Here is a 72,089-nt window from a genome sequence, read left to right as displayed (position 1 = left end):
CGCGATCCTGGGTTTTGTCATCTTCATCGGGAGACACTTTTCCGGAAACCGTATCGTATCCTTCCCCACCTATGCCGCCTCATTCACAAAATTTCCTAACCCTCCCCAATTTCTTTTGTTTTCCGCCACGCAACTCGCGCGCTCAGTTTCGGCGTCTATCCATTTCAAAACCTTCGTCATTTTACTTGCATGAGGGTGCATTACGTTCCCCACTTCATTCCGGAAAGTGCACGCACTCTCGTGTCTGTGTCCGCGAGGGCGGATACAGAAGAATCGCGAGAGGAAACAAAAACAACACAATTTAAGACCGAACACCGCAGTGTTTTCAATTTGCCGGCGATGGGTGCGTGTGTGCCTCTATGTCTGTATTCCGGGACTCGTCTCGCTCAAAGGAATCGGTATTTCTCGAGTGCTTCTTCTGGTGCTTTTGCTTCGCTCGTCTCGTACACGGAACCAGCACTAAAACGAAAGAAGCTCTCGCCCGGTTTACTTGTTCTTTATTCGTTATTTCCTCGCTGGCATCATTTGCATTCCTAAACGCTGGGTAAACGCGTCGGTAGGCACTGCGCACGCGCACGGGTGAGCGCCGAGTGGCCGAGGCGGCGGGAAGGGAGGATACTTTTTGCTCCCCGTCATCATCGCTGTCATCGTCGCCCCTTTTCCATTCCCATTTTCGCGTTTCTCTTCGTTCCTTTCTTTCTTCCTCATTTTCTTCGAAGATGCGTGTCTGTTTTTTCGAGATTTCGCGATCCTCGGGGAGCGCGGGCACCCGCTCTCGCCGTATACGGGTTCGGTTAGCGCCTTCCCTTCGGCGTGGGGATATTCCGCGCTTCATTACATTTTGTTTTGCATAGTTTAAACTGCCATTAAGATAATGCTTCCTTTTCGAGCGCGTTCGTTTTGTTTCTTTGGTGGCGGTGCGCTTCGGTCTCGGTCTCTGTCGCATACTCGGGAACGACCGCGGAGTTTCTCCGCAAAAAAAGGAAGAAAGTCTGTATATTTGAGCAGGGGATTTTGTACAGATCCCGCAGCGTCTCTGCGTTTCTGTGTGTGTGTGTTTTACGTTTCGGTGTTTTGTTGTTAAATGGATTGGTTCAATGATTACCTTCGTTGTTGTTCCGCAAGAATGGAGGGCGTTGATGCGCCTATGCTCTTTTATCTATGCCTTTCACCTTCACGCTCTACCACTGCTTGAGGACGAAGGTGCAGACTGCTTTTTTATAGCCTACCTGTTTAAAGTCAAATCGGTCCCCCCCCCCCCCCCCCCCCCCCTTTCTCAGTTTGGCTTTGCTTCAAAACGTCTACTTGCGCGTTCCTTGTATGTCTAGTAGACTTTACTCCTTGTTTCATCCCTCTTTTTTATATCGCTCAGTACCCACGACACGCCTTCGATTGACGTATAATCATTTCGAACATAATTGTCGGAATGTTAGCCTAGATATTTTTGATGAAGAGCGTACATTTAGAAAGTGTGCAGCGACCATTGTTTTATCCTAACTTTCCTTTTCCTTTTCTTGGCCGTGTCCGAACAATTTTACCATGCTTGCTTCACATACACTTCCAACATGTCTCCAGACAATTCTTTTGCGTGGCCAATGTTCATTCGGGGAAGAAAGATGCCTCACACAATGTCCGCACGCCGTCTTTTGTTTGATGTATTAGAAATGTGACGGCGGCTTGAAAGTTCAAAGTTTCAAAGAAGGCTATGGGCGTCAGCCCTAAGACGTTGCATAACCTTCAGTTTATGGCAGTCAGCGAAACACTCGATGTCGTGTAACTTGTCCCCGGAAATGCTAAACGATGGACGCGCCCTCCCAGTCATCCCTAACTCGGGAGTTAGCCTGGCCATCCGAACGTGACAGAGGCGAGGGGCAACGGAGGTGTTTACGCGAGTTATGAAAATGAATATCTTGATTTTTAAAAGCCACGGAGCGGAACAAAAGAACTCATTTTTTTAACTCACTAGCTCTTTTGTTAAAACTGCATGATGCACCGACCCGCCGACGAGAACCATGCGGCAAGCAGCACCAAAACCGACAATCCCTGCCGACGTCTCCGCCGCCGTCCCCTATATTCTGGTTCTTCGTTCGTCCGCGAGAGGGCAAGCGACGGGCTGGAGTTTCGAATACCCGGGCGTGCTCGTCGCCACAAATAGCAGACACGTGAAATCGACTGTCCTAATAATGGCTTTTGTCATTATTGGGACCCATTTTCGCCCACTTCCTTTCTCCCTAAACCATACGTAGTTGATTCGCAGATCCCGGCCGTTTCCGAAGGTAGGCGCAGCGTGGAAAATCCTGCGGTGAGGTGGCTTCTCTTCCACGGGCGAGGAACGCAGGCTTCGCGCGAACCTCTAAGCACCGTAATCCTCTCGAGAATCAGAGCAAGGCGGCGTTCGTTGTTCGCGCGACCGAGACCATACACTTGGTTTCGCTCGGTTGTGCCGAAGCTCCGAGGCTCTCTCGATCTCGCTTCTTCTTCGTGATTTAGCCTTCCTTCTAACACTTCTTTTGTCTGGCACATCGCAGCATTGTGAACTGGGTTCATGCTCGTGAGCGTGCCTAATTCTGATTGGTCTATTTTTCGGTTGAAACGACGGTAATAATTACGTCGCGAGCGGAAAGGGTAGGCAAATGTCCGGCACACCGTGCCACATGGGGCTTATATCAATTTATGTGCTAGTTATAATTAACGACGTATGATTAATTATAAAATAGCCGATAAATTAATATATCAGCAGCACTGCACACCACTGCGGTCAGGAATGCCGACAGCATCGCGCCCCAGTGCTGTGACGTCAGATATTTAAGCTGTTGTAGACTTGAGCTTTTTTGTCGCTTCTCAGAACTTTGATCACATACGCGACCCGCTCCCCTTAGGTAATATTTGTAGTACGTTGTATTTATGCATTGTTATCAGGAATAGTAGTAGAAAATGTCGCAAAAAAATTGTTACGCAGTTATTTAAAAAAAAAAAAAGAAGAGATCACATAATGTATAAGAATCATGGTGTAATACGCCAAAACAACACGGACGAAAATGAAGGGAGAACTGGACAGGACGCGGCGTCCTGTCCAGTTCTCCCTTCGTTTTCGTCCGTGTTTTGTGGCGTATTACACCATCATGCAAAACCAACTATACTTCGTTTCAGCTTCCGTCCGAGCGCACCCAAAGCTACGTGTGGCCGGAGCCAATCATACGCCAGCAAAAGGTCACGCGATCTCGCCTGCACTTTTGCATCACTCCGCTGTTCCGCTGGTCGTCCGCGCCGCTCGCGCTCGCCGAGTATTTCGTCTGCTAGGGGTGTATCAACGGTATCGTCTGCTACAAGTTTAAAAAGTGCCCATTCACGTTCTGAACAAGGAACGTCAGTGCGTAGGCTGGCCGCTTGCATCTGCGTCCGAGCTATTCGGCATTTTGACATAGTTTCCAGATGTAAGTACACATTGAAAGGTGCCCGATGACCCTGCCGTTGATGTTTCCTTGTATTGTCTGGATATTCCAGGGCTCGAGGCGCAGCACTTTCCATCAGCTTCTCGGTGTTCAATGTGATCGGCAGGTAAAAAGGTGCCTTGATTTCGCCGCGTATCAGTGAGCCCGGACGCTTTTCTTGTTTACAACGCATTCGCTGTACGATGCGGCCGGAGTCTCCAGCCGAAATGGAAAATAGACATTCATCCCGACCTCTCGCGCCTGACGCCGAAACGAGCCTTTGCGAAATGACGTTTTGAAGCGACACGGTGGGGAAAGCGGCGAAGCACATGATTGGGCAAATGATTGGGCCATTACGGGAACGAAATCACACAGAAAAACCGAGCTCTGCAGCCGTGTTGCCAGCGGATGTACGTGTTTTCACTAAACCACATGCATTTTCATATATTAATAAAAACAAACTACAGATATTTAATTCCTTTAGTTGCAAATCATTGTCAGCAGCACACATCTGGAATATTGTGCAATGTTTGCGCACAAAACAGTTATTAAAAAAATACTTTGCGGACTACTTCGTGGTGCGTAAGAACGCTCTTCTCCGAGTTGCAAGCAGTCCCTGAGCCTTTGGCTGCGCTCGGACGGAAGCTGAAACGAAGTATAGAGCCCAACTAGCCATCCTTATGGAATGTCTAAGAGCCAGCCTGAAACCCGGTGTTTGTGGAATACAATTGCTTCGAAGCGAAAGGGGTGGATGTCGTTTATGTGTGGAAGGTACCGCTGTATTAAGCGCCTGATTGAAAGCTGAAGCCGATTTGCAAATCCAAAGTTTTTCCCAGAAAGAAAAACAAACAAACAAAAAAGTCATAGGTATCCAGGGATTGTACAGGGTGATCGCGAGCTTCTACTTACGCTGGATGATTGAATAGGAAAGCGTCTAAACAATGAATGCATTTTTCCGTGGAAATCTGAAAATTTGGACGGGCCATAAATACAAAAGAAAAAAAAAAGATTCCGAGAAACATGTTGTTAGTGTGTCGAGAAGTTTGAAAAGTTGAAAGGCCAGGTGCTGGGCGTTGGCTTTGGAAAACAATGTAAGGTCTCTTTCGCGTTATTTTCTTTCGCAAAAATAAGAATATGCATTTAGAGTCGGAAAAAAAAAAAGTCTTTGTCCTGGAGTGATTTGTCATTATGTTTTTTTGAAAATGGAGTATGAATTCTTTATTTTTATTGTTATACACTCTAAAAAAAGTCTGTGCGTCTACTTTCACGCACAACACTCGGAGAACATCTGTTTAGAGCAAAAAACGCCGGCTAAGTTGTGACATTAAGCAATGCAAGCATGACGTTTTGCATTGCTTAATGTCACAACTCAGAGTGCGTTTTTCGGTCTAAAAATATGTTTCGGCATCGTCAGTCGCTGAGCTGCCTCCGTAAGTTGCGCTGATTGGCTCTCCGAGTGTTGTGCGTGAAACTAGACGCACAGACGTTTTTAGACTGTACTATATCGCTTTACTTTTGTGTCTAACAAACGACGTGCCGTTTTTTTTTAAATTATATTTTCATAACGGGATTTTGAGTTTAATCTTTGCACCTGCCCGTGTAATAATCCTCGTCTTGTTATCACTATTGCATGATGCACGCAGAGGAGCCAGGCTCTCGGTCGTACTGCCATAGCGAAATTTCGCGTCTACAGTGTGAGCCAATACAAGGGCATACTAAACTCACGGCGTCAACACGAGTAACTTCTCATAGACTCTTGCTTTATGGTTAAACAAGATTTTAACCCCCTGAATTGATGTTAGCGTTGACAGCCACCAAAGTGCCAGCGCCCTGCTATCAAGAATCAACTGAAAAATTATTGACAGCATACCACCCTTGCCACACAGAAGTATTTAATGTAAATTCCATATGATGATAGTAAGGGATCGGCGAATCAGCTCACGATGCTGACTACGAGAGTTGTGCGCTGCGCGAGGGGTGGCGCGCCATGATGGCCGAGCAGATGATGTAATTCGATAAATATGACGTTAAATTTCGCCGGGTGGCGCAGGGGTATAAGGACGACAGATTATGAGTAGCTATAACAATGTGCGTAGGTTCATAATTGTAGGGAAAGCATTTCTGGCAGTCCTGTAAGCTTTTGTTTTAATGAAAGGAACCATAACGCAAAACCAGTGCGGTTTAGACTTTGTAACTGATACAGTCCTGCGCAAAAACGCACTGGAAGACGCTTTATACTCAGGGACTACTTTTCTGTGTATTCTTAAGGAATATAGGAAAGCGCGCGCGCAGCTTTACTCAGCACTCGAAATGGCAGAAGGCACCCGGGCCCATCCATACCTTTGACTGCATTGCCACGAAAAGTTGTTCTCGAGTATATAGTTAACAAGTGGTTCGGATATATACATAAAGTTACGATTTTTTAAAGCGCCCCAGAACGCTATAGAGTCAGATTTTATAATATGCAAGAAGTGCTCGGACGGAGCCGTCCTCCGTTACGTTACGTTACAGCGTTACGAGAATTCTGTTAGCAGCTCGGAGAGCTCCACAACCCGAAAGCGTTCGAACCGTTGACGAAGGACACGGCGCACTGTGAAAGTACGCAGATACTTTCAAGAAAAACCTGCCCCAGAGGCAGGTTTTTCTTGGAAAGGTTGTAGTATAGGCAAAAACCTCGATTTCCGTGGCCAGTCTCTCTTCACATCCGCGAAAAAGAGTCACACAAGGAAGCAGGGTTTTCTGAACGTCTGAAGCCTCTACGTGCAAAAACCCTGATTTCCGTGGCCAGTCTCTTTTCATAACCGCCAGAAAGAGTCGCACAAGAACCTTAACGTCCAACCCCCTTCCCCCACCTCCCCCCCTCCCCCCCCCCCCCCCCCCCCCCACAAAAAAACATAATAATAATAAAAAAAGTTGTGGGCTATCACGCTTCTTCTTTTCGGTGGCGTTTCCGGAAACAATAAATGCAGCCGTCACGTTAAACGGACCTGACATCCCCGCGTCGCATGTTTTCCGAATTGAGGCTGATGCGCGTACACGCGTCTGACGCCCCGAGATCGGCCGGATGGTCCTCGGAGGAGCGGAATTCTTTGTTTGCAACGTTCCACACATCAAGCTCCGACGTGATAGGCTACAACAGCGATCTTCATTCCTCCATTTTCGTGTGTTTATATATTGTCAGTAATTTTCGTCAGAGACTCGTTTCGTCGTAAAACGGGAGTACAAGAGACTGTTTTCGGACCGAATGTCTGAAGCGTCTACGCAGCTGCATGCGTCTAGAATAGAGATGAAGCTGAACGCGAGCAAAGAAGCGCAAAAGAACGGCTGTCCATTGTTTTAGGAGGCAAGACGGAGCGGACTACGGGACTCGGCGGAAATAAGACCCGTGTCACGACAGTTCGGGAACGACTTGTTGCTCGGAACAATGACGGTACATGGCAGTGGCCCTGAACAACGGAACGACAGCAACGACGTCCTGCAGGACAGAAGGAAACGCTTGTATGCGCAGCGATATGAGAAAAACAACAACCAAACTAAATTCCAAACGAATAATAATAATAGAAAAATATATGTATACACGAAGTTCTCAGAGTTTCACAGAATCCTGTATATTCAGTTCTGCTAGCTTAACTATTCTGTATGTTAGGTTTTCTTCCTTCAATGCCCAAGCGAAGATCAGAAAAAAAAAAAAAAAAAAAAAGGCAAGTTGCCGCTTGAGTTTGGTGAAGCGATGACCGGTATGTTCCTCCACTTCTGAATTACGCCAACCCTTCAAAAAGAGACGTGTATACAGAAAACATAACACAGATCGAAACAAAACAACGAAGTAATCTTTCGTATTTCTGTTTTTTTTTTTCTGAACCGAGTGAAAAAACAAAACAAAAGACAACGGTCGAAAACGCAGGATGCGAACAAATGCTTGGTCTCTCACCGAAACAGCCGGTGTTTTCTTCGAGCATTTATGTGTATTTTTTAACGCGCGCAATTTCAAGAGTTTGGCGCGTTCTCAGACAATTCTCTACGCCGCATTGCGCGGGATAAGAACGATCTTCAACGAAAAAGTGGTAGTTTTTTTTCTTCTTATCTTCTATGTTTTCGAGCTTTTTGTCTTTTTTTTTTTTTCTGGCTGACCAAGTCGGCGTAGGAGCGAGACACACCTCACGATGCCGTCTAAGGCGTAAATAGTACGTCGTTTGCAGCACTGCACTGTACGCGCCACGAAACGCTGCTCCCAAGAAGGCCCGAAAAACAAGAACAGACAAATACTACGAAATTGGCAGTTCCATTGATGCGAGCACTTGTCTTCGGCTTCAATGGGAGCTGATCCGAGACAAGAAGGCCGTTTTTTTTTTGGGATGGGACGTTGACACTGCCTCTACGCCCTATTTTAGCCTTATTTTCGGGAGAAACGACACCACACATAAGCTAAGCTCTAGTCTGTGCCTCCCCTCCCCCCCCTCCTCCCTTTCCGTTCTTCCCTTGTTTTTCCCTCCTCCGTAGCTTCCCTTATGTCGATGGTTAATTTTTTAGTTATGTTAAACTCGTTTTAAATGTGCGTCTGATGTTCGACCGCGTCTTCTGTGGTGTGTTCCTATCATAATTCGATCTACTCCGTGCCATGCCGCAAAGGCGAAGCGCATCCAGGAATCACGGCTCGATGCTCCACCTCGGAGCTTGCGAACTTCCGGCGTGTTACGGATGATTTCTAAGTTCGGCTGGAAAGAGGGCCAGATATGGGACGTCCTATGAACATGCCCAGTCCCCGCGGAATGTTGCACGCTGCACATGCGTCCACAGACCATTGAATCGGCATTTTGTTAAGCTGTTTATTGTACGGAACTCGCGAATTCCTGAAATTTCTCCGTCCGTCCGTTGATTTCGGAGCTGAATTCAACGGCGGAAATGATAGTATCAGGCGAGACCACGACGTGACACAAGGTGTCGCCCCAGCGTCACGTGGTACCCTGAAGTCACGTGACGTCAGGTTACGTGACGTCGATTTCCCCGCTACTTTTAACGGGGCAATAATGCGCAATGTTTTTCGCTTCCTGACACGACTATTTAATGTCTTCTGAACAAAAGTTTAACACTCGCTTTATATATAAAGCAAACACAAATACCCCATTTCATGCATTGCAAAACTGAATATATATGAAGATGTAAGGAGCGCGTTTGCGCTGAGTGGATAGATATGTACTCGTCTGTGTTCTTGTCCTCTTTGTGTTTATTCTTTCTGAGTTTTTTTATGAATATCTATGCTGCTGGTAATTTTTTTCCCCAGAGATACGAGCTAAAACAATACGTACCACATAGTAGAAGACGGAAAATGCGACTTTTTCCATCCAGACACTGCCGCCTGGGTTACGTCAACATGGCCGCCAGCGCGGCTTTTAGCGTCTCACAGCGAGTCTGCCGGTTTGCGGCGACACTCTTCGAGTTTCAGAGCGTTTAGCGCTAGGGGCGGGGGATCCACGAACGATGACGTCACGCGCAGGCCTTGTGTTTCTGGTGGTATTGTCGATAAGCTCTTCCAGGATGGGAACGTCAGGGCCGCTATCGATGAGCCTCCAGCACGCGCGCGTGGCCTTCCGTCGTGCTTCGGCCGCGCGTGCATGCTCGAGGCTCACCAGGCGCCGCGCGTGAAGCTTGCCATATAGGGAGTATTCACTGGCGGCCATAGCCGTGTGCGCGACTGCTGAGTGCGTGCTCATGGCGAGCTTCCACAGTTTTTTTGCAACGTGCATTCCACATTATCATGATTGCCGATCTTAGCAACCTAGAAATGTGAGTTCGTTCTGAGCATGCGCTCTAAACAGCACCCACAAATATGGCGTCCAGTGAATACTCCTTATGGGTGGGAACACCGAACTAAGATTGGAACGGCAGTGACTTCCCTGCCGTTCTAATCCTGTCTATGACTAGAGACCACGGTGTAACAGGTATGTAGGCGAGGACACGTAGCACGGCAAACGCTGCGACGCGATCGACCAGATAAAGTCCTCTTTGCTCGTGCCCGTGTTGCCGGGGCCAACACTCTCTAGAATAATGGAGGCCTCCGAACGCTCCACTCTTCCCAGATAGAACGTCACCGGAGTCGGATCTCAGCAATTGGACCCGAGTCCGGTGCCGAGTCTCCTTCGAAGCGTTGATTGGCCGCGAGGCGCGGCCCAGCACTGACGCAGCAATCGTGTGCAATCTGTGTTCCCGTTCGATTTAACGGTGCTGGCGTTGAAAATCTAGTGCGTAGGCTTTTGATTATTTTAGGTGGTGTTGTTTCAGCCGACAGTGTCTGCGCAATTTAAACAACATAACTGAAAAAAAAAAAAAGTGCCTCGCACCTATGTTTCCGTTTTTGACACTCGAAGCATCTGCTCTTACCTTGGGTGACACTGGCTTGACCATTGCGCCAGAGATCTCTCCGCTTCATCGCATTCATAAAGTCGTTATTGCCTCCGTAGAGACACAACATTTGGGTCAATGACGAAACAGTGTACAAGCAACACGTGTAGCGCGAGCGCCAAGTTCTACATGACGTGGCGCACCTAGAGAACGACTTTAGAAACTAGCGTGTCTCCCATTGAGAAGCATGAGAAACCTGGCCCGCGACAGGCTGCTTTTAGCCGCATATCAAGGAGCCCTCTGGTGGCGCCGCTTGCAACTAAGGTGAGGGGAAGACTCTATCCGGCAGCTCCGACGCACGTGGTGTCCACACCCGTGAATGTCTTACACCTTGCTATAGATGCTCTACACAGGTAGCCTTGGTTGCCTCTCACCGCGCTGTGTAGAACCACCGTATAAGCTACGCTTTATAGTAACAAGACTTCAACCATCTTGGCGCCTATTATCACTGACCAGTCATCGGAAGCTTTATCTAAAATCTCTAGAAACGCTTTTCCGTCCAGCAGAAATGTTGAAATGGATCACGATTTAACGAAACAGTATTGCCCGAGCTTCCTGACACTGTGTCTGAAGCTCAGCTAGTTCCATTTTCAGATAATGACGATCGCCAGTGGCGTCCACTCTGATCTGAGCATGAAAATAGCGGCGCCTACAAGAAAACCGAGCAATGGAGTGCATCTACTCCAAGCCTAGCTTCCTTACTGGCTCTGATGGTTCGCAGGTAGCTTAATAAACGGACATTTCATGAGCTCAGTGGAAACCTATAATGCGGTATCCGGTGACCACGTATAGTGCCGTTATCGAGCAAAGATATCAGCCGTTTAGAAACAGTAATCGAAGGTTGCAAGACGAAAAGAAGGCGCTCGTCTCTCGGCCACGCGTAACTCTTCCTGCAACTCGGAGAAGAAGTGGGCGGCTCCTGCCTGTTCCTGTCCCCAGTGCGGGCTCGAGCGCTTCCTGCGTGTCGGCGGCGAAGTGTGGCATATTAATTAGACGGCGGATCGAGGTCTTGGCAAAGTAAGCATACATCATTCACGGAAGCTCGACGCGGCGAAAAGGACGTGGGCGCCTGCCGACGACGCCGTGATATATCTTGGGACGCGCATTAGGAAAATATTTAGAAAAGACCGCGTCGCTTTAGATCATAAGTTTTCCACCGAGCGGGCGAAGCCGCCCGTTGAGAGATGGACTTCCTCTGCTTCGCTTTGATGGCGTCGGTGGCCGTGGTTTTTGGCTCCCACTTTTTCTTTTTCAAAGATGCTAACGCGTAGAAAACGAAAAAAGAATATGCAGAATACCAAACCGTTACTCATATCCTGCGTGCCCGTATGTGTGAAATCATTTATAATAAAAAAAAACAGAAGTGTATGCCCGAGGGTTAGACAAATGGTAAAGGAAAAGGAGGAGAGAAAGAAGGGGAAAAAATGAATGAGAGGGAATGTGCGTTAGGGAATTCGCGGGCGTTTGACGCGAACCGCTGAATTAAGATGGATGCTGTTTATTATTTGTCTTCCGGAAGGACGAGTGTTTGTTAAAAGAGACGAAGCAACTGCAAATGAGGCGCGAAAAAAAACAAAAAAACTTTCGGTTTGCCTTTTACATGCAAGAAAATGATAATTGTGATCATAAAGCTATTTGCGCTTTGGTATTGTTTGGTAGTCCGTACTAGTCGCGATGTGACTTAAAAAAATAATAATGACATGAAATGGCGTGTGCCTGTAAATTTCGTATTTTGTCATTGGTCTAGGCTAGGGGATGATGCTACGCTACCGAATATAGTAAATTCCAGCACTTATGGACATCCATTTCACACATAACTATAATATACGACGGTCGTCGTCCGGTTAAAATATGACACACTAATATTTAGTTACTCTCTCCGTGCCCGCTGGGTTGCCCGAACCACAAGAGATGTGGAACCAGCAAAAAATGTAGACGCTTAAATAGGATTGCAGGGCTCCTTTAAAGGGGGGGGGGGGGGGGGGGGGGGGTCGTCGTACGGCATAAAAAAGGCAGTCTGCAAACACGAGTCAGCGGAATATACGTGGCTCAAATGCCGCGCGCCATGTTTCCCCCTCGAACCCATTGGCAAGCGGCATTCGAAGCACGGATCTCGCGGTGACTCGCGTTTGAATCTGTGTGCAGACTGTCGCCTGTGTGATGTATAAGCAGTGTGACTCCGGCTTAACGATAACCAGACCAACAACTGCAACCTCGATGACTCTAAGAACAACAGCACACACACCTAAAGAACATAAATTATCTCAAGGATAACAAGAACAACAAAAGCAACCCAAACGGTACTAAAAAAAAGAAACAAAGAAGCCCAACGCAAGCTTTAAAAAAAAAACTACAAAAAATACATCAACCTCAACTATAGCCTGAAAGACTACAGCAACCTCGATGACTGCAAGAACAACACCCTAAGCTAAATGACGACAGTAACCTCAGCGATAGGCAGAACGACTAGGGGAACCTGCATGGCCTAAAAAACACCAAAAAAAGATTCAAGGACAAGAAAGTGGACGATACGTGGCACTTTTCTAGGTGATTATGAAGCAACTGGTCCAAATTGCAGCTTTAAAGCGACCTGAATAACTTGAAGAGCAACAGCACGCATAGGCATCAGTAACCTCAGCGATCACCAGAACGACTAAATCAACCTGGATGACTTCCAAAAGAAGAACAACGCGCAAACCTAAAAGACGTTAATAACTTTAAGCATAACCGGAACAACCAAAGCAACACCTCAATGACTCTCAAGTACAACAGCAAAAGCTAGGCGGCAGCGAGGCAAAAGACACGGCAGCCACGAGGCAAACGGCGCGAACCCGACCGTGATGGGAAGGGAGAGTTGAACCTCCTAACAAATGGAGCGGTCTCGGCGTGGGCGTCGAGGCTCCAATTAGGGATGAAGCGGTCAGGCCAGGCTAACCATATGTCATGCCGGCGCTGGCAGTGAGGACGACCCAGGCGGTCAACGATGCGCGTAAATCCCGGTCACTGGGAGTCCGGCCCAGAGCGGTCCCTCCCCTTCGCCCTGCTGCTGTCCTGGCTGTCGCGGGCTCCTAGAAGCGGGGGAGCGGTTGTGTCGATCGTTTCTCATGGAAGAGTGCAAAAAACGTCATCCGCGTTTCGTGTTGAGAGACCACTGGATTAACTGACCTTGCCTCCGTTAACGTCGACTGCCCGTGTCGCATTAGACTGAAGTTCCGCAACTAGAGAGTAGTTTGTAAATTTGAATGTATAGTATACAGTTAAAAAAAAAAAAAAAAAAAAAAAAAAAAAAAAAAAACACGTTTTGTTGATGTTGTTCTGCAGTCTTTCTTCTCAGATTTTCGGGAGGACATTATTTTTCGTTCCAGCACATAAATGCCGGAAGGGAGAAAAAAAAGAACGATGTTTAACAGCTTGACGGAGCCCCTGGCTCCCGTGTAATTTCACATATAAAAATCAAACTAAACTTAGCGAAGTCGTACAAAATCAACATCATTTAATTCATTACGCAATCGTTAATTCTGATTGAAATCATGGCAATGATAATATTTGAGAAAGCATCCAGGTTAGTAGGGAGTGAGTATTTGGGTGATTGCATAGAAAAGTGTTAGGACAGTGAAATCGTGCATATATAGCTCTCCGAAAGAGTTCGCTATCATATAGTATGCTCTTTCAGATCAGCCAAATTCGCCGAGGTATCTCCCTTGGTCCAATAACACTGGGTTGAAATCCTTATCTTAAACAGGTTGTTTCATCTTTCGTTTCATCTAAGCTACCTCACGTGTTGACGTGCGAAACGTACGTAGCGCTTCCCACGACGGGAGGCCCGAGTGCCGTTTCGGGGTTCGGAATCTACCCCGTGAGGTACGCTGTCCTCTGCAGTGACGCTATGGTACGTTTGCAATCGCCATGTAAGTACTCTTTAAAGCCACGCATTCGCACACGTCTCTGCTACAGAAGGTACAGAATTTTCTTAACCTTCTTCGACAGTTCTATTCTTTGACTTAGGTCAAACAATATAATGATTAAAAAATTCAAATAAATCATATTTACTTTATATAAATAAGATTGAGTTGATTTAAATCAGATTTGCTGATTAGTTATTACCACAAAACAAAACATTGATTCTTTATCACTATATGCACTATTAGACGCGGCGAATTGTTTGATCAATTCGTCAGATCAGTGAGAACAATGCAACAGCTCAATGAAGGAAATACTGCAATTTTAACAACTTTTTGCTCGTGTAAACCCCGCCACACACACAAAAAAAACAAAAAAAACAAAAAACTTGTTTTTAGTTAGCGGAAAAGCGCTATTTGTTTTTCTTTTCGCTATCTGATTTGCTCGCAATACGACATTAATTTCGCAGTTTTCGTTCCTTTCTTTTGCGTTCTGATTTACTCGCCAAAATGATATTACGTAACTCACGAACGAAATCGAGGTTCGAAATCGAACTCAACGCTTCGATTTGCTCGAAGACCACCGCTTTTGGCTCTTGTTCAGCCCGATATGAATGTTCCGTGATAAATCTTTTGATTTCAATACGGAATAAATTAGCGTAAAAAGAATAAAAGATAAAATAAACGATAAATAAAACAATACATTTTTGGAAATGATTTCGGCGCAAAAAGGTTCGATTTAAATCATCCTAGTAAAACCGGTCTGATTTAATTCACGACTTAAATCGGAAACTAAATCACGATTGAAATCTTAAACTAAATCACGATTGAAATCGTAAACTAAATCACGATTTAATTATTCTTGATTTTAATCGACCGGTCTTGGCTAGGCGTTGGGCGCATGGGTGAAGCTGCCATAACTTTAATTGGCAGGAGGCAGGCGCCAGTGCCCGAGACGGCGCGTGCCGTCTTGGGCACTCGCTGGAGCTCAGCTGCACGCGCTGAGCTCCAGCAAGGTTACCGCACGTGCAAAGACACTAGAGTTCCCTCGATTATAGCCTCTTCTATCAGAGCCTCCTATATACTGACAAAGCCTGGCAGATCGCCACGAGAAGCGGCTGCCGAAATGGAAAATGTGGAGCGGCAGACAACGGATGAGAGGAGAGCTACGTGACTGGCGCCCCGCTGCGGTGAGACGCCGAAACACACTTCTCCCGTGCGAACAAGTGTGTCTCGGGTCCTCGCCGCCGGAAAAGCTTTGCGCTGACGTCCAGGTTCCCCGAGAAACGGCTCTTTGATGCTCTGTGCTACCAGATCCTCGCGCTCCAAATCGGCGACAGGGCACTCCATGGCTTCGTCGTCGAACTGCCAGGCTTTGTGAGTTTAGAGGACGCTATGCCTCTATACAAAACTTCATAGCCTACCCACCGATGCGTAGTCCCTCGTTCTCTTCTGACGTAGTCATCGCCCTAGCGACGTAATCAGCAGTTGCACTTTGGACTTGTTATGGGCAGGACGCGCGCAGTTTGCTCCGAGGAAGAAGGACGTGCCCTCCAAGAGCGACAACGAGAGCAAAAGCGCGAATATACGTCTATACGCGACAGGCGACCACGCGTCACCGATCGCGTGTAGATTTAGCATTTGGCAAGAACGTGTCCAGCATAGCAGTACAAGCGATCGCGGTGGACCACAGCGACCACAAAGCTATGGTCACTTTGGTAACTAATGACAGAAAATAAAGACGATAACAGCCTTGAAGTTACGTGTATGTGTTTCAATCAATATAACAATATCCATATAAATCAATACAGTTGTCAATATAGTCATCCCAATAGAGCTTCGCTGGTTATCCTTCTTCAGAGAGGGGAAGGGCACTAATTTTTTCGGGCCTTCGAGGTTTCCCTGCCAATAAAAGAGAGCGAGTAACACGGCGACGGAGGCAGAAAAAAAAAAAAAAAAAAAACAGGAAACGCTCAGAATGGGCTGTGAGCGAGGAAACAAGACGAGCGCAGTATACATCGCCAATATTTGCACTCTGGATCACTCGCTCGGGGCGGCAAAAACCGGTCCTGGAAACGCGTATCCTTAATCCGCTTCCCTTTTTGTCTTTTCTCGCCGAATTTGTTTTCCCGCCCCATAGCGCCACAACCTACAAATATTTGCTTAGCATTCGGTTTTTTTCTTCGCTTACAAGGTGCAATGGGCGATTATATATCCTTTTCTTTTTTATAATGTTCGTTTCTGTTCGGTTCAGTTCTTTTTTTATAGTGCGGTACGTGCACGTGAGTGTGTGTTATTAACAAGCCGGAACGATTTGCTCATTTCATTACTCAAAGGTACACATGTAGGCTTTCCCTCCCCCCCTTTTTTTTCTTGTTTTCGTTTTATGTTTTTAGCGTATTTATTACCGCATTTATTTTATATAACTTTCGTTCTAACCCGAGAGACTGCAGCCTTTTCGTCAAGACGTCGGTTGAGCGGAAAAGTCGCTGGTTTGGGAGGTAATTAATTGGGCGACGGCACGGCACGCTAATTTGGCGCACTGTATTAGGCGATTATTTTGCGGAAATTTTTCGAGGCGGCGATGGCTCTGAGTATAGGTGGGAACTCCTCTATCATCGAGGTTCTTCCGATGATCTAGCGGCGTGGTAAGTGGTAGTTTGTTTTTCGATAATTAGAGTAAAACCAAATTGTCGAGCAAGTACGTATTAAAGGCGTCCTATAAGTCATCCATTGAGAGTCAGCGGTATAATGGGCATGCACGCTTGGGGTACTAGACTATCCTTCACATGCTTCGATCCAATACGGGACGAATTAATGGCGAGGTGAGTACAGCTTTAAGTTTCGAATTGGGGGGGGGGGGGGGGGGGGGCTACCTCCACGTAGCGACGGCTTCGTCGTTATTTTCGACCGCCAAAGTATATTAAGTTGACGACTTCTGACCGCGCGAAATGTGATTTTTATCGTGCGAGACTCTAATGAAAGGGAAACTGAAGTGGTTCTGTATTTGAGTAAAAACACTTAAACATTTTCTGTCCAATATCACAAAAATTTAGATCATTTTTTTCAATTTGTCGCACGGAGGCTGCAGAAACTAATTTTCAAAGTGCCGCTGAAGCCTCTTCTTCCCGGAGCGTTATGTCATAAAGGAGTTTGCGGAATCTCTGCTCTCGCGAATTTTCAGTGCCTGTCAAAGCTATGCACGCGCACTCTCGGTATTTTCAAAAAGGTCTGAAAAACACTTCACGACCGGTGTCAGCGCAGAGAAATACACCTGGCAAGCTCACCACTGCACGCACTGCCCACACGAGCGACACGCGCTTGGAGGCCTAAAGATCTGGCTATGACGTAACGACTGGTAGAAGTTTTTTTTCGTATTTTCTCGCGTTTAGTTTTATCTTCGATATCTTCGAGAAAAACGAACGTGATTTTCGAATTCACGGGATGAAAATATTCTAAAATTTACCTCTAACTCGTTTTATTTTTTCAAGAACCTGTTCAGCCTCTCTTTAAGGGGACGCGTCGGAAGGTACGGTCGAAGATGGGAAGCCGGGAAACGTTGATTTCGCTTTAACTAAACCGATGTATGTATGTATGTATGTATGTATGTATGTATGTATGTATGTATGTATGTATGTATGTATGCATGTATGTATGTATGTATGTATGTGTGTATGTGTGTATTTATGCATGCATGCATGCATGCATGCATGCATGTATGTATCTATGTATGTATGTATGTGTGTATTTATGCATGAATGCATGTATTATGCATGTATGTATGCATGTATTTATGCATGTATGTATGTATGTATGTGTGTATTTATGCATGAATGCATGTATTATGCATGTATGTATGCATGTATTTATGTATGTATGTATGTATGTATGTATGTATGTATCTGTGTATGTATACGCGTATGTACTTGTATATCTTTAAGAGGAGATGGATGATTGCATGGATGAATGAATTGATCGATGGATGGGTGGATGGACGGATAATACGGCTAAGCCCCTACGCAGCGCATAGTTGCGAAACCTAGCGGGGAATGTGCGAATCAGGGGAACGTGGATCCGAGACCGAGAGTATACCTGGTGGGATATGAAAATGGGTTTCAAATGGGTGTGATTTTTTCTCGCTTTAATCGTAATGAGACTGAAAAAATTTCAAAATTATTTTAGTGTACGAAACATTAGACAAACATCGAGACTTCCTGATTGCCAAAATGTTGTCTTCCATTTTCCGAACTAGATGGATCATTATTTTTTTTGTTTGTTTATTCAAGCCGATTTTGCGACGGTTGGTTTATCACTCGTTGCAAGGGAGAAGAAAGGCAATCTAAAACATTAATATTAAGAACGCATTAATTTAGGAAGCATGCTTATTCTGCTCGCGATATAATGGAGTTTCAATGATTCATTTCTTAGACGGAAATCGACTGCCGATGTTAATAATGCCTCTCGATTCCGCAGAGAGATAAGGTGCGACCTCAGAAAGCAGCGCTAACGTCCAATTCGTGCGAAAACAACAACGTTGGGGCATACTTCGAGCACGCGTTGCTACGCCGGCTAGTAATTAGACGCTAGCAGAAGGATCGCATGCAAAATACTGGATCATTAAAAACAATCCGATTTTAATTACGATATTGTCGAACTCCTAGGCGAACGTTAACCAGCATGCAATCAAACCATAACACATCCAAGATCAGCTGTAAATAAATAAATAAATAAATAAAAAACGGCCTTATGATTGATTAGTGTTATGTTCGGCCAAGTCTGCATTAAGATTTGTAGATAAAACAAAGAGTGGCGCGGTAGCTAAGAATTATAGGGCAATAATTGGTTTTGCTCTGTTTCGCGGCGGTGGTCCGATCTCGGTTTCTGTCTTGGCGAACGTTCAACTTCATTAATATGCATTCTTGGCGAAATGTTTAGTTTCCTTTGTATGTCGCCGTCCCAGGACGTGCGGGTCCTCTCTCGTTTTGATTTCAGTCTCAAATACGCCTGATTAAAGCCACTGTTATCTCAGATTTAGAGCCGTCTATTTTTATTTTGTTTTCGAACAATGTTATATTTATTTTTATCCCAAGAACCGCCGTTAAAAGACGAATGTTCGACTTCTCGTGGAGCATTACTAATTTCTCCCTTCATGGGTGGAATCAAACTATTTGTATGTTCATTAAAGTTCAGTTTCTTGTTATTTTATAAAAACATATATATGTTTGAAAATTAGTTTTGTTTTTACATCTTTTATGTACGGTCCCATTGTGCATGCGCGCAGTTCATGAACAATGCGCAAAACTAGCATTTATTTTAGTTTACAAGAAATTTTACTTAGCTTATTTTCGTGTTTTTGGGGGTTTTTTTTACAGCGTGTAGACATGATTGTTTACGCATAATTGTTTACGCGCTAGAAATAATGCGTATTGGAACAAGAATACAGCGACGCCACGTTTAATTTAATTTTTATCTGGACTCGTAGACTTAAAGCACGGCAATTTCGGCAAGTTGCACGAAACAAGGTGGAGGCGAAGCAGGAGGAAATGAAAAAGAAAAGAAAAACTGCGGGAATTGCATATTCATTTATCTAAGCGAGACGGAAAGAAAAATGACGAGGACAGGTTTTCGATTAACCTCCCACATTGCGAATTGCTCCCAGAACGGTACCCAGTCTAGGAAGAAAAAAAACCAAAAAACAAAAACAATATTAAAGATAATTCGAACGAAGTTCTGGCTTAGTTTTCCGAACTTTCCTCTCTCAATCGGTGTTACTAAAGAAAAAAAAAAAAAAGAAACACAAAAAAACCACACCTTTAGACATCGTTAGCCAAGATGAAAAAGTACCTGAAAATATCAATATCGCAACGCTGCAGAACAGAACTAAAACCCGAAAATATTTTTGTTATAACCCACTACGACGAAAGAAGGTTTTTATTCTTAATTTAAATTTTAGTCCCTAATATTAGGGCGCGCAGAGAAAAAAACAAGTATTATGCACAGTCTAATCGCAGACGAAAGTAGAGCGATATGTAAAATTTCAGACCTACGGAATGAAATGCTGCACGGAAACCCAAACGTTTTACGGTTTGACAATGAAATAAAAACAAGAAAAGAAGAACCAAAACGTTATAAGTAAGCATTACCGAAAAAAAGAAAAGAAAAGGAAATGGTACGAGACATTAAGAAGAATAGCAAGTCCACCGACGATGTACAAATAATGTAATAAATAGACAAAGTACCCGGAAACTACAGGAAAACCAAGCGAGGCAGCAAATGGGCGCGATAAAACGACGCGAACACAACCGAACAAGGAACAGTTATCATAGCCGATAGAGAAAAAAAAAAAAAAAGAAAGCAATCCAAACCGTAGAAACGGAGAAAAATAATATGGCGCAAATGAGCAGGTTCCAACTTTGGAAAGAGGCGAGGTTCTTAGAATTTTAACTGCCGCCACAATGTGGCGGTGGAAATACGGAGTGAATAAGAGAAAGAAATTAAAGGGAGAAAAAGAAATTCGCTTAAAAAAAGGGCGCTCGGGGTAGAAGAATGGTTTTATAATGAGACAGCGGCGTGGAAGAATCGAAATGGGTCCGCTCTGGAAGCAAACCGAGAATGAGCAAAAAGCGCGGCAAAAACCGCAAAAAATAAAGGCGAAAAAAAAAAAAAAAAAAAACGTCGAAGGGAAAAAAACGAGAAAGTTGTACTGAAAAAGAGGCAGTATTATATTAAAGTTTCCACCTATGGCGCTGGTATGCTTCTCGAACGTTTTTGTTCCGTAGACAAAGAATTGATAAATAAAAAAAATGAATAAAAACTTTTAGCGCGAGGGCTCGTGCAGCTCCCGAAGTTTATCAGTGGACGCATTTAACTCGGATGTCTGAAATGCAGAAAATTAACGAGCTGAAGGCTAGAGGGAACAGACGTGAAATTAAAAAAAGAAATCAGAAACAAATGAATTACAAATGACTGGCGGCGCGAAAGTTTGCTCAGCGTCCTTTGGGCTGCCGACCAACCAAGAAGCTTGGAACTGGTGCGGCCGGACTCCATTTGGGAGGACGACCGTTTAAGAAATATAGAGAACGTGCGGGTAGATCTTTGCTCGAACCATCCCGCTTTCCTTCGTTTCTGTGCACACATTAATATCGTTATAATCTTTTTTTTTGTTTTTGTTTTGCTGTGCATATTTTACACTAGCTGCCATTTCTTTTTCTTTTTTTTTTTAATCCGCGAAATTACGGGACAGCTGAGTGACTAAAAATTATCACAAAACTTGCTAGATTTTAGATTAATCCTTTTTTTTTTTATACTGTTGGTTATTGCGTTGGGGTTTTGAAGAGACTCGTATCCTGAACTTGTTTGTGTCGTTTGGGGTTACTTTTGAAATTGAAGCCTTTGTTTAGAATGTTGGCTATTTTAAGTAAGAAATGTTTCGGTTGAACGAACTAAGATTAAATTATTTGTTTTCTTTCTTTCGTTCTTTAATAATACCCAAGGAGAGTGTAACAATAGAGCAGTTTTAGGTACAAAACGAGCGCGTTGGTAACAGTAATTAAACATGAGGAAGATACATAGATTTCCCCCCTTCTATGTATCTTCCGTCGTCTTCCGTTGTCCTTCCCTTCTTCTATGTATCTTCCTCACGTTTAATTAAAGAGCTGTTTTGTTTTCTGGGATTTTATGATGACTCCTAAAGGGGTGATGCAACAATTTTTGTAGTTTGCGCAAATACCGCTTAGAACGGATCCCTGACGTAAATGACTTATGAAACACGCATTCGTTTTTCACTCCACGCAACTCGCAGCCAGAACAAGCGGCCACGTGATCTGGAGCCGATTATATGCCGCCTATGTTGAGATCATAGCCACGCGCTGGGGTTGGCAAAGCACAGGTCACGCGCTGAGTTCCAGACATTAATGTTATGGCTCGGCTATTGTCGTCGTTGCAACGATTGGACACGAGCCACTACCCGAATTCTTCTCGGGCTAGTAATTATCACGAGGCCAGGTCGAGTGCCCACGCAATGCTCGGGTCTAATCTGTCAACCGCATTCAAATATCGTCATTGGGGTATACTGCGATCCTCACGTTACGTCATCCAATTTTGCAAAGGAGAGATTGAATGAAAGTGATCGCTTTTGTCCTTGAAATTACACCGGAACAAAGGAGTTTCTTGGTCAGTGGCGTTGCGTGCGAGTATCCTTGAGTCCCACTAGTGCCAGTAAGCTCGTGTAAAGTGAAAAACATTCCAATCGAATATCGTTGCACAGCTACTTTAAGTGTTATCGATTAGTGATTAAGGAGCAGAGGAATCATGTCATTTAATATTTTTCAAAGCCCCTATAACTAAGGATTTTTTTTTCTTGTTACATAAGCCGCGGATTTGTTGTATATCTGTGCGTTTTAGGATTCGTGACCTAATCCAACCCTCCCCCCCCCCCCCCCCTAAAAAAAAAAAAAATACGAAAGCTATTTGGGTAATCATAATATACAACAATCTCGGTACATGCGGCCCATGTCATTGTTTGAGAGGTTCTTGACGTCGTTTTGTCAGGAACTCTTTCCAGTAATGAGCACCCTTAAAAAGGAAAAAAAAAATAGTGTTATGGGTATTCTTGCTTTGAAAGCGTACTCTCATCCTTGCGCTATTTGAGTTTTCACATCATAGGCGTTCCTAGGACTTTAGACAAACTAGGTTGCTATGCACATAAGGACCCAATAAATAATTTTTCTGTTTCACACAGTTTAGCGTATGGAAAGCTACAGTTCCATATACAAAATAGTCGCTCCGTCGAGCGGCACGACAAAAACAAAAGCAGCAACAAAACAAAGATGCTGAGAAAAGTGCTCAGAAACTAGACGATATTACAACACACGCATGTAAAACACAGGAATCAGCGCTGAAAATGAAATATAGCAAGGACTGCAAAACAAATAATCATCACAGACATGCAATATAAAGGAAGTTAGGTTTAACAGTTTAGCTTTAATGCAGAAGTCAAGGCTTGCATTGGTGGTATACTCCGTTTCCCTTTTAGGTACGACAGCGGCCGACGCCGATGCGGCAAATCAAGCGGCGTCAAACGTCACGGCACTCGTTGGCTTTCTGGTACCATCGGCCAATCACGCACAGGAAGCGCAGGATCGTGTCGCATTCACTGTGCGTCCTGGGGTTAGTCAGTGATTGCAAACGCACAAAAACGTGAAGAGATCTGACGATGCACCTTTCCCGCTGCTTCCTTGGTTCTGTCGGATCGAGGCCGTGGTTGAAACATAGTATATGCGGATTTAATGGGAGATTAATATGTCATTACCTGGTTTTGCAGCTTGTGGTGAAAGGGTGATGGCCAGTTTTTGTCATTTTCCGAATGACGGGTCCATTCCTAGACTTTGCTAATTAAATTGATCGCGGCATTAATTCTCCGTCGTTAGCACGGGGGGCACCATGTTTTTGAGGCGTATGAAATCATTACCTTTGTTCATTTTATATTTATTCAGGCTTTCTTCTCGTCTTGGAGAGCGTAAAGTGCTCCGTGTTTGTATACTTTCGGAACAAAATGAAATGCCGGACAAAGTTAGAGCAGAAGCGCGGAAAAAAAACAAACAAAAAAAAAACACGACAGCGACTTTGTTGGCAGTCCCGATCATAAGCTATAGTCTGTCGTAATACTGCCGATTCTGGCCCTTGACGTGCGAAGGGAAAGTGGACGTGCAAAATTTCTTCAATCTCTTACGTTCTCTCTTTTGTGACTTAGCCTACTTGTTGAGCATCCCATTCGGTCGAGACTGGTTGTAATAGTGTTAAAATAATCATCCGGTAAAGTACGGATTTTAAAGAAATGCCGGGTCTCGCTATGTCCCGTCCTTGCTGTTCACGGTGAGATCTATAACGCAAGCATTCTATACTCCGTTTCATACATAGCGTGCAATGCTGGGAAAGGTACTGATGTAGTGCGCATGAAAAAACACAAACACAAAAAAAAAAAAAAAAAAAACATGTGTGGACGAGCGGTACAAGGTGCTGCTCTGACGATACCGACGTCTCGTTGGAGGTGGTTCAAATCCATTATCGCGCGAAGTGTTTTTTTTTAGACGTATGTTTTGTGCAAGGTTGTGCGCATTGCGGAAGTGCATATTTCAATTCCCCTTTTCTGTTTGCTTTTTTATTTATAAGGGGATAGACTAGGGGCTGGTGCTCCGCTTGAACCCCGCGCCGGCCTCGTCAAAACGGAAGAACGGAAGAGATCCAGGGCGTCTGTACTTAAAGCCGTTTATTTACATGGTAGCGTGAAAATCAGAGAGTACCTTGAGAGAGCACTGGACGAGCCTTTATATAACGAATACTGGGATTAGGGGACCGCACTGCCATTGGTCAGACGGCTGGGCATTCCCTCTCGTGATGTGACTTCATGGAAGTTTCCTTCAGAGCTGAGTACTGGCGCCGGTGTATGGAAGTCATCCAGACGGCAGTATACCACTGCTCTGGTGCCGGCGCCCTCATCAACCGAGCGTGATTCACAATAGACGCGTACACAATCCGCGGCACTCGAGGTCAGGGTCGAGTGTTGTTTCCTTTTCGAGAAAAGCAGGGGCCTCGGAATGCAGCCATGGGCATGTGCATCGTCCACTTAGCCGACCAAGGTTAAGGTGGCTCGGCAGACGGAACCGACCAATGTTACGGTCCCGCAGGCAGAAGAAACCAGACGCGTCGGAATGCAGCCACAGGCATCGTCCGCCTAGCCGACCAAGGTTAAGGTCCCGCAAGGAGACGAAGCCGTGGACACGATTCATCACCGGCACGGTTCCTTCTTGAGGCTTGTTTCACTTTGAAGTCATCAGGCCGATTTCAACACCAGACATAACAGAAGGCAGATCACAACACGGTCCATGTGCTCTCACAACTTTCACGTCGCGAGGTCTTCGCTTCGGGGACGGCACCCGTTCCAGATAGACACTGCGCCTTGTATACTTCCCGACGGTACGGGCGCATACTCCGGTGTCGTTACTGGCCGCCTCCAGGACTTCACGGACCGACGTCTCCGGGAAACGCGTTCTTGAACTCGCGTACACGTTGGCGATCACCTGCTTTTGCACTCTTTCCATATCTTCGCAGAACGAATCTTCGAAAATATCCGAGCAGGAGAGGTACTTGAGCTTGCTGCGTAAGACGCCATCTTCTCAAAACCGGCGAGCCAGGGGCAGCCGCACAATCCGAAAACCCGAAGCGGCTGCCGCAAGGATAAAAAAAAAAAAAAAGACAATTTAAAGTAGTTTACATTATCTTTTTCCTTTTATTGAAAAAAAAAAAAAAATCGGTGTTCCGTCGAAATCATAACGCCACTATCAGTTACTAGCCTCGAAGATGCATATTTTTCTACATTTTTTTCTTTGTTCTTTTTTGCAGGGGCAGCACTCTTTTATGGTGCGAACGTGGGCAAACCGGTGCGCTAGCTTTGACTGCGTTGCACGCTATGTATAAAACGAAGTATAGCGCGATAGACGCCGGATCGCACGTCTAACGCCGTACATGTTACAAAAATATACGCGGAGTCGCAGCATTTAATACTAATGAAGCAACGCGATAACACCGCGTCCCCCGACCGTTTCGTTAGGTTGAAGTCACGTTCTAGATGCGGCGACCGTGCAGATGGGACAGACAACCCTCCCCCTAGAGCTCGACAAGACGGACTGGGGGACTAACAGCGCGGACAGACATTAAGAACGCCGCGCGTATCCATCATGATAGTATACCGCCAAGGAGCAAACGAAGCTCCACCTAACCAGGACCAGGACGGCATCGCAACAACACCAGGTCCAGTTCAAACAAGTGCACCGACGTGGTTTGGCTTCTTCAATATTTTATTTTACTCTGTCGTTGCAGCCCAGAAATAGGGAGATAAATAAAAATAAGAACAACAGCAAAATCTAGGTTTCGTATGCCCCATACAGTTGGGCTTATAATAGATCACGGCGAGTTGTTCCCGTAATGAAATTCAGATGGATAGTGCCCGGCACTTGACGTCCTGACCGGAGCAAGGGGTAACATAAAAAAAAAAAAAAAGAACCGTACGCTGACCACAATATTTGGTGCACCCAAAAAGGCCTCCCTTCATCTTTATCCAGTTGCAGTCTTTGTTTATTCGGAGTGTGAGTGTATGTCTGTGTATGTCTGTGGGTAAAAGGTCACGAAGCTCAGTTTTTTGGAGCGGTATACGGAACGCTCGAAGAAATCAGGGTTCATACGGCATGCAGTTTAATGTTTTGTTGTTTGTATTATAACTTTTCGTGGCTTCGCATACCTCTTTTCTTCACCCGGAAAGCTTGGGTCTTCCTCATTACTGGCGTAAAAAAAGAGGAGAAAGGAAACAGCAAATATTTACTGGTCGTGAATTGTAGACAGACGGAATGATTCCTCTTGGTGCCGTGTTATTATTACTCTTATTGTTGTTGTCCTCGAGACTCGTGATATATTAATTCCCGTGTCACGGAGAACGTGAATATAGCTGAGACCTGCCGTCATTTATTTATAATCCTTTTTATGCATCTTGGCAGAACACGTAGAACGAAATGGGATTCGGAACGAAGCTCGGCGGACCTTTCCTGATAAGTGTGTACGTCGAGTTACCACAGCGATCGTGCAACGCTGTGCACACAAAGTATGTCTTCTGCCAGCTGATATCGAATCGATTATTCATTTTGTTCTCTGAAAGATGACATTTATTAAACGCGCGAATGGAAACAAGCTCACCGTACATAGAAAAAGAATGAACGGAGAAAGAAAAAAGAAGGCGACGAAAGAAAAAGGAGTGATACTTGTGTTAGCAGTCCATCCATAACGCTTACTTAAAAAGAATTGTTATATCTTGACTCGCGATGGTAATGTACGATAGACATTGCTATTTGTTTGTACAAAAGAGAACGAAGTGAGACATGACATGTTTATTACGGGTAAAAGAAAAAGAAAGAAGACGAAAATACAATTTGAGTTGTAAGTCAGCGCGACGTGAGTGACCGTTTTTCTGGTTTGCGTGCATTTTCAGCGTCATTGAGTTTACGTTTGCGCTTCTTCTACAATAGAGAGTGCATGAGCTTGAACGGGACTCCCGAGCTTTTGCCCGTGATAGATTTGTACATTGGCAAATTTTAGTAATTTGGTAGAAGAAATTCGCGGGGGCGGCATATTACGTACGTGAAACTATGCGTGGTCGACGGCACTGATATCTCAATGTCTTACCGCTAGTGATTTCTAGTAGAAAATGTTATTTCTTCTACTTTTACTGGGAGCGAGCCCAGGGTCGATCATTCCACATAACAAGAGAAGGTTGAAATATAACAGCATGCTACGCTGGCGCCAACGTTACTAGAACACTCAGTTGGAAAATATGCCGTGGAAACCCGGGCCGCTGGCGTCCACCAAAACCGAGCTAAATACGACAACAGCGCCACTCTTTTTCATTTGTCTGTACTGTGGTCACCGTGAGCTTTTAGAAAGCCTGTTTTTACGGAAAAACAAACGGAAAGGCTCTTTTTGTATGAAATTTATTGGAGTTTAGTACAAAATGAAGGGCGCGTGATGTTTTTGAAATCTTTAGTTTGCAAAGTTTTGCGGCACAATTAATATTGTTTTTATACAACCATGCCTCAGCGGTGCTTTCAGGTAGCGCGTCCCGACCTAGGTGCATTTTAACTTCGATAGTACGACGCGGCGCGTCCGCCGGGGAGGCGGGGGTGGCACTCCTGTAACCTCTTCCGCTGTATCTGTTTCGGCGCCGAAATAGCCGATTAAAGCCAGAATAGAATTCACGTGCAGTTCCTCGAGTGGCCGCTGCGGGAGAAATGGCGGCGGTGTGTTCGCCATTAGCTCGGTGCTCGAGGACAGATCGGGGACACTTTTTCAGAGGAGTCTCTATGGCAGTTTCCCAACTGAGTGGTTTAGTAACGTTGGCTGGCGCTTAGTTTTTGTGGTATTTACCATCGAAGGCTACTCTACTTTCCACCCATTAGAATTATCGAATCCACATGTTTTTTTTTCGTTTTTTTCAGACATGCTCCTAATCAAGTTAAAAGACCCCTGAAAAAAAAAATTTTTCTTTTTCTTTTTTACAGTTTGGTTCAGATACGCGTGTCAAAAAAATTAATTTTACGCGAATAAGGAACTTTTTTTATATATACTTTGTTTTCCTTTACGTCCAAGCGCAGCCGATGCTACAAGCCGTCGGAGCCAATCGGAGGCCGTGGGGGTATCACGTGACCTTGGAGAGGGGGCACAGCAACGCGCGGAAAGTGGCTGCGTCCGCAGAGTGGGATTGGCTGCAGGATATCTCGTAGCGTCCGCTGCGTTCGGACGTGAGTTGAAACGGAATGTAGAGCAATATTGGCGGCGCGAAATGTATTTTAAGTTCTGCGCGCAAAGTCCATGACGTCACGGAATGGTCACACACTCTTTCCACCTCAACGAGATGGTCATACAGTCTCTCCACCTCAACGTGCAGGCGTAGCCGATCCACCTGTCCTCCACGCGCCCCTAATGCCCAGAAAGAAAACAAAGGGAAAGGAGGTGACTACCCACTAAATCGCGGCTCGCGCCGTCATTATTGCTCTGAAATTGTTTTTTTTCTTTTCGCGTAAAATTAGTTTTTTTGACACGCGTGTCCCAAGTGATCCTACCAGAATGTTACAAAAAAAAATTGTTTCTTTTCAGGGGCTTTTTTAAGGTACAAGTGGGGCTGTAACATATTTAACATCCGAGATTTAGAAAGAAAAACCAAATTGGACAAGAGACATACGAGTCTCGTGCGTTCAAGATTTGAAAGTTCACCAACTCGCCTGAATATTCCACGTTATTTCCATCTCTCAGATATACTGGTTCTGCGAATAATGTATGAGGTAGTTTGTCGAATTTTGACTCACGTGAAGTGCCTCAGTCACGACACAGCCCGAGAAATATTTTAGACTTTCGTCTTGATAACTGCTGCGCAGGGATAATAAGTGCAGACAAAAGCTGCCAGCCATGGGCCTAAACATACTGCTCAAACAGGAAACTAACACTGCTGGTAAACATAATCGACTTGCCTCGTAGAGGAGACCCACTTTTTTTTTTTCTAGACTTGCATAGTTGAAGGGTCGGACATAACAAAGGGCATGTCCTTTCGGCGACTCAAACGAGGATTTGTGGTTAGTGGGCAGATGGGCTGGTTGCTACATTTAAGTAGTACTAAAGGGCCAAAGAACACGGAACATTCTATCGGCGAGCGGTGTTTGTTGCTTGTTCGCCTATACGAGGGTTCGAGCGGCTTCTTGCCTGCAGGCTTCCGCAGTTTTAGATTGCGGGCGCTAGGCGCTGCCAAATATCTGCGCACGCAGTCCCGAGTTTTTCACGAATAAACGAGTATCTTGCGCACCTTCTGCTTTTCGGTGCAAAAACGTGTTTGTACTAATTGGGTAAAGCGAGAATATGTCCAAGGAGCAGCTTAATCGGTAGTGCATGAACATTTTCAACAGAGCGCGTCTAAAACGAGGCGCTGAAAGGGCGTTCCTTAAGACTCTTCGCTGGAGTCGCAAACTCGGTACTTTAACGATGAGCGTTTAATTCTCGTTTCCGTCCACGGTTTTCTGGTTTACAATTTTTACCGCCAGGTTTTTGTGCACACTTGGACAGGGCGATTGTCTTCCGCTGGGTGGTGCTGCCGCCTCTATAACTCACGAATATAGCCTCAGCGTTAGGCTTGCTAGCTGCAAATGTTTCCAGTTGGGATGACGTGGACGAAATAAGCCCAATCAGTCAGTGGGATGCGAGCGCATGCGAAGAGTACGATATTTCGTAGATAGATATCCCGCGTGCTTGGAACGTCAAAAGGCAGCCCGCAGAAGTCGATTTTTGAAATGATCTGTCCACCCGTCCAGGCTTCCAACGTCACGCAAACGGTTCCTGCGCGTGCGTAGTGTCAACAGCTACCGTGGGCAGACAGACGTGATTGAGTGTATAAATAGTGAGCTTGTCTATGCAGACAAAAAACGAATGTGGCAGGGCTCTCACAAATATGTTGCTCTTATAATTCGCTCGTGAATCACTAGATCAAGCGGCTGCGATGTGCTACTGGCGGACGTACCGCATTCTTCTTCGCACGATTAACCAGTCTATTAGAAGCTACCCAATGAGATATTGATGCTAGGTAATACAAACACGAGAGGGGAGAAGTAATTTTAGCGTAATTTCAACGCGCTGAATATAAGACAATTTGATTTCACAATTATCTTTGCTAATGCGTTTACATTATCACGGACTTGTGTCATTGTACTCGACTGTCGTCTTGGTGTTTCCGCGTGTCGAATTTCGCAATGTCTAGGCACACCTTTTTGTTTTTATCCCAGCGTCCAGTACGATCGGCTCATTTTCTCCGTCCAATCCATACCCGGAAAGGTGAACGCACTGAGCAGATATACGCGTGAGCGTATATATATATATATATATAAAAAAAGGAATGAAACAAAAACAGGCAGCAGACAGAAGCTTGTCGGAGATTAAAAGTAAATAGCGAAGCTATGCAGAGCAACGACGCATTAAACGTTTTGACCTTAACACTATGCCAATTCCTTCCGCCGAAAAATCAAGCATTCAACTCACGAAGTCTCTTTTTTTTTCTTGTTCGCACTCGCGGCCCACCCTCCGTTTTCCTCCTCTCCACCCGCGCCCAACCGCCATGGAAAATGTGCGGCTTGGGACCACTCCCCAAGTCGAATACATCAAGGCGCGAAAGATAAGATACAAAAATACAACAACAAAAAAAATGTATTCATGCACGGCGAAGCCAAAAAGGGACAGTAAATAAGGTTGCGCGCTTGGGGACGCGAATTAAAGGGCCCCAAATTAGTGGCCTTAAATAAGGAAGAGTTTCCTCCTCTCTACCTCTCTGTAAACTTGCTTGGACCACTCCTTCGGAACGAGTTCAGGCGTGGAAAGCTGATTTCCTGGCGGACTGCTTTTTGAAGTGATGTACGCGGTCGTCGAATTGTTGAATCTCCAGATGCTCCGAGGCAATCGGCCCGCTCTGCAGGTTGTTCTCCGTCGTTGCGGTTTCCAATCTTTGGCAAGACGTCTGGAAACAGACCGCCCTCACCAGACAGTTTTTGTTAAAGGGCAACTCCGGTTTATACTTTCGGTTTTAGGATTATGACTGTTCTTAGTGCAGTCAGGCGTCTCTGAATTGCAAGGTGTAATTTTTTTCTCGTTATTGCGCGTAGTATTGAAGATATCGACGCCTCAAAGATTTGTTTGGGGCGCGGCCAACAAAACCGAAACTAGCCGCTCGAGGCTCCGGCAACACTGGAAATCAGACGCTGTGTGAACGTGACGTCAGGATCGTTCTCGTTCAACGAGTGCCCAGGCCGAGCGGCACCTACCTCTGTTGCGCAAGCCGTCTAAAGATAGGAGGTCGGCTGATTTTGTTTTAGTTCTGTATACGTGGTATAGTTATCCAGCATATGTAGCAAGAGTTAGTGCGTATAACCAAAAGCTAGCGACTGGAAAACCCGTGAACTCTTACGGTGCCGTACTCGGCAACCGCCGCCGTGCGTGCGCTATGCCGTACTCGTCGCTTGTATACCCAAAAGCGAGCGACTGGAGAACGAGTGAACTCGTTTAGTGCCGTACTCGGCGGCTGTCGTCGTGTGTGCGGTCTCCGTACTCGTCGCTAAGCCTAAATTGTCATCGGGGCTCCTTGGATGGAGCGGCGTTGCTCTACGCCGCGCTGCCAGTGACGTACAGTACTGGGGGCTCCCTCGCTTTCGTGCTGCGGGTCGGTCCCAGACACGAAGCTTTGAGGCTCTCCGGCGCGGGCCGCGGCACCCGAATTAACACACGTGTGCTGGGCTGTACACGTTTGTTTTTTTCGTTCTTTTCTCCTCGGGCGCGTAAAAGCCGAAGTCCAAAGTCCACTCGTCGAACAGCGTTCACCCACACCTTCTCCAATTTCCGGTGCGTTGGAAACTTGTGGAAAAGCACCTCCGTGTTGCGCGGCGTGTTGTTTGAGCAGCCCACAGCGCTACAAGTTGCACTCGGCATCTTTCGAGGAACAGCTGGGCAGTCTTAGGCGCACCGAGTTGCTCGCTGAAAAGCCTTGGAGTCCTCACCAGCAAATAAACAAAAGGCTATACCGAAGCTACACGGGCTACAGATAAAAGCAACGGCTAAACACGCCAATCACAAGCCGAAGCAGCGGCGGTAGCGGCTCAAAGAAGCGCACTCCGCGCAACGCCCGGACCGGAGGAAAAAAAGAGAACGATACTGACGTCACGGCCCAATGTTGCTTTAGCGATCGGCAACCCGCTGGCCGCCCGCTAAGGACCTGCGGCTCGTTGCGGGTCGCATTTTTATTATCGGCATTACTTGAGAATGCGACGTCCCACGGACGTAATATTTTGGCTGGGGTCGTATTTGGTGTCACTACGGCGATACCAATATTTTATTTCATTTTGAGTTTTGGCCGGAGTTGCCCTTTAAGCCACCGCTACCACAACGCACTGAGGGAACTTTGATCTATCTGCATATGCGACAACCCCGTTAGGGGTTTCCGCGAGCGTAACTCAGGACGCCACTAGATGTCTCGTAAACTTAAAGCCTTTCTATCCTGGAAAAAGTGGCGTCATTCATTGTTGTGGAAATGCTCGAGACACGTGCCGCGCGCCACTTCTGTGAAAAACATGGCGTCTGAAATCTAGCTCAGTGCTGCGCTGTGCCGCCATGATCTTCCCAAGGGCTGCACGTTGTACGTGCCTTGTACATGGACGCACCCTGCGCTACTTTTGAAACATGAAGGAGCTTTACGTGAACTGCCGCCTTTCTCTTGTGGACTGAAACTACGGAGGCGTCACGCATACGCGGACGCTTGGCGAGATAGTAGCAAACCTCTATGAAGCGAGTAAGTGGCGATGAACTTCGCCTGGCGCCGCCTTTGCTTTGCGCGCGGCGCGACAGCCACTTTTCTGACGCAACGCGCATAGCGAAAGCAAAATTCGTCATTTTTTTCACTCCATGGAGTTCAGCCTTTAATAGAGAGTTTTAGTAGATCATCCCAATACGGTGTCTCCTATAGCCTTTGACTGCGCTTGACTATGCAGTATAAGGCGGTTTTACTGTTTACGAACATGAACAACCGCTCGCGTCCCAAGCGATTTCCAGTCGGTCCGTTTTTGCAAGCCCGTCGAGTTTATTTATGTCACCAGTGCTAGAAAGCATAAATGCTATTCGGGCAACGAGCTGAAGATTTGGCGAGGGCCTTCAGCTGTGTACGATTTAACGTCCTGGAGGAGACAAGCTGGTTTACAGGACTATTATAAAAATTTTATCAGATCTCGCGCCTTCTTGGTCCTTCTTGCTTTCACCTGGAGAATTGGTGGTTAAATGTTTGATGGGCGTTTCAGTCAGCATTTTTGAGGTGGACTTTGTTCATTCTTTTTATGAACCGGAAGTTCTCTGGGACGTCAAAAACTGGAGCACCGCCTGGTGGCGTCTGCAAAGAAAGGGTTTTATATACGCTTAGCTAGGGGCGTCCTTTTGGTTCAGTCGGAGGATCTCGTTTGTATACGATCTGATGATCAACAGTAAATTTCAGGAAATTCAGCTTGGATATGAAAGGTAACGGGAAGGGGGGGGGGGGGAGGGGATTTAAGGTGAGAAGCTCGCGAGGGGCGCTGCAGTTTTCCTCACTATGCGCGTGCTACGGTTATGTTTTAATTTTCATAGCGCAGAGAAGCTTGGCATTGCACGTGCCTGCACCAGCAGATGAAGTTGAAGTACTTTCACTATGGGCTGTCTAAAAATTGCACCCGGCGGCGATACTCAAACTTGTCTCCGCGAATGGAATATGCTGCTTTTGGGTCGCCGAAGGGTTTGCACCGCTGGTCGTGGTTGGTCCGCAAGGTTGTACAGAGGCAACATCCACCGTGTGTTCGGCGAATGGCAGCAGTCTGCAAATGCCCCGCATGTCTGCTCTGCCGCGGAACACTCGTGTCATCACTAACTGAGCTCGAGTCGCATCCGAACGCAGACACGGCGTCCGGTCCTGTCTAAGGTCAGGGTGGGCTGCCCACGATGGCCTACGGTAGATGAGGTAGGAAATCCAGCGTGGTGGTCTTGGTGTCTGCTGACGACGTACGCGATCGAAAGCGTCGCTGTGGTCGGCTTTCCTCGATTGGCAGAATGCTGACTGTGACGTCAGCAACGGATTTCTCGTCGACAAAGATAAGAGTAATGTGAGAACTTCGATCTTGACGGTGTTGGCAGTGTTCGTTTCAGAACGCTATAATTTCAAGCTTCCACCGTGCTAATTAGAGTAATTACAAACACTATCGAACTTGTTCTTCGCAAGGTAATGCCTTCACGAGAGGGGGCCATAGGAGGGCGCCAACAAAGCATCTCGCCGCTAATAGACCCTTTAGCTGTTTACAAACATGAGCTGCCGCTTGCGTCTCGGGCGACTTCCGGTTATCATTGCCACTTCCGGTCACTTCCGGTTATCATTGCGACTTCCGGTTATCATTGCCACTTCCGGTCTCTGTGAGCTTGGCGAGCTTGCTTATGTTACCAGTGCTAGAAAGCATGAAAGGCTACACGGACAACGTAGTTAAAGATTTAACGAGGGCCTTCGGCTGTACAATTTAACGTCTAGGGGGAGACAAGTTGGTTTACAAAAATATTCGAAAAATTTAAACAAACCTCGCGCTTCTTAGTTCTTTTGGCGTTTACATGGACAATTGGTGGTTCAACGTTTCATCGACATTTCAAGCAGCTGCGTTAAGGTGGGCTTTCTTCATTCTTTTTTATAAACCGGAAGTTCTCTGGGACGTCGAAGACTGGTGCACCACCTGGTGGCGTTTGCCACGAAGAGGGTCCATACTCCGCTTCACACTAAAGTCCGGTTCACACAGCACCGTTTCCTCGCGTTACGATAAGTTGAAGCTTACGTCGGCTCACGTCGAGAATCACCGAGTTGTGAGACACCTGCGCTTCGTATACGAAGCGTGTCAACCAGTCCAAGCGGGAGACTTGCACGCGAAATTCGCTGCACGAATGTTCCGATGACTTATAACGCAACCTAAGGAAACGCCAGGAGACGCTGCTGCATGAATGGGCCGTCGAAAGCCCTACTCACACGATGCTATTTTGCTCGCGAATTCGCAGCTGCGACGTCGGGCACCGCACCTTCCCCTGGGGCCATTGTTTTCTTTCGCACGAGCGACGTCGCAATAAACATTTTCCACATACCAACGGCACTAGGCGGTGGCTGCACGAACTAAAAATCGAGGAAGTGACCTACCTGCGCTACCAATCGATAATGGGAGCTACGCTACCAGTTTCTTCGCTCTCTGAGCTGCGGCGCGTGCCCAACGCGACTTTAAAGAGGGGCATCCGTGGCATCCACCCAAACGTCGTGTTTTTCCTTCCGTCCACTTTCCTTTTTTTGTGTAACACAATTATATATACACAGTAAAACCTCGTTATAACAAAGTTGAAGGAGCGGTCGTAATTATTTCGTTATAACCATTAGTTTGTTATAGCCAATGTCCATTTCTTCCCACTATTAGCAAGCAAGGGGAATTATGATTGCTTTGTTACATCCATTAGTTTGTTATATCCCGTTTTGTTAGAACGAGGTTTTACTGTATATATGTACATGCTGCAATTGCGTGTTCTTCTCGCTGATCCACAGCCTCCTTCCGAATTCCCTCGATTTTTCGTGCCGACTTCCGCCGCTTTGCATCGGGCGCTCGCGCGTGCGCAGAACGCTTCTCGGAAAAGGTCCATTGCGAAATCCCGAGTAAAATCGCAACAACAAGCACGGCCGAAATTGCGTCGTAAGGGCGCTCGCCGTCTTTCTGGTGTTGATTTTTTTTATTGCCGGCGAAATCGATCACGCAGCGAAGGAAGCCTTGCTTGGCGGCGCACTCACTGAGCGTGCTCGGTGTAGCCGGTGAAGGACGACGAGTACCGTGACGATGCACTTTTTGTGTTGCTCGAATATCGAATAATAGCGTTGTCTGCGCTCAGAGTGTCGTCTGCGCTCGGAGTGGACGCGAGACGGAGTGTACGAGGCGTTGGTTTAGACCAGCGCGCCTTATGCGTGGGAAGAGACGCACGGAAATTGTTTACATTGAGCAAGTACCATGTGGCGCGATGTAAACTGAGCAAATCGAGCCACCTCTCGCTCAGTCAGCTCCTGCTCTTTACTCCCCCGTAGTTAGTAACGGGGGCTTGATACACGGAAGCAGCCTACGTGGCCCGAAGTCGTGAGCAGCGCGACACCCCGGATTATAGCGTCGCACTCGAGGCACGTGCCGAGAAACGGAACGACTCTCTTTTCCAAACGGGTTTAACGTGGGAAAAGTAACCGAAAAGAAAAAAAATTATCGCGTTCACGCACGCCCGTACTATTATAGCTCGTGCATCATGTTGTTCGGTAATTTCTTGAGGGGGGTCTATTCATGACACGCATAACGCTCTTTAGCATTGGCACGTTCTCGTCATATCGAGTGGGTTTCACGAAGCGTTTAGCTAGCGCTAAAGAGGTAGCTGACGCTGAAATACCCCCGATTTGTCTTGCCGATTCTCGGGGGAGATGCTCTTCCGAATCGCCAGTATGGCGCGGGATGAGTGCATTCGCTTGAATCGATGTCCTTTTCACGGAATCAGTGGAGCTTCTAGTTAAAACAGCTTCGTTAGACCGGGCACCTCTATGCGTTTGAACTAGGGCCTTTATATAGGCTACACCTAGAGCAGGGATAAAAAGTCGGACATTTGGCTTTTTTCCTGCCTCCCGCCGAAGACAAATACTACGAAGAGCTCCCCCCCCCCCTTCCCCCCCCCCCCCCCCTCCGCCCCCCTCCCAAAGTTTCCCGGGGTGGGGGGGAGTGCACTTCTGCATGGCCAGAATTTAAAGATCTCACGCGCGGAATTAATTTTCATGGCGTTGCAGGTGGCTTTATTACGTAAACAACTGTACGACGAAACACCTCTTTTTTCTTTTAATTCAAGGTTGAGCTTGGTGTGGAATTGCAGTGTCCGTCTTTCTCTTTATTTTGTTCATATAACGTGGGCGCTTACACGCTCGTCCTTTAGTTCCGTTTCGTTACTTCGTAAGTCGCTCGTTCATCTCTTATTGTTACCTTTCATATAAGAGCTTGCTTTTCTTTCTTGTCTGCGGCTGAGTGCGTTTTTTTTTTATTATTGTACAACTTCGAAAATGTGTTGTTTTTTTGTGGCTGAAATTGCGCGTACTTTCACATTTTCCCTCGATTCTGTCGATAAGATAAAATTGAGTTTAATTAATTGAGTCAGACTTGCGTCACGTTAATTCACCAAGTGATTATCCACTCGAAGGCGACCTGCAGTGACGTTTCGTTTGCTCTCGCATTTTCCGAATGTGGGATTTGGAGCTACTTTGCCGTATTTAAGAGAAAATAAAAAGCGTCTGGGCAAAACATTTCAGATGTGAATCGACAGCAGTGATAAAGTGCTTGCCTGTTTTCGTGCCTAAAAAAATTAAAATTAAAATTAACCGACGATTTATGAGCGCCTGCGAGGAATGTGAAACTGCGAGGAATGGGCGCCTCCCCACGGGATGGGAGAGGAGGAGGTAAAATTGGAGGGAGAGACAGATTACTGGCACCGATGATTTTAAGCAACAAGGCGACTGACATGCCGTCACTTTAAGATGTAACTTATTTAGTGACTCGATTTCACCAGTCAACTTTTGAGTTCAAACTGTTCTCATTAGTTCATCGGCCTTTCCATGTCTGAGCATGTCTCCGGGACCCTGAATTGACGGAGCAACGACAGGTGTGTTCTTCGGATGGTTTTTTTTTTTCTGTGCACCATTTACCTAAAGCCCCTCGATGTGTTTGTTTTTCAAGCAGCGTCAAATACGCCCAAGTGCTGGTCAAGTGCCTCCTGCAGACCCTTGGAAGCTAATGGCGACGCAGCACTGAAATGGACGGCTCTTGGTAGCGAATGGCGGCGCAAAACTCGCGCCTGTCACGCGTTTCACACGCTCCCCCAACGGTGGTTGTCGCCACTTCTAAGAAACGGGAAGCGTGATTTGTATCAAAGGGCCGAGCGTTATATCTACGCTCACACTGCATTCAAAAGACACGCTGGTCGGTGCAGACGTGATGGCAGAATTATCTTAGGACATGTTTGCTTTGTACATATGTGTGCTTCAAACATGTCTGGAGTCAGTTTTCGTATGACCAATTATACGAGGAAGACAATGCCTGCAAACTGTCTTTTGTATGATGCATTACCAGTGTGACTGGGGGAAACGGGGAAAAAGAAACGAAATAAGCGTTCGCTTCTGTGCGGCCTCGAAACGCAGAATCTTCTTGAATTTTGATATTTTCCCTACCGAAAAATCCGGTATAACTTTTCACTATCCGGATTATGGAACCGGAAATTTGTTAATGGAAACCCGAAATCCAGATTGCAGACAAAGGAATTATTTCTGAAAACCTAAATTCCAGACAGATTCCAGATAGATTCCAGATAAATTTCCGGTTCCATAATCCGGATAGCGAAAAGTTATACCGGATTTTTCGGTAGGGAATTGCTTCGATATATTTCGGCGTGTCTTGTGCGTACGTCATTTGTGAAAGGGCGCGTGCATCGCGTTCAAAGCTTCGCCTTAGAGCCGTCTGTTAAAGCTGGAAACGCATTTCAAACGATATTTTAAACTCGCGTGGTATTTATTTATTTTTCACCGAGCGACTCAATCTTCTCGGGCTGGAAATAAGACAAGCGAGCGCTTAATATCTCATTACCATAATCGGCTCCTGGCGGCACTCTAACCGGAGGCGCAGCGTGGTCATTTATTTTTCGCAATTAAAGTGCATCGCCTTAAAAGGAAAACGGGCCGTTTGATGCAAAGCGGCCGTCTGCCTCTGCATCCGACTTGCACTCGAGAATAATTACTAATGACGGCCGCAGGGAGAGCACAAATAACGCGCTCGAGAAAACGTGAAAAGAAAAGAAGGTTTCTTTAATTTTTATAATTCTTATCGGTAATAATCCGGATGACACGATTGGTGGCCATAAGGACATACAATCTTGTAGTGCAATAAAAATTAAAAAAAGAATAATAGAAAAATTAGCTCGGTGGATAACCGTGGGAAAACGACCCGTCGAAATGCTTCGCAATAAATTCGGTCAAATTGACTTATGTTGCCATTTATGTGCAGATTAAAACAAATGTTAATAGGGGTCGTTAATGTAACCGGATTAATGCCAAAATAAGGGCGAGAAGAAGAAAAAATTCTCTGAGAGCCTTTTTTGTTTGTTTTAGTTATCACTTTTTTTTTTACTTGCATTATTTTTCTCTTTTTCCTTTTCTAGTAACGCTGTTTTTTTTTGTTGTTGTTTTTTGTGACATGGCAAGGATGCGTTGGATTGTGGCGATCTAGGTTTCTTTACCACTCTTGTCAGCCTCCAGTACGCTCGTAATATGAACATGTTGCAATCCGCTCAATTCGATAGCATTAAATATTAGCTATCTTCAAAGAGGATTTCAAAGGCTACTTGTTAGAGGCTGCGGTGACATTGGAACTACTGAGAACGCTCCGCGTAAAAGAAACAAGAAGAAGGCGCTGGCGAATACTCTTCACTATGCACATTAAAGCCTTTTACACCCTTAAGGGAGGAAATCTCTGTTGCCCAGGGCTAGCACCCTCTTTTAATGTGAACACTTTAAGAAGTGTAGTGGCGAGCTTAACGGCTTCGTCTGGATGCGTTGGGAATCCCTGTGGTAGCGGTCTATACATCCATATACAGTGCAGAAGCAACGGGCAAGCCTTACACACTCAGAAACAACTAATAAACATACAAGAAGGCACGCGCGAGACGGGTATCACAGGCTGTCTTACGTGCTCTACCACAAAAACCGGTACTCATTTACCTGTGAGCGCCTGAGAAATTGATAAGGTTGCGAGTGTGTTGCTTCAGTTCGAGTTCATATTTCGTATAAAAATAATTCCAGAGGTAAATGAAGTATTCGTTGGGCAATAATTATTCGACATGTTTTCAAATCCACCTTCTACTCAAGCTGCTTGAAGCCGGTGTTTTGTGGTTTCGCAGCACCGGAGTGCAGCATCCATTACTACACTTTTTTTACGCTCGTCGTAAATGAAGGGTGTTACACGCAATATTACTCCACTTAAAAAAAAAAAAAATAAAGACGTAACTTTTGAGGAGGAGGAGGAGGAGGGGTGGGGAGGGTAATCTCGTGTGACGTCACGTGTGACATCACGCGGTTGCGCTGATGGTGACGCTGACGGCAACGGAGACGCCGCTCAACCCGCAAACGGGCGCCTTAGAGCTGCGCTCTAGAAAAGACCTATGTATTCGTCCAAATGTTGGTTTTGAAAGGGTGTAAGTATTTAGAATACCCTACCTAAAGGTGTAAAGTATTACAGTGTGTGACGTCAGTAACATGACGCGTTTGCACTGGGTGGCGTAAAGAGGCATATCTCTGTGCGTGTTTGAGGGAGATGAATTCTTTCTTGAAGTTCTCACGTTGCACCAGATAATAGGGACTTCTGGCAAACCGCTACTATGTTCCGCGTACCGCACTTCAAGAGCGCGCCGGGGTGATGCCGTGACCACGGGGCGAGCCCTTAAAGCACTCCTCTAAGGTGGGGAGCACGGTAAAGGTTTGCTAAAAGTCCCATGTAGAAGAGAGTACCGTACGCTTCCGACTATAGCCTGCGAACTATGCATGTTTACTAGTGCAGATTTTAAGCGGTACTGACTATCCACAGGTGCGAATATTACGAGTATCTTTTTTTTCTTGATCACTCAATATGACGGGGCGGATTTAGAGAGTGTCAAATTATCTGAATAGTATTGCTTGCATGACACAACCTTGTTCTTTACGCTAATGAAGCCGGCATTTATCGAGGTAGGCCGAGTAGAACTCTTTTTACGTTCGGAATGCGCACCGTGTGCGGACAATGTGTGCAGGGCGGGGACTATGTTTCCTATTGTCGGGAAAATGCGGTAATTCCTCGTAAAAACTTTTATTTAGACGAAAGCGGTTTTCATATCTGCCCGAGTGTCGTCAGTTGTGCAACCAAAAAAGACGAGAGGCTACAAAGTGTGCCGATAAACATCAAGAAAGATGGAGCTTTCGTAATCGCGCGTGTATACCTTGGGCATTGCGCTCCAAAAAAGGTACGCCGGTTGACCGACGATACGAGACCTGCGTTCCCGCGGCTCACCGAAATAACCCGGCGGCGAGTATCCATCTTTGCCTGCGCGTAGTACAGCACCGTCCCGTTTTGAAGAGAGCCTTGATCACTCGCACGCGCGCTCCGTCCGACCCTGCAGTCAACCTTCGACCCGGCCGACCTTCCGCATTTATGAACACTCGGATTAAATGGATCTGTGCGGCCTGACCCCTTCGCTCTCGAGTAAAACGTGTGTGTGTGTGTGTGTGTGTGTGCTTCGCCGTGGGCATATCCTGCTCTTGCTGTGCCCGACAGTTGAGCTATCATTCTCTATATATGCTCGGTTCATGCCTAAGCTGAAAGTACGGTCGAAGCTACGGGCTTGTTGTGCCAATCAGACGTCTGTTTTTTGCCACGTGATCAGGCTACCGCCCGTGCGTACGGAGATGCGTTTTTTTGTTTACACCGCGGGAACTTAGCACAAATGTGTGTCAGTTGACTCGAATATGAAAAAGAAAACGGCAAAACTTTGTTCTTAAAGGGGTCATGAAATGATATCGGGTTGTAATGTTCGTGACTTTGCGGGGGCGTACCGGTCCTAGTGTGGCCCAAGTATAGTTGCACAAACCGCCACTGATTCACAAGCTTCTTTATCGCGGTACAGTTGTGAGGATAAAAGGGGACTATTTTTTGCATTCTTGACTTCGACAAGCTCGATGACGTAATTGGGGGATCGAAACCACCCGCCTGACGGGCGTTGCTCATGGATCGGACAGGAGAATAGCGTGGGCACTCGACTTCGGCTCGTAACTATCAATGCCTCGGCGGACACTCGGGTAGTGGCTTGTGTTCAACCACCGTAGTGATGAGAATAGCCGAACTCTAAGAGGTCAGCACGCGTTTTTTTTTTTTTTTACTTCGCCGACCGCAGTGTGTGTGTATGATGAACGTTGCCGCCATAGGAGTGGCACCAGGCCACGTGGCCGCTTATTCTGGCTCCGAGTTCAGGGAATGAACGATGCTCATATTTCTCAAATTTATTTCCTGACTGCCATTGCTTAGAAAGAAAAACCAGGGCAAGTTTATTCGATTATTAACGTTATAGGGAGTGATTCAGAGTAGTATTTTACGAAAGTAGAAAGAACCTTTCATGACCCTTTACAGTGCACTAGGCAGCAACGATACGTGGCCGCACGCCGGTACGAGGCTAGTCTATATCGAGACAAAGAGGGGTGGGGATTGAATGCCAGGTCGTACGTGTTCTGCAGCGCGCGCTTTCGTCCCACGTGCCACGATCAGCAGTGCGCTACCACTAAAGAGTTTTAGCAGATAGTTTTTTCGCCCCGATAACGATACCTCCTCTCCCCTTCGGCGGCCTTGGGCATGCATCGTATCGTTATCGGGTGTCGTTATCGGGACGAAAAAACGACCTGCTAAAGCTCTCTACTCTCGGCCACCGATCTCCCTGTGGTACGTACACGCGCAGGGAGCGCCGGGTCAGATAAAGAATGGGAGGCGCTCGATAGGTCCTTTCAAGCGCGCAGCTCCCATCGCACTGTCACCTTAGGGGTGAACGGAGCATAGCGGTTCGTCTCTTGACAGGCACGGGGAGGTACTTATTTACTCGCGCGTGAACCTTACGCGACCTCCCTCGCTCGGAAGAGCGCGCGCGCGCGCAGGATGAACCAGTTTTTAATTCCGCGCGCTGCGTGCGGTGCTGTCGGCGAGTCCGTCAGCCCTGTGGCCACGTCAGGACTCCGTCAGGATAAGACGACGTGAAAGATTTGGGACCGCTCTGTCGCGGTTTCTCGAAACGTGCTGGCACACTTGGCTGCGAGCTATGCGTTTGCTGAAGATATGGTCCGTCGAGAATCTCTTCTTTGAAAGTAATTGAAATGCATACACTCGATTGAGATCGTACTTTGCGTGTAGTCTGACACACTTACGGTTACTCTTTTTGTTTGGTTTTGTTTTGCGGGTGACGGATTTGACGCTGATTGGGTGGGCTGTTTAATCTTTGACTGAGCCCTCGAAGGCGGTTTACAAATGGATAGTTTTAGCGGATAATTGTTTCTAGTAGAACGGTATTCGAGTAGACCTATTGCTATATTACCCTAGGGTGCCTTAATGACCTTCTGTTTAGAGTGATGCCACCCTTTGTAGTACCCGATGCCGACAGCACGCGCTCACGGGGAAAATACAAAGAAATCGACGAAAACAAAATGTCGCCATAGCACAGTCAGCGCCGCAGACGCGTGCCGGGACGCGCTCTTTCACGCGCTTCTGAACAAAAAATAAATGTAAAAGTGGGAACAAAATGGCCAGATGTCTGTACCCTACGCAAAGCGCACATGAAGGCACCCTATGTTACCCAAGCATCAAGGGGAATGCAGGGATTGGTGTTCCACGTGCTGCACCTGCTGGCCGTCAGCAGTAGTAAATTTTCTAAAGAAAATACGTAAAACAAATGGCATCTTGCAAGCCCGTTCGTCGACGCTTTATTTTGGTTATTTACTTAGAATCATTTATACGGAAAAGGCGTGCGCGTGTGGCGCGTGGAACACCAATCCCTGCATTCTCCTTGAGGCTTGGGTAATATAGCATTACGTCTATTGGGAATGTTCCTTACATGCTTCGAAGCACGCGCTTAAAGCGGTGTCTGGGGCACGATAACGGTTCGCTAAAATTAATGTGTATAGTGTTGTAGCTAACTACGGACAGATCTTGATTTACTTCTCAAAAACTATGAGGCGATCCGCTTTCGTGTGTCCAAGGTTAAGGCACACCACTATTGTCGATCTCAAATCTAATAGTGGGACACTGGCTGTCGTCGCTTGTTACGTACGGTATTCTTTTCTATCCTAAATATTACCGTTCAAACCTAGATCTCGTCTTTCCATTTCAATCGTTGTTATTTTCTATTTTGCATATCAGCGCGAGCTTTACAATAAATCGCTTTGTTGGAGATTAGTCTTCAATGTCTTGCCTTCTCTAACGTAATAAAATAAAACTTTGACGAGCACGCAGCCGTCGTTACTTTCATGTGCATATTGCAAGTACGTGCTTCGACTTAAAAGACACTCGTCGGGAGAAGCCACGGTCCAGGGTGAGAAAACCAGAGCCCACTATGCACCAGCTTTCCGTTTCGATGGGAAAGCATGACACGCACCCCGCCATACGCACCAACCCAAAAAACACCCCAACATAAAAAAAGAAAAGAAAACTTTTTACGTATACTTAAAATCTTGTGTACTTCCAAAGAGCCTTATGACATTACTAACAAAGAAACATGGATTTGCGCGCCTAGAGTTATGCTTGTTCAATCATAACAGCTTTTCAACTTTACGTCTGGTTCACCGTCAGACGAGGATTTTGAAACTCAGACATGAAATTAGGTGATAAAAACGGAATAGGGCATCTCAATGTAGAGGGAGTTCCCGAGAAAAGAGAGCCGTGTTTGTTAGCCCGGATAAATGAACTATGCATTGCAGAAAGCTCAAACTCCGCGAGGATATGATGCTAGCGGTTGGGATAGAACGCGAAAGTTTAAGAACGTGACGTTACCTGGATCAAAAGATAATTGAGAAAGACTAAATTTCTCTATGAGGCGATGTCCACTTAAGCCTGACATCGTCAAAAATAGAAACGACGTTGCGTCTTTTGCATCTATCTCACTAAAGAAAACTTGTCAGAAAGAAAAAAGAAATACCATCTTTCTTGCTGACAAGTGTTTTCCACTGATATAAATGACGCAAGCATACACAATGCCTAGTTCTATTTTGACGATATTAGGCTTAGGTGGATCTCGGCTCGTAGATAAATTTAAAATTTCTCGATTATATTTTGATCCGGGCGGCGTGATGTTCTCAAACTTTCGCGTCCTATTTACACCGCTAGCATCCCATTCTCACCGAGGTTGAGCTTTCTGCGACAAATACTTTATTTATCCGGGCCGACAAGTACGATTCTCGTGTCTGTAGGAAGGAATGGGGAATAGCGGTGGCCAAAGAAGGTGGGTGCCAGCAATGCGAGTAATCAGAATGCTTTCCAATGCTCAAATAATACAATGTAATATTTACGATCAATGTCTTGGATGGAAATCAATCATGATATATATATAAAAATAAGTCAGATTTATGTGCGTTAAATCAAATTTATTGGATTTAAATCAGACTTATTTGATTTAGGCCAGATTAATTATATTCAAAACCCTGAGGCTATGAAATAGGGATTATTTATCTCTGGATGTATTTTAAACATGGAAGATTGATTGATCAATCCGTCCGATCACTGAAAAACATGCGGAGGGAAGAATTACTGTAAATTCAAAATACAGTTTAGTTAACTACTGCTTATTGAGTGAACCCCGCCATAGTAAAACAAAATCAGCTTGATTATTTTAGCTAGTAAAAAGCTTTATTAGATTTTTCACTATCTTATAAGTCAATTATATTAAATGAATTGCTTGCAATCGGACATTACTTTTCTAGATTTAGTTTCTTTTGCGTTTTAATATGCCCAGAAGACCACTGCACTGTACTCGAAATCAGCCTGGTATAAATCTTTCTGGCTTGATGATTTATTGATTTATTAAAACACTGACACCGCCCCCCCCCCCCTTTTTTTTTTCCGGCTAAATTTTTTTTTTGCTAGGCGATTTAATATGGTGTCCGGAGACTACCCAATTAATATTTTGTTACAGAGTCACGTATATTTTTAATAAAGCAAAAAAAAAAAAAAAAAAAAAAAGCTTAGTTGTTTGCAACCGAAACCGAAACATGAGCACGGAAGCTCATGGCAGCGCCTCCTACTTAACAAAGCCGTAGTGCTGAATGAGATGGCGTCATCAGCGAAGGCAAGCGCCGGGCACAGATTGCTTCAACGTTTGGCTCAAACTTGACTTGAAGCCTAGCGCTGACGCAGCACTCGTTTCCAATCTGTGTCCAGCGTTGGCCTTCGCTGATGAGGCACAAATCTCAGTACTACGGCCTTGACTTCTTGGTGGTGTTGCTCGTGATCGCGATATGTGGACGATGCGCACCGAGGAGGAGGGGAAAGGTAGAAGAGGAGAGAGTTGCCGGAAGTCACGTGCCTGCATCCGACCGCGATTTTTTTTTTCCTTCGCTTATCCAGTGTGTGAAGCATACGACGACGACGACAGTGACAAAGTTGCGTGCTCTGTTTTTCGCGCAATTATTTTGCACTTATCCCTTCTGCTCGATGTTCTACGCTTGAAGATCGATTGGCCGGTACCAAGTAGCGGCAACACGTCCGTCGCAACGTTGGTCTTTCCTGCGCTGCCATAGCGTCGTCGAGCCCGTGGTACGTCGCCGTATCGAGAATGACGTAGTGCATGTACTTTCTGTGATCTCTGCAACAAATTTTTTTTTATCAACGTATGTATATCTTTTTATAGGCCACAGAAATAGAGTTCATAGTTCTTATATTTTTAATATTGAATGTGTTCCCTAGCTGACACACGACTTTGAATATATTTGGTACGCATATGTTGAACGCCACGTGACCATGGAAAAGAAAGTGAGCGCGACTGAAACCGGCCAATCCTCGGCCGTCTTTTTTCTGGCTGAAAGAAAACGAATTTCGAGCCGTACATTGGGTTCTGGGTAGTGGGGCTCTTATAGGTCATGTTCAAATAAAAGCCTCAGCGAGCATAACACCGTGTAAGTATCTCCGTTAAATACAACACAGATGCACATAAAAAAGCATCGTCATTAACAAAAAGATAAATAAAAAATACAGTTTATTTTATTAGCTTGAGGGTAAAGGTTTGGTTTCAATCATCATATATAGTAGCAGCAGCCTGATTTAAATCATCTTGATTTTTATTATCCGCCCTGGTCTTGACGTTATCCACAAATCAATGTGAGAGTGATCAAACGGAGGTGTATCAAGGGCCCAGTGTAGTTGAATGCAACGTGTGTATGGGCCGGTTACTGACAAGTTCCTAGCGGTAATTAAAACATTTCTCTTGCTCGACTCACCTTCAGGCTTGGTGCTCGCGCTAAGCGAGAATTTCCATCGCGCCTTCGTGAGAGGATCACCATGGTGAACAGCGGACATACCACGGGCAGGTGTGACTGAAATGGTCACCTTTCAGCAATTATCTGTCAATTACAGAGTACAATACAATACAAGCGAGGACGTTGTAACTGTTAATTTTTACGCACACCAGCAAGTCCAACTCCGTTATGTCCTCTTTAGCACTTGCTGGTCTGTTCGCATAATTATATTTTTATGTTTTGTCCCTTAAAGTTCAAAATATATTTCTTAAACAAAAATACCACCAAGAGTATGAACCCGCCGTAATGATTGCCCGTCCCCTCATGTTGGTTTCTTCGTTTTTTTTATTCTCCTTATTTCCTTTCTGCTAGTCCCAAAGACCCCTACAACCTACACAACGTGAACAATAGAAATCCGTTACTGATCCGTCTGTTACTTCTTCGTTTGTTTTGTTCGTTTAGTTATTATGCCTGTATTGTCTCATGGTGTGTGCTTAAAGCTCGTGGTGTGTGCTTAAAAGCTTAAAGCGTAACGTGGTTCCTTCAAACTGTTTAATATATTCGTTCTGGACTAGGAAAAATAATTTTCGGGTCACTCGCAGCGCTGTTCTTTAAAAGATAGCACTAACAGGTCTGAGTCGAGAAAACGTCTTTATTTAATGCCATGCACGGCTGCTTTTGCTCTAGGGCATCCACAGAAAGCGTAAAAGCCCACAGACACAGCCGCGCCCGGGAGCGGCTGACGGCCGTTTCACAATGAAACGCTGCCAAACGCCGTAAAACGCTCCCAACCGCAACCGTGGGATGGGTCTATCAAAGGGAGTTCGCAGTCACCCATGGCCATCGGGACAAGAGCTTGGCTGGTCCGCCGTCTGCGTAGAAGAAGCCGCAGAGTTGCTTCCACAGGAGCCGCTCTGTGGGTGGCGGCTTGTCCTGCGGTATCATTCAGTCCTCAAATGTGTTAGGTTGGTCTGCTACCGGAATGTTAGCCAAGGCATCCAAGCAAGCCGCAACGTGCTAGGGCATTGCCTCCTCTATATTGACAAGGCATAGAGAAATATAGTACTACGTCAAGAGTGGGACACTTCCATAGGCCCCAGCGGCCCAATTCAGCGTCAGCGAGCGCACCCAGCGGCCAGTATAGTCCCTAGTTGAGTGTTGAATGCGTGGATACACGCAGGAACCGCTGGCAAGATTAATGAATGGATTCAAGGTGAATTCTGGCGGTATTTTTGTATCGGACAGTGTTAAACTCGTTAAACTATAGGGCATGCGCCCTATAGTTTAACGAGTCAGTGTTATTGTAACTAGCATAGTTTTTTTGTTTAAAAAGTATTTGTTTTATAAGCATACCTCAATTCTACTGCAGAAGAAAAGTCATCCAGCGCTACATATAATTCAAACTGACCGCACACCGAAAAGTATATTTTCACATTTGTGCTAACTCTCTTGAAGGGACGACATGGGACGACACCAGAGATTGACAAACAAAAGCATTTATTTTTGTAACTATGACAAGTAAAACAAGCATCAACTCTGAAGACAAGGAGTGATGTATGTTATTCATACATTACAAAAATAAGATTACACATGCAAAATGTATGAATAACGCGTCAACAGTTGTACACTGAAAATAAAGTACTATATTACAGCGAGACTTACAGCGACAAATGCAATATGATGGAGGGCATTTAAACAAAAAATGCCGCCCAAGTTCCATGAAAGGCGCTTGCACATATGACCATGTGACTCATATAGCAACAATATACAAATAATCTGGCCCAGTGGCTTCTAAAATCAGTGACCTAATGCAAATGTCCGTCAACAAAGAAACTACAGTCAAAATACTTCTTACGTATACCGTATACCATGACCGCAACGGAAGAATGACTAGAAACCCGCACGAGACAACAAGCCGCGGAACCAACTCAACCCACACAACGAGGCAAGAGACACAGATCAAGCAGCCGAAGTATCCGCCCTCCGTCAAGTCCACGACTCCGAAGCCAACGGTCGCGCCGCAGCCATAGCCACAGCCGTTGAAGTCGTTTTTGAAAGTTTTCAAAGTTCGTAATAATTTTAAAAGTGTCCTCTATAGAACCAAGTTATTTAGTAATATTATATATCTGACAAGTGTTCAGAATAAGTGGGACTGTTGCGCCTACTAACGGCCAGTAGAGTACCTCACTCCTGGGCCACGAAACGGCTCGAGTGGCCACTCTTTTCGATAACCTACGTGCGGGCTATCTTGAAATATGCAGTTGCGCAGGGTCGGCAGCATTAAGGCCGGTTTACACATACAGCGGAGCGCTAAGTTAGCGCTACGTGAGTGCTCGAAGGAGCGCTCATGTGGCGCTCCCTAGCGTGTGCTGTAGCGCTCGGTTAGCGCTTCAGAAGTGCTTTGTTACCGCTCTGTTAGCGCTTCAGAAGCGCTTTGTTAGCGCTAGGAACAAGGTTCGCCGGCTACCCGTCGGTATCTCGGTGGCGAAAGATTTCGCGAACACAGAAGGCACTTCTGGGCGTTAAGCCGTCCACACACATATGCACTAATCGCGTATGTAAGTGCATTTGTCGCCTTTCTATTTCAGCGTCCCATATGTCCACCATGGTACTGCTGATGCACACACAACCACAGGAACCGGAACCGTAGTGCACGCGCTAATTCGCAGCATAGCGGTACAAGAAGCGGTAATAGGGAGTTTTCGTAGATCGTTTTTGCTGTCCCGCAACGTCCTCCGCAACTCGCTATATACCCGGAACTCTACAGTCAAGGCTATCGGCGCGCAGGCGCAGTAGTAACTTCTTCGTTGCGGAGTGATTAGCAGAGGGGGAAACGCGGTCTACGAAAACTCCCTATTGGAGCGCTAACAAGGCACTACTGGAGCCCTAACAAGGGGCTACTTTAGCGCTAACAAGGCACTACTAAAGCTCTAATCACGCGCTATATTAGAACGAAGTCACGCGCTATGAAGCGCCACATGAGCGCTCGTTCGAGCGCTCCTTCAAGCGCTCACGTAGCGCTCCACTGTATGTGTGAACAAACATATAGGGGGCTTGTGGCGGTACGGCGGACGAGAGTCTGGGCCTTGCGGCTCACTCCTGCTGGAATTGGGGGTATCATTCTGTTGTGCCTGTTGAAACTGGAGACCGTACTCCTCAGGTTGCGGATTATTTTCTTTCGCTCCTCCTTGGCGAGCGCGGCCCTTTCAGTGAGGTCCGGTTGAATGCCGCCGGGGTGCAAGGAATCAAAATGCGGCACACTGTAGAGGGTGGGTACAATGGGGACGACGTTATGGGTCCATTCGTTTCTCCGAATACATAAGTGGGCGGGTACGCAGGCGACACCGAGTTGAGTGCTGTTATAGGAATGCAGGCGGGATGCGATGCCGTAGATTTTGTGCACGCGGTCTCTGGCCCATTTTGATGCATGGTGGCACTCCGAGTAGGCCTCTTGCGAGTCTATGTAGCGGGTAATGTTGGTGGCTGATGTTTGTGTGATGTGTCTAACAAGTTAAGCGGCTTGTAAAATGGCTTCTAACTTGGCGTCCTTAACGCCCACTCCTGTGGAGAGCCGCTCGTACCCCACGTCGGGCTGGGTTATGTTAACCCACGCAGTCGACGCCGGAGGTGCTCCATGGGTAGGAACGGGGCCGCTAGTAGCGTCCGTGTAGTAAACGACGTGACGTCGTGGGTCCAGGGCCGCAACGTGCCGTTCGTGTGCTTTGGCATAATAGGCTCGTCGCTCTGGATGCTCGGCGTCGATGCGTCGCGGTAAGGGAGCGTCAGCCGTTAAGGTGACTTGCCTCTCCCAGGGTGCTGGTGGCAACGGCGCAATTGTAGTGCGGACGATGGTAGGCGCCGGATCTCTTGGAGGCCTGACCTGCCTTGAAACCCAGCAAGCGAGTGAGCTGAAGAGATTTGAGTTGTTCAGCTACATCCTCGAGCTTGTTAAGATTTCCATGAATTTATAGGTCCAGGAGCCAGGTGTGCTTGGGAAGGCCGGTTATAAGCCGTAGCGTTTGCTTGTTGAGGTACTCGACGGCGTCGCTTTGGCGTTGTGTTAGGTAGTATTAATTGTAGTCATAGAGTATCTTTGAGAAGGAGTGGGGCACAGGCGAGAAAAACACCATACGGCTCGGCCGAGCTGTTTGGTCTCTTTTTCGCGTGTGCCTCACTTCCGGTTGGCGACTCGTCGTATCAAGTGAAGGATTTGGGTGCCTTCTTTCTTGACCATACTGAGCCATGTCCCGGCTTCGCCGTCCTGGTCTATGAATTGTCCGAAACTGCGCACAGTTGACTCTCGCCTGACAGTGGTGTGATTTAGTGTCAAGTTGTAAAGCGAGCGCATTTTGTTGGCGACGTGTTGTTGACTAGAGAGTACCACGACGTATTCAGTCTTCTCCGAGAAAGCGGTCATACTAACGTCGTCTAGAAAAGACTGAACAGCGTCGAGGCCGTGCTATTGTTTTTTTTCTTGCTCCCTGACATTGCCTCTCGGGGACCTAGAAAGCTCTGTCACCCGCATAGACGGCAAAACGCAGATTCGGAATGGAGGTAAGACGCGGTGAGTGGTGAGCCATAACCATATTAAACAGGGTCGGCGGGAGCACTGCCCCTTGCGGAACTCTCGGTGCTTGTATAGCCTCGAGATCGGAAAAAAGATTCGGCGCTGCAGCCTATCGCGTTGCCTCGATCCGATTCCACGGTGGACGCGCCATCGTGGAAAAATAAAAAAAGATCTCTCTGTTTCCGGAAACTCTGGTGCTCTTCTGTCTCTCGGCGAAGAGTGGCGCAAAAGCGGGCCGAAACATAAATCGAAGGGAGTCATCTGCATAGATCTCCGCTCCCAGGAAGTGAGGCTTCTACCGAAGAGGCCGGCTTCTTTTTCTCCCATTAGAAGGAACCGACTAAACGGCTACAGTTAAGCGACGCAAATAGGCATCGGGAGCTAAATGCGAGCACGACGGCCTCTTGCGTAAGACATCAAACTGGAACCCTTAATTGTGTCATTACAATATCAGCCGGCGTCATAGCTAAGGGCTACGCCGGTCCCGCACAATCGGAGAGTATCGACTCCGCCGCCCCACTGGCTATTCTGGATTATATAAATACGCAGCTAATGGAGGCCTCTCCGTGGAATGCGATATGCGTAGGCTCGCGTGCGTACGCAGTTGCAGATGTAGGAGCCGGCCTAAATTGTCCTCTCGCGCTAGCTTGTTACCTGTGTGGAATCGGCTAATTTGCCGATGATCGATGCTTTTCGTGGACGTCTTGTCAACCGGTACACCCTGGGACGCATTCGGCAGATATGCCGATAACCGCCACGAGAGAAATGTATGCTGCCCACGGTACTTGGAGATAAGGTGCGCGCAGGGGCGCTTGTACTGTTTAAAAACAGGCGACGCGAGTGAGGGCTGCGCGGGTGCTGGCACGCGCAATTAGGAATTGATATGGAAAAGCGAAGCTACAGCGCCTGCCCATGTATCTCACTCGTGGCACTTTTTTGCCAACTGTAGGGAGGCTTAGAGGTCATTGATCCCGATAAGAGTTGAGTCTGGTAGATTTGTTAGAATCATAAATGAAGTTAATTTTACTTTGTTTGCCGTTGCAACGAACATGCAGAAGAGAAAGTCCAGTATTAAATCTATGATCAGAATAAAAGAAGAAAACAGCAACAAAGGCCGTCACTTGTATTGGCCATGCCAAGACTCGCTATTCATTAATGTCTCAATATCCTGAGGAATCGTTTTTTTTCAATATAAATTCCTGCAACGTAGCAGACATGCCTCCTTTATTGAGCTAAGGTTACAATGGGATCAAGGGACTTCTGTTTCGCTTAAAATCCTGACCTGTGAACTGGTCGCCCGATCGGGACCAATGCGGGTTTCTAGGGTCGGCTTGCAGCCTTCGGTTTGGTCCACATCAGGTGAAATAAGATTATCCGTTTTACCTCCGAAGAACGAAGACCGAAATATTTCGTCTAGTTCGTGAAATAAACTTGGGCGCACCTATTTGCACATTCGTATCTTTTGACAATGCATTTTCTCACTCGTCATGGTGGGGCGCGCAATCATGCACAGCCATGCCTTGTTCGCGTATCAAACTGCGGCTTCCTTTGGAACCAAGTTTTTAGGTGCAGGTTGCTTCGCACGCGAGCTCACGGAGCAGATTGACACAACGTCGGCATGTAATATTGCGAGCGCTTTCAATTGCTTTTGACTCTAGCGGACATCGCCACCAACCGCGATGCGCCCTATAGTCGCTGGCCTATCTTTCGGCAGTCGCCCCAGCTCGCATTCTCCTCAGCCAATCCAGAATTGTTGTTGAGGCTAGCGTTAAGCAGGGAACCTTGCACTCGCGTTCTCATTGAATAACAACGAATCTTAGTCCAACGCTGACGCAGCACTCGGTCCAATGCTTGCCCCGTGCTGGCCTCCTGTGGATGACGTAGACAATCCATCGCTACGGCCTTGTTACGTGGGAGATGTCGCACTAAGCTGGCGATTTGAGCCTTTCCCGCCGCTGCCAATATCAGTGGGCGCTCCGCCACATAAAAACAAACAGCAGTCATTTCTGAAGCAAGCGGATTCCATCGCTCCTTCACTGAAAGCTCGCTTCCATGTATATACACACTACATAGTTGGGCGTGATGAAGATCCGCCGCGACGATATGTTCGCTGCATTTTAAAAGAAGCCAAATTCCTTCCATCGAACATCCGAATGTCCTATCATATCAACTTGTGGAAGCGCCCATTATCGGGCAAAGCGGACCTCTGGCGGTGAGCCATTAAGCGAAGCGTCTGCCGGGACACCTGATCGGCGGCGGCGACGGCGCCAACCCTTAAATAGAGCAAGCCCGGAAGCCCCACACGCGGTCGCATCTTCTCTCGCGAGCGCTCGTCGTTCTCTCACCCAGGGAGCGAATTAATCTTTCGCGTTCCCGGGAGATTATATCGTCCGGGCCTCCTTCAGAAGAGATTTTACCTCCGTGTTTGCCCGCTTTCTTTCTTCCTTTTTTGTGCTTTTGTTCTCGCGTGCGTCCGTACGTTTATCTTATTTCTTTTCCCTGCCCAAAAGGCGGATTATCTCCACTTGACGGCCAATTAGTGATGGAGGAACTTCAACGCTCCTGCTGCTTCTAGCTCGCTCCGCGCCGTTCATCGGGGATAGACACGTATTCGCGCAGCTATTCATGCGGACCTAAAAGGTGCCTCGAACAACGGAAGTGTTATTACTGGTGCTTATTTGTTACTGTTACTTAGTTATTACTGGTGCTTAGCGAGTAATTGTCTTTTTTCTTTTCTTTCTTTTTTTTTTTTTGGGGGGGGGGGGGGGGGGCGTGGGTAGGGTACTGACACAAATCGGGGTGTCCGTTTCTTGTCTTGGCGCCGCTCGGTTTTACTGCCTACGTATTCAAGTGTGCTAAAAATACCTTAAAAGGAAACTCGACGAGTCACCAAAAATGTGAATGACCGTCTTTTGATAAATTGCCAGTCTTCGGATGAAAGACTTCGTAGCAAATGGGCGACCAGAAAGCCGACTGGTGGCTCGAAGCCCTTCTCGCCGGCGCGTGAAATGTTACGATGAATGTCTCGTCACAGACTTATTACGAGCAAAGCTTGTTTGGCCCAGTCATTTTCAGTTATTTTTTTAGTGATTTCATGATTGAATTATCCGCCGTAGAGTGGACGTACGTACACTTTTTTAGAATGTAAACCCAGTTGCGAATTCTATGACGTCCCGAAATAGGCAAAGCGAGAAGCCGAATCGTCTCCGCGCCACTACAGAGAGTCTTCTTAAAGGAGCTGTGCAACGATATTCAGTTGGAATGTTTTTCACTATACGCGAGCTTACTGGCACTAGTGGGACTCAAGGATACTCACACGCAACGCCACTGGCCAAGGAACTCCTTTGTTGCGGTGTAATTTCAAGGACAAAAGCGATCATTTTCATTCAATCTCTCCTTTGCGAAATTTGATGACGTAACTCGGGGATCGCAGTACACCCAAGTGACGATATTTGAATGCGGTTCATAGATTGGACCCGAGCATTGCGTGGGCACTCGACTTGGGCTCGTGATAATTGCTAGCTCGAGAAGCATTCGGGTAGTGACCCGTGTCCAATCGCTGCAACGACGACAACAGCCGAGCCATAACAATGTCTGGAACTCAGCGCGTGTCCTGTGCTTTGCCAACCCCGGCGCGTGGCTATGATCAACACTGGCGGCATATAATCGGCTCCAGATCACGTGGCCGCTTGTTCTGGCTGCGAGTTGAGGGGGTGAACGCTGCTCGTTTTTCTTTAATTTTTTTCTGGGACTTCTATTGCGTGGGGTGAAAAACGAACGCGTGTTTCACAGGTCATTAACGTTAGGGATCCGTATTAAGCGGTATTTGCGCAAAGTACAAACATTGTTGCATCGCTCCTTTAATAAGCAAATCTTGCTGCCAAGTTCAGCTATACCTCTCTGTGTCAAAGCGTCCAGGACCGAGATCACGTCTTCGAGACTCGCGGGCTCAAAAAAGGAGGAGTGTACCTGCAGAAGCTTTACTTGGGTTCATGGTACGGAAGCGCCCCTCGCTTCCATATCTTGCAACATTGCTTATAACCAACACCGCAGCTCAAAACTGGCAGTTGGTCGCATAAGCGTTTTGAAACTTGACGGCTGCAGAATTTATGCAAAAAATACTTAATTTGCACGAATCTCCAGAAAAAGCGGAACGATTGTCCGCTTTAAAATAGCGTCTGATACCTTCACTGCTGAGGTTCTGTTTGGCCATTGCGGTACTACTGTTATTCTGCGGTGGGTTGGAGCAGACACACACCAAGAACCGCAAATGAGGACAGCTAAACTTGCTTTACCTCTTTGAGGAAGCGCGATGCTCGCGTAAAGCCGAGCATCGCTATTAAAAGAGTATAACCCATCAATAAATACGCGGTGTGCCTGAATGTTTACCTGCCAGAACAAATGTTACTAAGAATTTCTAAATGCCGGTTAACACATTTGAGTTGGAGAACGACAGGTTACCACGTGTTGCGCGAAAGTCGGTTGCCATAGCAACCATTTCGTCAGAAACGCACGGAGGTAACGCAGTCTGTCCATCTCAAACGCGGATACCAACCATAACGCCGGTGTCACACGTCATACAATTATAGGACACGGTGTTCGGCACAGACGCAATCACAGACGATTGCTTTGTCTGCTTTGAACACGTCTGCAGACAGTTTTCGTATGACCAACCTTACCCTCCCATATACTGACAAAGCGTGGCAGATCGCCACAAGAAGCGGCCGCCAAAATGGAAAAGGTGGAGTGGCAGAGAACGGATGACAGGAGAGCCACGTCACTGGCGCCCCACTGCGGCGAGACGCCGAAACACACTTCTCCCGAGCGAACAAGTGTGTTCCGGGTCCTCGCCGCTGCAAAAGCTGTGCGCTGACGCCTAGGTTACCCGAGAAATGGCTCTCTGATGCTTTGTGCAAGCAGATCCTCGCGCTCCAAATCTGCGGCCGGGTACTCTATGGCTCCGTCGTCGAACTGCCACGCTTTGTGAGTATAGAGGAGGCTATGTCAAAACATCTCCGGCGTTGGACGGCTCCATAGCTGCCGTAATCATACTTGAGCATGGCTTTACGCCAGGCAGCCGCGCGTCTCTGTGCAGAACGGGTCCATCGCGAGTGCGGCCGGCACGCCAGCTGCGCTCGCACGCCCGCTCCCTGAGAGCCCATTAAACTAGCGCAATCCATCAGCAGATAGGACCTATCGAGGCCTGCATCGCTGTGCGGTAGCCTTCCAGCGGAGCTCGCCCCTATCGCGGGACTCCAGAGAGCGGGATGCAGCGCCTGCGTCTCCGATCCTGAGCCGATTCGTCTTCAGTTCGAAACGCCTTCATACATCATTTCGATCGTGTTGCGTTGATTAGGAAAGTTCGCATCGGAGATGATGAAGCTGCTGCTGTTGGTGGTGTCCCTTTGTTCTGCAGGGCCCTACGTTCTTGCAGCCGGTTGAATAGACCTCGTGCGAAACATGCAGCGGCCTCAGGGGCGCCGTACGAATTGCTGGGAAGATCCTCTATAGAAACGACTGTAGCAGGCGAAGGAGGTGACCTTGGAGGCCACGGAGGAAACGCAGGCCAGCGAGCGAAGTAAGGCGAGCAACTGCGCTACCCTCTCTCTCATACTCTCGTCCACTTCACTGTCACGTGCTAGGTGAATATGGCTTGCATCGACATCACATCAGCCGCCATTGCTCCGTGCTCCCGTGCACGTACCTTCTGCAGCATACATTTTGCACCGTTGAATTCGTTCTGGTCGGCAAGCCACGGGAAGAACAGATTTTATTCTGCCAAATGTATTCTGCAGAAGGTACGCGCACGGTAGCATGGTGCGGAGCGATGGCTGCTGGTACAGTGCCATGCGACGTCACGTGCAAGGCACGCGTAGGACGTTTCCATAATTTGTTGGCGCACTCTGGACAACCGGAGACGAAGGTTGAACGGAGCGCTCAGCGTCTCGGTGGGACCATTGGTGCTTGGTAACCGTCTTTTTCACTATAGTCACAGACACAATAAAAACGGCAGGGTGGGTTTTTTTAATCGCCCGGCTTTTAGCATGCGTTTGTTGCCTTTCGCCGTTCTCTCGCTGCGCATGCGCACTCGAGACTCGCGAGACGTTGCAGCGTTATAGAATGTTGGCGGCGAGACACCTGAAGCATTTTTTTGCTGTTTTCGTACTGTCATTGAATACAATGGACCTATTGGTATATTATCCAAGCATCAAGGAGAATGCAGGGATTGGTGTTCCACGCGCTGCACCTGCTGGCCTCAGCAGTAGTAAATTTTCTAAAGCAAAAACCTAAAACAAATTGTATCTTGGACGCGCGTACGTCAACGCTTTATTTCGGTTATTTACTTGGAATCTTTTATACGGGGAAGGCGTGCGCGTGTGGCGCGTGGAACACCAATCCCTGCATTCCCCTTGACGCTTGGGTAATATAGCAAATTGTCTATTGGGGTACACCGCAGTACTCGTGGAAATAGCTAGTATCTTAAGTAATTGCTCTGGGCATCGTGATTGGCGGCGCATAACAGTGCGTCATTCAAAATATTAGCGAATGTCGTGGTTCGTCTTCTAGATGTACGAACACGTCTGTGTCAGGGCGCAGTCTTTGGAGTTCGCGCCATTAGCCATATTCTCGAATAAATCACTCCGATTGACACCCGTCGTGATAGACGAGGCAATCTATGCACGAAGGAATAATTTAATGCCCAGTCAAATAGCTGTAGGAAAGAGAACTACGTTCAATAATAATAATAATAATAATAATAAGGGCAGGACGAGTGATCGATCGACCTCCCGATTAATCAATTGATGCTTTAATCGCGACTATTTTGGACTGGTTAATCAGTTGAACTTGAAACCGGGTAAACCTAGACAAGAATAAACATTTTGGGTTCTTCTTGTTGACGTTCTCTCCATCTAGAAAACGCAAACACTATCCTGCTCATGGGCGGGAAGCTCACAAATAATGACATCGTTCACGATGGTCAAATTCGGCGATATTTTTTAGCTATCCCCTCCAACTATATTATTGAAATCACCGGTCTTTCCTGTATGCTATTTAGTATCGCCTAATTAAGAATAGTTATCGTGAAATCGGCATGTGAAAATGATGGCAAAACCAGCATTCAAATACACCCGCGCTTTTCGGTGCCGTGACGTCAATGGAAGGCAGGCTTGCAGGTCGAGCGTCCAGTTCAAAAATGGACTATGCCAAGCATATGCTTCGTCCTGCTGCGCCGGTGCTGGAGCGAGGTTCTAAGGCATTCATTTGACACAATGAAACTGCTTGTAATCAGTTGGTAACAAAGTCTGCAGTTCAAAGCGAACCCCTGCCTTCCGATGACGTCACGTTTTCATTGTTGCCAGTAGAGACCATCACTGAAAAACACGGTGAGGAGCAAAATTGTCAATTAAAAAACTTCGCGGAAAAAAATATTTTAATCCAAATATTTAAGGTACTATTTCAACGATGCTTCGCAAATTTTCAGGAGAATCGGGTACTACGAAGAAAATGCAGGAGTACCCCTTTAAGCCAGTGCTGCTTTACACTAGAAAGCTGTGTGCAATTTACGAAGAGCCCATCTGGCTTTTCTTGGCTAGCATAACAAGCCGAGGACATCCACGACCCCTCCAATGACACGCAGAAGCACGGCATCCAGCGCGCAGAGGACGCTCAGGGACAGCAGGTTCCCGGCACGCCAAAGTTCCTTAAGAGGCACGAAAGGTTTGAGTCTCGCAGCCTCACTTTCAGTAATAGCGCACCCAGTTAGAGGCACATACGCCTGTCGGGGTTTAAAGCTTCTCTGTCGCTCCTCTGGCGTCGACGGCCGCCAACATATTTTCCAAGATCCCTCGTTGTGGTCTGTCTTATTACGATGACCCCATGTTTGGTACTACCGACGTTGTCAATCCTCTCATAGCAGCTAAATTTCACAACTCCTGTTGCTTGTTGTGCCGCTCAATGGCAACGGGACACGGTGTTGAATGGTCAACAGAAAAGCCTGAGTGTTTCGCTGTATCGTTCCCCAGCCGGATGGTGCACGAAAACACCCGATGTCAAAAGCCCCGTGTTATATGCCCCGCGGCTAACTCCCCGGCCTTTTGGCCCCGTTTTCAAAAGCCCCAGTTTCAGAAGCCCATGACGCGAATACCCCGTGTCAGGTGGCCAAGTCCTCAATGCGAAGACGGAGCATTCTGCTGTTAGCTAAGGGATAGTAAGTGTGCACACGAGGTTGCGTGTCAATCAGGCCGTACCCGGTGGACTCAAGTAAAAAATAATTGAATAAAGCTTCCCGTTCCTCAGGCACACGCTATACACATTCACGTTTTGGGACGTTACAATAAAGAACAAACAGAAAATATCAGTCACAGGCGAGACAATGAAAGGTACAGTTTTTATGAATAAGCATTGAACCAAAGCTTTCGTTGACTCTGAAGCACACCCTGATTCACAGCTCCGACAGTTCTGTCAAAACTGTTAACCCGCAGCTCATTGCACCGTACTTATTATATATGCAGCACCAAACACCACTTCCTTTCTTACGTAGTCCTAAAAATATTTGTATCCATCTATGTAGACAAAGTGTATAATTCTACGTCGGAGTATGCCTCTATGACGGCAGGATGCATCGCTGGTTATGCAGATTTATGCAATAGGCCACTTGTAAAACGTCGTTCTAAGTTTTTCTGCGGTTGGTGTTCACCTTATCTTGTTCTTTCTTTCACTTAAAGAGCCTTTGTAGACCGTCAACGGATTAGGTAAATACAAAGAACAATGCTGGATGAAGCGCGAAGAGGGTGGAACGGGGGCAGTGAAGACGGGGAAGACGGGGCTTTCGGCATTTGGGGATACGGGACGGGGTAATTGAACGAGTAGTTTTAATGACGCGGGGCTTTCGCGACGGGGATTCTGCACGCGGGGCAATCGTGCTACACACCCCACAGCCGACGTGACGAACGGTGAACTGCTGTGGCGATCGAAGTGCGTCCTGGTTCCTCAGATATCGTCGGTCGCGAGAAGAATGTGTGCCTCTCCTGGTTAAAACGCCTCTTGAGAGTATTTCTATAATGCTGCAAGGATGATTACGACGATGCAAGAACCTCCCTTATGTCGGAGAGCACCAGAAAACTCCTTTGCCTTCGCAGCTGGAATAATAATTCCCGATTGTTTTGTTCGCTTTTAACGTGAAACCTTTTTTGCCTCGTTGGGGTGGTACCCAAAACCTAGTAAGCCGCCAATTATCGCGATGCTGATTGGCTGAGCCAGGTATGACGTTCGTATGACGCCACACCAAAACTCGACGCTGATTGGTGGATTTAAAAAAAAAAAACGCGACTATCGGCGGTACTTTTTTCCCAGGAACTGCTATCAAGTGTAGGTACATTGCACGCGTTAAGTTAACAGCCCAACGAACTGATGGAGAACACCGAGAGCGTAGGCACCTGTCCCAGAAGGATAGGGCTAAACGAAGACGACTAGTTCAAAAGACCAGGCGGGATGTTAAACGATCACAACCAATGCCCGGAGGCGCGACCGTAAGCGATAAAATAAAATTAGACTCACACGGCGATGAAGACCCATGCACAACAGCCAGGACCGAACACACTGAACGAGCCAAGCAAAGCATCACCGAAGTTGCGAGATAACCTTTCATGTGCGGCACAACTGCCGAGGAGTATGCTGCGTATTTTTTGTTTACCTTACTCAACTGCAGATGTTTACACACAGCTGAAGATGTACGTTGCATCATAAATGGTTCATATATATATTTTGCCCTTTTGGCCATATTAAGCCTGGCAATCAAAGCGATCGATTTATCGATTCATTTATGGATTGAAGGGTGCCGATTATTTTTAATAAATCGTTTAATCGACGCCCAGCCAATAATAATATTAATAATATTAATACTACTACTACTACAACAACAACTACTACTACTAATACTACCTAATAATAAGAAGAAGAATTTTGTTCTCTTTCAACTACCTATAGTCAGAAACACACACACAAAAAAACAGAAATTTGGTTTGAGATGAAGAGGGATGGAATAGAGATGCTGCTGTGGAAGTCTCAGACGGTGTAGAAAAATTTGAAGACCCTAGGAAAAAGCAGCCAGGCTTTGACGCGGACACGCCCGATATCGATCAGCGGCGGACAGGAGCGCAGGTGCGTCCAACAGGCGGCTTTGAATGCTGCCGATGTCCTCAAGAAACTCCTCGAGAAGATTGACAACGACACGGTGACACGCGACAACGTCCCCAGCCCTCACCGCTAAACGGAGCATCTCTGGTTGAAGGCAGGAGCGACTAGAAAATAACCGGCGCAGTCGTAGCGCACCCGCTCCTGGTCTTTCATTGTTCGCGTGCGAGGCTCCCTTTCAAAACTGAGAGTTTGTTCGCGCGACGTTACTGTGTGGGCGACGGCAAGTATCTTCTGCTTATGTTGCCGCACGCGTCGCTTCCCTTGGGAATAACGAAGGGAGAACAATACCAACCTGGTTGAAGAGTTTCTTTTTTCCTATACTTATGGCAACAGATCGAGATGTCACCGCTAATTTTCCAGTGCCCGCTACTCCATACCAATCGGCATGTAACACAAACAATGCGCCTGACCCAAAATTCGTGACCAGGCGAGTGTTTTTCAGCGGCTACTAGTGGCCTAGACAGCGCGAGCTGCACCTCATTTTAGGTGGAAGTCGGCTTATTTTTACGTGCAGTCATTGTTACACACAGTCCTATGGGGCTCAATAAACTCTTATCGTCGCACGTTCAGTAGTCCTTTCAATATCACGGTCAACAGGGGAGTTACGAACAGCATAAATAGTTTTCTTCTTTAGTGTCAGGGTTGCTTGGTACCAGTCCTTTCAAACCTGAAGGGGCGATTGTCTGTAATTCTAAGCAGCTGCTTCAGTGATTGATGTTATGCAGGAAAACGTTCAACCGAAAGCATCGTTTGTTTCATAAGCTGGGGGAGGGTCGTTTTGCAGTTTTCCTTTCGCTCATTTTGATCCGCTACAAAAATTGGCATGCTTCCTGCCTACGAAACTTTATTTAAAGTTGTGCGTACGCTTCTCCGCGGCTTAAAGTAGACACCTGTGCCAAGAGCTGGTGAGTAATACCCTTGTTACACGGGCACACTTAACTGCAGTTACGCTAAACCACAATTAGCGCACAATACTTGCCTAGAACATTCTGCGGCGATGCAGTCAGAGCTATGGGCGAACGTGCGCTTGAGCATCTTGAGCACCCATCAAAGCAGTGCACGTGCTCTCTTCACTTCTTTTGAAATAGCTGTCCGAGGGTATAGTGCGGCATCTGTGCTGCCACGTAACCGCAGTTAAAGCTGAGTTAACCGCGGTTAAGTGTGCCCGTGTAACAGGGGTATTAGTGGGTTCCGATAAAGAAAAGAAATGCGTTAGGATCTTTTTAGTACCGGGGCTGGGTTCGTGGCCATTGGTATCATTAACAAAGAAAAAAAAAATAGTTAATTATTTCAATATTATCTGAAGAGCCTTAAATAAGTTCTTCGATTTCCCGTTTTTTGGGGGGCATAATGTAGTTCGAGAGTTAACCCCCATCTGGATATGGTTTAGCCGTTTACAGGCCTTAAAAGCAAGACTAAGCGTGCGACGCCGATCCCTTTGGGCAGCTTTTCCAAAATTTTAACAGCTTTCACCTGAGTTATATACATTGTCTCACCTTAAAATTGACTGGAGCCACTAAATGAGTTACGCTTAAAGTACCGACACTCTATTCCCCGATCTGCTAGTGGGCGATGCCATCTTCGTGCTTAGTCTAGGACAAACGCAACTGTCGATCGTCACAATAAAAAAATGCGACTTCCTCAGCTTTTGATGCGGTGTTAGCAAGCTCAGGTGATATCGTTTTGGTAAGTCGCGAACTGTTTTAACATGTCTAGAGGTCGGAAAAGCGTGTCCCGCGATTGCAGATAAAGCTACGGATAACTGGCTTTTATCATTTTAAACATCAAGATGGCTGCAATGTCGGCACTCTGAAGCGCAGCTTTAGATTGCTCACACTCTAGTGGGTCTAACATTGACTATCCGGCTCTAACAGTGACTATCCGCAAAGGCTAGAATGGGAGCTCCTTCCGTTTGATCACGCCTCAGCTGCGCAGGTGTTCGTGCAGGGGGTGCAGCAGTCAAAAGCTGTCTGCTCGTGCTTGTAACTTTCCTGGTTAGTCGGCTCGGTAGCGCCTTCTTATGGTCCCAGCCAGGATTATCAGTTACCAACGACAGGCTCGATGGCGTTTGTAAGAAGCACGGTGGGAGCTTGGAGCCTTGGTATTCTTAAATCAACGCCGTCAGAATTGACGGTCTAAAAACTCTTATTTCCGTCGATGACACGAGAATGAATCTTACACTCTAAGAAATTCCTGCGCGTCTACTTATCACCAAAACACTCAAAAAGCCAATCTCCGAGATCTACGAAATCAGCCCAGTGAATGATGAGGCGTAACATCCGTTTAGACCTCAAAATTAAGTCTGCGCTGTGGCATTACGCAGTGCAAGCAGGACGCTTTGCATTGCGTAATGCCACAGAGCAGATTTCATTTTTAAGTCTAAACGTATGTTCCGCCTCATCATACGCTGAGCCGATTGCGTAGATCGCAGAGATCGTCTCTGAGTGTTTTGTGCGTAAGTAGACGTGCAGGCATTTCTTAGAGTGTACTCATGGATGTCCCTAGTATTTGGCCCATCATGGAAGGCCGACCACAATGAGGCTTCTGGTCACGCATATGGCCAATGGCTGGCTGCTTACGCACATGTACCGGAACCAATCTTGGGCAGATGGTCCACGGTCCACCATTGGTGGTCACCAATTCTTGCCTAGGTGGCGCAAGCTACCGCCGGTTACAAAGGGTATAGCCGTTAAAATCCATCCATCCATCTTTGGGCACGAAGCGTATGGTTGGAGCCGAGTCCTCGGCGATCGCTGACGCAGTCCTCGTGTCCAATACATGCTCAGAGCGGGTGCCCAAACATGTGCAAACTCGGATAATTGGCGCTGCCTCTTCTTGATGGAGCACACTTTTTAAACATGTAAATTTTGAGTCGAGAAGACGCACGCATGTATTCTTTGTTATCTTCGATGATGTGATACCAGGCGCCGTGTCCGACCCGTGTTGTTCTCGAGTTAGCTGAGTTAAGGCCGGTTCTCACATGCAGCGAAGCGCTGATGTAGCGCTCCTCACGTGCCGTCAGCTACTTATCGTCTGCCATGAGCAACAGTTTTGACGGTGCGATACAAAGCTGGTGAATGCTCCCGTCAGCACGCGCTTAGCGCGAGGTCAGCGCTATGCTTGTAGCGCTCCGCTGCATGTGTGAACAGGCCTTTAGTTGGCTACCACGCACTATAAGACGTACAGTTTAATGGTGATTTGTAGTCGTTGGCGTTGCCGCTGCAATCTTTGCAGTACAGAGGCGGATTTAGGTGAGAAGCGGGCGCCCCCCCCTCCCCCCCTCCCCTATTCCCGCCGAGATAATTTTTTGAAAAAAAAAAAAAAAAAGATTGGTATACATTATTTAAAAGTTTACTATATGGTAAAAAAAAGCAAATATTGGGAATAAATCTGGGCAACCTGTCGGCCGTAACGTCATATCTCCCCGCCGTCCGGATACCTACCACCCCCCTTAAGACTGACGCTTATTAAATCCACCCCTGATGCAGTAGGCTCAGCTGGCCTGGAAGTATCAGTTATCTCGTCTTTCCCTACCTCTTATGAATTTTCACGCGCTAGCTCATGCCGCCTTTCACACAATCCAATTTGACTTTACGCATACCCATTCTTGGGTATGCGTCAACCGTCGATAAGCTTGATCATAAAAAAAAAAGTTTTATAGCATTAACGCCTCGATCATAGGCGCGGAAAGCGAAAATCAATACCGGAGATAACACCTTTACGCAGCCACAACCTCAATTTCCCCGCAGAGCTCGAATCTATAACGTAGACGGAAACTCCAGTACCTCGCGCAGGTACTCAACCGAATGGTTGTGGCCCAACACTTAGAGGCAGGTGGTGTCGCTCGTCAAGACAACCTAACGAATTGGAACATCACCCGTAAATCCGCATCTCCTCCTCGTCCTTCTTACACCCCTCACCCTCTTCTTCTGCCACACTCCTCTCCCTCCTCGTCATCGCGCTCCCGCCCGCTCTCGTTCAGTCGAGAACTCTAACGAGACTTTGGAAGCAAAGAAGGAAAGAAAACGTGGCATCCCCCACGAGTGCTCCCCTTCGGCTCACGCACGCACACACGCGCGGGCACGCTCAGGCACGCTAATTGTCTGGCCAAAGAGGCCCGCGCAGCCCAGTAATGGGCCGCGTAAAAGAACGGCAGGTATAGAAACCCTCTTCCCTCGGGTCTCGTCAAATAGCCACCCGAAAATTGGGCGCGCCGCTGTATAGAAGGTTCGCTGCCGCACATGAGCCGGCGGCAGCTACGCGAGGTGCGCGATTGCTCTCGAAGCATCGGAACGCAGCAAGAACGAGGCAGAGGCTGTAACGACAGCGCCACCCCCGCCGCCTCGCGCATGCGCCGCCGGGAGTAGGGGAGAATCCGCGGGAGTTCCTCATTAGGCCTAATTAAAGCGACTGGGGCGATAGCGGCGAGCGAAGGAAACGTGCAACTCGTCGTCGGTGGACCGTGTGCCGATTAAGCTCTTCTGCCGGAGCGCGCTTCTCTGCGGCGAGCTTTCGGCTTCTGTGGCACGACCAACTTGGCCGAGTCGTGTTTGGGGAGTGGGCTCTGTTCGGTGATGGGGGTTTGTTGGATGCGTGAAAACTGTTTGTCGAGATGCTGTGTTCAGGTGAGAAGGTGTGTCTAAGCAGTCTTGTACACGTTACTTCTAAAAAAAAGTAGTCGGTTCCGATTCTAATTACTCTTGGCTAAGAAGTATTAAATTACATTACTCGATTTCTTGATCGTGATGTAGAATACCCGAGACTGTGGTAAAAGCTGGGAAACTTCTTCGAAGAAAAAGGACAGGAGAAGAGAACGTCGACGGCTTGTCAAGAAATGTGCCGTTACTCGAAAAAGTTACCCTTAGTTTTGCGATTATTTTCGGAGTTTCCAAAAAACATAATTTTCTGCTAGCTTGAAAGCTGGTCGTTCGTGCTGTTCATTATTTCCTTAGAATCACCGAATTAGAAAGTACGTGTCTTCTTAACCAACCAATTTCGGTAAACCATCCTCCTGCGGGGAGACCTGGTCCGAGGATTCCTGAGTACCAAACTTGTACAAGCATTAAACTCGAGGAAGAAAACGAGAAGGGACGGACAAACACAACCTACCAAACCGCTCGTCCTGTCCCTGTACAAGCAATTGACGTCATTATGGAGAGCTAACATATTCGAGTAACTTTAATGCTTCGGGAATTGATTAGATCAATTTCGCGATTACTTCCTAATCAAATAATTCCAAAATTACTGTTAAAAATAATCGATTACGAGAAATTTGATTACTCGCAATGAGTAGGGTACAAGTCTGGTCTAGAGGCCCTGGTATATCGGAAGCTTCGTGGATGCCCCACTTTGTTTGTTTGTTATGGATGTTGGTTTCTGAGTAGGGTGGACGCGCAAAAAAGTGTTTAGCGAAGATGCGAGCCACTCGACAATCGACTGCAATATCGCGGCAGGTGATTACCTCTCGCTTCTCGCCCGCCTTCTGTTGATTGGAGAACATCACAGAACGTGCAGAGTTCTGAAGTTGCTAATATTGCAATTACTTCTCGTTCTTGACACCGTTATTGGTTGCAGGTGTCGCTTTTTTTTTTTTCGTGGTCGGTCTATATTGAATTTTGTTCCCTTCGAACATATTGTAAGGACAGGCGCGTGCTGGTGAAGATTTGCATTACAGAGGACACGGAGACACGAGTCATAAACCCAGGAATCTTGTCCGTGTGTGTGCGTCTGTGCCAAAACCTCGTTTTCCCCTCGTACCCTCTGTGTTGTGTCGGCACTAATCTCACGCTTTTGTTCTTGTTCACTATCAGCGCGTTGAGAAAACAGAGACTCCCTTGTGCAGACCCGAGTTCATACTGTTTCTTATAAATTAGGTGGCGTGACATTTTGTCTTCTAAATACCTTTAAGAAGACAAAAAAAAAAAAAAAAGAAGGAAGACTGTTATTGTTATGCTCCTCTTTTCATCTGAGTTTGTTTTCTCTCTGTTTCTTTCCGTGTAACATATGTCAACAGTAAGGAGCCTTGCATGCTAACCGTTTCTTTGCTGTCATTCAGTTCCATTCCCTTCACTTTTTGGTTCCCTTTTCGTGTCCTCTGACGCTGATGAAATAGTACGAGACCCCTCCATTGCGAATTTTTATTAGTTTTGGTTTTTTCAGTCGCCAGTCATGTTTTTTTCCTCTTAATTTTATTTATAATCGCTGACAGGATCAGAATGGAAGGTACAGGCAGGGTCTGGCGTCTTTCCCTATGCTGGGCTTCCAGCCGCGCGATCCAAGCTCACAAGACACCAACGGGGCACTGCGTCAGCCAGCCTTCGGTTTATCTGCACAAAAAAGAGATCGATTTTATAGGTGCATGGTAAGCGACACGCCATTGGTTGTTTCGGCGTTGGTTGACTGTGTAGTGTTTTCTTGTTTGAGCAGTTTTTAATAAAACTTCAGTTGATAGTCAGCGCTTGTCCTATGCTCTTCTCTCGTTGTCTTCGTCTTTTTGCGCGCTGTTTCCAATCTCCAAAGACACCAAAGCTTTATAAAAGGTAGGTAAAAGGCCTCCTGGTGGAGGAGGTACAACTGAAGAACACCCCTGTCGTTGTAATCCTGCCAGTGACAATATCAGTTCATTCTTAGTTTAATGCCTATTTGACTTAGTTTAAACTAAATCAGGTAGGTGTCTAGAAAGGCAGCGAGAAACAAAGCAAAGGGAACCTCGGTCCTTATAGGGTGCCCAAACACACACATTTCCTCTCTTCTACCTCGCATTTCCCGACTACCGCGTACCTACAATGTATAAGCGAGAAAATAAATAAAGGAAGCGTCGTTCCAGCAAAGAGCTTGGGATATTACTTTAATTACTTTTTGAACATACGTAGACTGCTACACAGAGCCGAACCAGAAACACATTCAGACACGGAAAGACAAATTACCCGCGCACACGGCGCATTCAAACAGGAAGAGAACTTTTGGGAGGGACCCGCAGTAGCAAGCAGCTACCGTTCCAGAAAGGGGGAGACGGTGGTCCAAAGGGAGACAAAGCAAACAAGGCGTCTTCAGAAGGCCCGAGCGCGTACGAGGACAGCCAAACGAGCCGAGCCAATCCAAGCCAGCCCATTGGCGTGCGCTGTTTCGGGCGCACGCGCCCACTGCCCAGAGGAAATGCACGATTTTCGATAGATCATCCGGAGGGGGCATCGTGGGCTCCCCGTTTCCTCGTCCGCCCTCGTCACCCCATCAGCGCGTCTTTTCGGCAGTCCGCGCCTGCTAAGTGCAGCGCGCATGCGCAGTTAGGACGGGCTACACAATCGCCCCTCTCCTTCCTTCCCCCACGATCCACTTTTCGCGCAACCGAGTCACGCCGACGTTCCTTTTTGCCTACCATTAATGCCGACTGCTGACGCTATGCGGCGCCACCATCGTCGACGCTGCGCCGCTTGTAGCTCTATATATATATATTTTTTGGCCTTGTGTCCCCATTGAGCTGCGGCAGCCTTCTTTCTTTTTTTGTTTTGTTTTTTTGTTGTGGAGCTGGCGAGGGTGGTTTGCGATGAGACCGTGAATTCGTTGAGGAGGGAAGGGGTTCACTCGGGTATTTTGGTGCTGCTCGCGCGTGGACTATTTGAAATGACGCGAGGGGTGTAGAAAAGCTCCCCGCGCATCTCGGGCGACGAAATTCCGCGGGACGGACCTTTGGGTCGTGTGGTGTGTGGGTGCTTGTTGTGGGAGGCTTTAGTCTAGTGCTTATTGCGTTGTCATTATCTGATGTTTTTGTGTGTGTCTGTGTGCGCGTGCATTGGAGGCGCGTGGGCTCGGGTGTTGTTTTTGTCTGTTGACACACGCGAGAAGAGACAAGAAGAAACATAAATTTTTGTTGGTTCCTTTTATTAGATTCTTTTCTTTTCAATGTTGTCATTTTGACTGGCTGTATTTCGGGGGGAAAATGTTTTGTTTTGTTTTAAAAGAGATAGATATGATGGAATTTTGAGTAACCGTAAACATATAAACAGTAACGAAAAATGAGAGTTAAAAAAAAAAAAAGAGTTGGCTCGCTCGGAACAAAATTAGCTTATCTATGAGGCAGTATCAATAAAGAAATAGCATTGTCAAGACTGCATGGGACGAGTGAGCGGCGCAGCTTAGCATTGATAACGATTCTTCTATGGACTGTCCCTTGTAAGTCAGCTTCATATTCTTTCGAACAAGCAGGATCAGTTAAACTAGGCAAGGAAAAAGAATTGTGAGGGGGTCGGTCATCACCTCCGAAGCTAGAACGAAGTAATCACGTACAGCTGACATCCCTCAAGACGGACTAGCATATCTTTGAGGTGACATTTCGTCCACTGACTTATTTGGTTCTCTTCTCCTTTACAAGACACGTGGCTGCGCAGTAGTATAGCTCCACGAACTTAAGTATTCACGTTGAGTTACAGCAACATTTAAGTAAAGAGCATAGCCAATTTTGTAATTTGAAAGAGTTATAGGCACCACCGCCCTTACATAGAACGTTAAGTACAAAACTCTAGTTCGGATGACATGCTCTCTGCGTCGCATATTTAGTTTTTTGTTTTTCTAGACTGAAGAAATGAAGGCGAAACCCGGCAGCGCTCTCACCGCACATAAAGTTCTTCTATTGTGAATTCCGAAAACAAAACAAAACAAAAAACAACAACAACAAAAAAAAGAAGTCGCTTTGACTCAATCGTTGCGTGCTGGTTTTCCGTCCGCTCATTAAAGAAACTGACGACAGACCGAACGGGTCAAAGCGGTTTCTACTTCCTGTTTCCGTTCATCTAAAAAAAAAAAATTTTTTTTCTCGCTCTTAGTAATTTTGACAATGATGAATCGATTTCTTAACGTGTAGGGTGCCACTTCGCCGCACGTACATTCTACAAATCCGAGAAAACTCCGTCTTCCACAGCGTAGCCCGGGGCGAAGCGAGCAACTTCGGATGAAGTACTCCAAGAAAAACTAAAATAAAATAAGACACACACACACATAAAAAAAAAAAAAACACGAACACCGCGAATGTCGAAACAGGGGCGCCAATTTTGCGCAGCAATCGCACCAATTAGAACACCTATCCATTACACGGCCGAAGAAACGCCGAGCCGTGGATAGCGAGTCGACCATGCATCCAGGACGGAACTTCATCAGAGCGGATCGACGGCGGCCGCCGTTCGCCGCGGCGACTGATATCTATATTTCGGCCCAAGGATTGCCTTTTTTTTTTTTTGGAGCTGAATGACGCGGAAACGGGGCCCCCTGATGCGATTCTTCTCCCGTTGGACTCATTTGGTAAGAAGCACGATCGGACAAGAAAATAAGGGCGAACATTCTTGTACGGCTAGAGCCTGATTCACATTGTGGTATTCTACTTGCGATTTCTCGGCACTTAACGACGCTCATGCTGAAAAAAAAAAAAATCAAGAAGCGTGGTGGAACTTTTAGAAGCTTTGGTGCTCACCGCCGCACTTGCGAAATCGTAAGTAAAATCTCACCATCCGAATCGGGCTTAGGTGAGCACGTGGAGGCAAAACTCGCGCTGCAAAACCCAGGTACCCTGGGTTCAATCCCCACCCCTGTCTGTTTTGATCTGGATGAGCATCCTACCGGAGTACTGGACGTGTATCACTGCTGCGGGATACACATTAAGGACCCCGGGCTAGCGGACGTAGTACACTGGCAAAATTTCTAATCCTCGGCGTAATACAGTGTCGCCGTACCTCAAAGGCAGACCGACCTTACGCTGTCTGAACACTAACATCAAAGTTATTGTTGAGTCTAGAGCACGGTGTAAGATACACTCTTTAGGTGTGGACACGGCGGGGCTGAACGCGGGGCGCGAGGAATCAGATAGTGTTCGTTCGACGGGCCTCCGAAAGGCTGCATCATTCCGCTGCCACCGTGCCCGCGGCTGACAGTGTCGCCGACGGCCAAACGTCGAAACTGTGTGAAAGCGAAAAAATTGATCTCGTTTCCATGACACCCCGGTACACCGTGGTCTTTCTGCACGAGCGACAACCTCGCTGGAGCTCTGCGCGTGTGGAGCATGATGCGGCACGAGCCGTCTTTGCCGTGCCCACGGGTAGACGAGTCATCTACCGGCGCCGCTTGAAACCATAGTGAGAGAGAGAAAGAGAGAGAGTGAAAAGCGAACTTTATCTGCACTTCTTGAGGAGCCCGCTGTCCTCACCTGAAGAGTATTATCTTACACCGTGGTCTAGAGACAGTACATAAGGTTTACGCTTCGGAGTAAAGCCGGAGTCACACAGCTCATACATCACTCAAAATGCAGTCTGCAAACACGAGTCACCGCAATATCCGAGGTTCGAATGCCGCGTGCCAAGTTTTCTCCTTGAACTGATTGCCATGCG

The sequence above is a fragment of the Ixodes scapularis genome, unplaced genomic scaffold (genome assembly GCF_016920785.2).
Source record: "Ixodes scapularis isolate PalLabHiFi unplaced genomic scaffold, ASM1692078v2 PGA_scaffold1__304_contigs__length_218370807, whole genome shotgun sequence".
Taxonomy (NCBI): domain Eukaryota; kingdom Metazoa; phylum Arthropoda; class Arachnida; order Ixodida; family Ixodidae; genus Ixodes; species Ixodes scapularis.
Note: the sequence above shows the minus strand (reverse complement) of the source record.